This window comes from Rhinoderma darwinii, chromosome 5 (assembly GCF_050947455.1).
Source record: "Rhinoderma darwinii isolate aRhiDar2 chromosome 5, aRhiDar2.hap1, whole genome shotgun sequence".
NCBI lineage: Eukaryota > Metazoa > Chordata > Amphibia > Anura > Rhinodermatidae > Rhinoderma > Rhinoderma darwinii.
The window spans coordinates 138391691-138463779 of NC_134691.1; positions in this window are offsets into that span (position 1 = coordinate 138391691).

Here is a 72089-nt window from a genome sequence, read left to right on the forward strand (position 1 = left end):
TGGTACCAAGATGCATAACTTTACATTTATCTACGTTAAACTTCATTTGCCAAGTGGATGCCCAAACACTTAGTTTGTTTAAATCTGCCTGTAATTCATGAACATCTTCCATAGTCTGAACTATATTACATAGCTTGGTGTCATCTGCAAAAATAGAAATAGTGCTATTAATCCCATCCTCTATATCATTAATAAATAAGTTGAATAATAGTGGTCCCAGCACTGAACCCTGGGGTACACCACTTATAACCGGGGACCATTCAGAGAAGGAATCATTGACCACAACCCTCTGGATACGGTCCTTGAGCCAATTCTCAATCCAATTACAAACTATATTTTCTAAACCTATAGTCCTTAATTTACCCATTAGGCGTCTATGGGGGACAGTGTCAAATGCCTTTGCAAAGTCCAAAAACACTAAATCCACAGCGGCCCCTCTGTCTAGACTTCTGCTCACCTCTTCATAAAAACAGATTAGGTTGGTTTGACAGCTTCTGTCCTTAGTAAAACCGTGCTGGCTGTCACTTATAATGCTATTTATTGTCACATAATCCTGTATATAGTCCCTCAATAGCCCCTCAAACATTTTCCCCACGATGGATGTTAAGCTTACTGGTCTATAATTACCCGGGGAAGACCTAGAGCCCTTTTTGAAAATAGGCACCACATTTGCCCTGCGCCAGTCCCTTGGCACTATACCAGTCACTAGAGATTCTCTGAATATTATGAAAAGGGGGACAGAAATAACTGAACTAAGCTCTTTAAGAATTCTAGGGTGTAACCCATCTGGTCCCGGAGCCTTGTGCACATTTATTTTATTTAATTTAGCTTGGACCATCTCTACATTCATCCAATTCAGTATATCAACTGATATATTAACAGCACTGGCACCGGCTACATCAGCTGCTCCTTCTTCTGTTGTATATACAGAGCTAAAGAACCCATTTAGTAACTCTGCCTTCTCTTGATCCCCTGTGATCAACTCCCCATTACCATTATCTAGGGGTCCTACATGTTCAGACCTTGGCTTTTTTGCATTTATATGCTTGAAGAATTTTTTAGGATTTGTTTTACTATCCTTGGCCACCTGCCTTTCATTTTGTATTTTTGCTAATTTTATTACATTTTTACAGATTTTATTAAGCTCTTTATATTTTACAAAGGCTACAGCTGTACCCTCAGATTTGTATTTTTTAAATGCCCTTTTTTTGTCATGTATTGCCCCTTTCACAGAAGGTGTAAGCCATGTGGGGTTTAATTTGAGTCGTTTATACTTATTACCTGTAGGAATAAAATTTGCACTATAATAACTCAAAGTAGATTTGAAAATCTCCCATTTATCATTTGTTCCATTATTTGACATTAGTTCTTCCCAGTCTATATCCTGAATTGCAGCCCTCATCCTGGGGAAATTGGCTTTCTTAAAATTAAATGTTTTTGCCCTCCCAGCCTGCGTTTGTTTTTTACAGTATAGGTAAAATGTAACTATATTGTGATCACTGTTACCGAGGTTTTCACGAACATTGACATTCCCAACAAGATCTGCATTATTAGAGGTTAAGCAATTTGGCAATTTGGCAAAGGAAGCAGATATAGTGATTATAAGAGCTGGGTGATGGCTGAGATAAGTTTCTCAGAAGCTATCTTCAAAGATAGTTTTCAGCCTACTGAATTTTTTAAGGATTGCAGCTGAAATGAAGTTTGCATCATCTCAGACACCTAAAACATTCCTGAGTTAGGACGTCTGTGGAAAAATATGCTTACTCTTCAATGTCTCTGTGTTGGATTAAATATAAATCAAGAGCAAAAAGCAACTCAGATCTAACTGTAAATATCAGCCAGTGCTACATTATCATTTTCATCTTCAAAAAGTCTGACCTTTTTTGAGTAAACATATACTTCTCCCTAGTAAATTAAGTGATCTGCTTGATCTATTTTGATTTAGAAAATAGAGGTCATCAATGGATTCTCAGTTAGAACTAACTTCCTAAAACAGCTGACAATTGACCATGTAATACAGCGATGAAGTAGGTTTATGGCCAGCATTCTGACAGCTGAATTCATTATAGCCCATGGGATACACAGTGGAATGGATTAGTTCTTTAATTGAGCTGGGCCAGAAAACAGCAGAGAAAAATGAACTTTGTGGAAAATGTCTAAAATTTGACAGGATAACCTGGAGGCAGGACAGGTATTTCTAGCAAAAGCAATGACATTCCTGTGTTTAAGCATTGTGGTATTAGAAGGATTGAGAATGTTTAGAATATTTCCTGTATTTATAAGTTATACTGTATTCCCTATGCTTTTCACAATTAACATATTATAGTCCAGCTTTTAATGTTTTAGTACTAATCTTTATTTGCCATACATTTATTGTCATACAGCTCTTCTAAGAAAAGAAAGAATAGTATTAGTAAGGGCCTGTTCACATCAGAGTTGGCTTTCCGTTGAGGGGTTCCGTTGAATTTTTCCACCGGGAGAACCCCTCAACGAAAACGCAAAAGGAAACCATAGCTTGATATCAATGGTGATGCGAACGAAAGCTAATGTTTCCGTTTGCCTTTCCGTTGAGGGGTTCTCCCGATGCAAACCTCCGACGGAACCCCTTAATGGAAAGCCAACACTGATGTCAACAGGCCCTAAATCATACACAAATAATAGTAGCAAATAGGATAGGAAAGCTACGGACAATGTGGGCAACCAACCCTATGGGTATGTTCACACTGAGTTTTTTGCAGGCAGAAAAAGATTTTGACCTGCCTGCATGCCGTTTACCGCGGTTTTCGTGACGTTTTTCACCCACGGCCATTGAGCGCCGTGGGCAAATAACACTGCAAAAAATGCTTTCTCTGCCTCCCATTGATGTCAATGGGAGGTCATAGACGTAAGCGCCCAAAGATAGGGCATGTCGCTTCTATTTCCCGCAAGCAGTTTTTACCGCTCGCAGGAAAAAAAATGCCTCTGCCTCCCATTGAAATCAAAGGGAGGCGTTTTCGGATGTTTTCTGGCACGTTTTCTGAAGCGGTTTCTGCGTCAAAATGTATGTATTTTCTTAGAAAAATTACAGCAATGAAAATGTCCACATTGCCAAAGCTCTTGAACTTCGAGACAACCCCAGAACAGAATCCAAGCAAACATATTAAAATTAGTTTGGACAAACACAGGCAGACCAAGGGGCTCTTGATGGTGAACAGGGGTCAGGGTGAATAGGGGCTACCACACATCACTAAATACAATTATGCAACTCATCTTCACCATCTTGAATTCTGTTCATTGTTACATATTGGAATGGAAATGAAAAAAAAACATTGTTGGCATTGGCCTGCCCCAATTACTTCATCAGGGGTAAGCTATCCAGCAAGGATGTTCCAGATTCCATAATTTTCCCTAAGGACATTTAGCATTACTGTGTAAGGAATTTCGGTTCATCCTCGCTATTTCCAACAGCCTTTCCACAGTCAATCAGGACATTAACAAGTTAAGAATCCACAACTAGGTCTCTTATGTGAATATTACAGAAACCGAGCAACTTACATAACTTACATAACTGTAAGATATTCATTTAGCACATGCAAACTGTGTTAATACAGTTAACTTGTGTTAATCTGTTAGTAGTCTTGATAAGTAGCAACTTTGCAATTTACTTTCTTAAAAAAAACAAAACTGTTTTAGGGTATGCTCACACAAGCTATTTTCAGCAGTTTTTCAGGCCATAAAAGCCCAGAGAAACAGGTAAATATGCGGGGGCTGAACTCCTCCAAACATGTGCCCATTGATTTCAATGGGAAAAATGGCATTCTGTTCCCACAGGGCGTTCTCTTAAAAAGAAGTGCATATCACTTCTTGAGCTGTTTTTTGAGCCGTTTTTCATTGACTCAATAGAAAAACAGCTCCAAAAACAGCTGTAAAATACGCCGCAAAAAATGGTAGTTGCTTAAAAAAGCTGCTGAAAATCAGGGGCTGTTTTCCCTTGAAAACTGCTCCGTATTTCCAGCCATTTTTGTTAAGCGTGTGAACATAGCCTTATTCTTGCAGTCTTTATGAAGTTATTGCCTCTCTGAGTCTCCAGTTCTGTAATCTCCTGTCCACCCCCTGTTGTCATGCAAATTCCATCTTTAGTGAAGAGTAGACGGGCTGCAGAAGGTGAGGGTATGGACCCTTTTACACCGGCCAATTTTCCGGCAAACGAACGTTCACAAAACGCTCGTTCACGATCATTGCCCTGAGTAAACAGGGCAATAATCAGCCGAAGAACAAGCAAACGCTCATTCATCGGCTGATTGTATCGTTTGCCCAGCCTAAAATATTATCATTGTCAGCAGCACATCTCCGCTGCCGTCATGATAGAAATGCATGGGCACCAGCGATCGGAGTAAGGAGCGCTCGTCTCCATACATTACTGATAATAGCCCACACACAAGCAGCAGAGAGAGATCACACAGCAGAAGCCGCTCTGACAATGTCCACAGCTGATTGGACAGTATCAGAGCTCTGACTATCACATGCCCTGCCTTTCCATGTCCAGAAATGCCCCACTGACAGTACAGGGGCTAATATACATATCGGGCGTCAATTATAACAGCACCGATATCTCCAAAACAGCTTAGACTATACAGCTAATCGAAAGTGCCCAAGGGTCTGTGCAGCGCTTATAAGATGGTGCACTTGGCTGCACATGTCTGGGGTAGTGAAAGGTTCTCTTTATTCGCATTATACAGTAGCAGCAAAGTGGATGAGATTTGAACAAATGTAATCCACACACTGCGTAAATGCTGAGCAGAGAAAACGCTCAGAAATTGACTTGTGTGTTGTTTTTTTTAATTCGCAGCATGTCAATTGTATTTGCGTAATAGCTGCTTTTGCTTTGCAGGTTTACCCCATTGAATTCCATGGGAAGGTAAAACACACAACAAGTAGCAGATGTTGCATTGTTTGCGGTGGAAAAGCAGCACAAGAAAACGCAACTCAAAAAAAAATTATCTTATACTCACCCAGAATTCTGTGTTTCTTCGTCTCACGAAGAAAGGCTGCTGCAGTCACATGGGATGAAACGTCATCCCAGGAGGCCGGGTTGCAGGAGAACGGATGGACGCGTCGCCATGGCTACGTAAGTATGAATCTTTTTTTTTTTCAGGTGCAGTTTTCCACAGCGGACATTCCGGCTGAAAAACTGCGCTACAATTTGGTGTGGCGGCGCACAGGTCAGATACGCTGCGTGCTTTTACGCAGCATATCTGCCCTGTGTGAACATAACCTAATAGGAGCCCTGAAAAAGATAATCCATACTCACCAAACCCCATTTCTACAAAGGGCTGAGTGAGGCCTGCTCCGGTCTGTACCGTCAGTGGCCCAGAAAGTCTTGAACATGCAGATAGAGTTTAAAGGGGTGCTGCAGCCAGAGGTCCAGTGCAGATGCACTGTTTGTCCTATGGGTAAATCGGTCCTGTTAGTGTGGTAACTAGTTTATTCATAGAATTGGATAGAAGAGAAGCTCCAAATGTAAAGATTCCCTTCACGTTGTAAGATCTCATCAAAGGCATTTCCCAGTGATCCTTATGCACTTGAATGTTTGAGTGTCATGGAAACCTTCAAATGCCATTGCTTGAAGGTTTCTTTAACTCAATAAAAGGGACTATGCATGTGTGGCCACATCTCCACAGAGGCAAGATAATAGGATTGACTCGTTCTTGGGACCAGTGGGGATCCCAATGGCCAGAACCCCACAAATAACAATTTAATGAGTTGTATGATTGACATATTATGAAAGTTAATCCCTTGATAACTGTTACACATTCAGGGACAGCTTGTATAAGACAATTAACGTTGTAATTATTAATTAAATTAGTTTGTATGGTTAAAGTTTTTTTAAGCAAATTTTATGTCAGCTTCAAATTCATTTAAGTTATTATCTGCGCAGGTGGAGCTCACGGACAGCCCGCATGGTAATGCCATCATTGCAGTTCACATTTACACCTGATGAGGCCTAAAGATTGTCAGGAGAGATTTCAGTGAACAAAAACTTGCCTGTGTGTGATCCTGGCGTGTAGGGAAACCCAACCCAAAATGAAAGTTGCCCATGTGTTCCATTAAGGAATTCCATGTCTCAGTCTCTAACTGTTCTTTTCTTTTGCAGCTTCTATCACTATATGTTGGATCTACCACACTGGAGCTGTTGCATATTAACTTGAGTCAATAGGGATGAATCTGTTTCACTTATACAGGCACCAGAACTTCCTGTATTATGTAAATACATTGACTTCCACACATGCTCAAAAGACAGATACTGATGATGATTAGGCAGTTATGATGAAGAAGATCACTCTAGCCTCCCACTTCTTCTATACTTTACGTATAATCTCTAATCGTATTAAGGAGAATAGTGAGGGAAGAATAATTACACTGTCCTACTCAGGCAGAGCCAGCAGGCAGAGATGGCACTGGTTCCACCTGCTCATGTAATGCTGTGATAAGGCATCATAAAATTGGACCACTAGTTCACAGTCCTCAGAGTAGTCTGAAATTGGCAGAAAGATCCAACATTGTGAAAGAAATCAGAGGTTAGTCAGACCCGGGAGGTCAGGACAAGGTGACAAATTCAGGGGGTGAAGCGGAGGCAGAGTCAAAAGTCTGTGCTAGTGGTCAAAACAGAGAAGCAAACAGAAGGCAACAATTCCTAGGGATAGTCTAGAGGCAGAGTCCAAACAAGAGGAACTGGATCAAACACAGCTAGACTATAGAAGATTAAATGAAGACTAGTGACAGAATCCAGGAACAGAAACTAATACTCAGACAAGGGTCAGGAGGCCATTGCCTACTTTAAAAAGATTGTTAGGATTGATGTGCATCCATTTGCCTTGGCAACCCGATGCTTAAACCAGTGGCAAAATCGCTGTGGGCTGGTTGCCATAGCAAAGCAGTGCAAATGTCTGGAGCTGTGAGAGGTATGTAACAAACAGGAGGCTGGATTGCAGGGAAGTAAGTCAAATTTACATAAAAGAAGTCTAGAGTTTGATGGACAATCAGGTGGGAAAGGATGTTATGTTATGTCTCTACTGGAGATCCTTTGCTAGAGCGCAAATCTTGTGCCTACAGATGTGTCCAACCTACTCTTTTATCTCAGAATATCCTGAACATGATTTTGCGATTCTCTGTCACGAGATGTCTATGCTAAATGTGTCTATGTATGTGCAACCCAGTGTTTGTGATGGAAATTTCAGCCTGTCAAGGGTTTTATTAGTATGTTGCGCTATTGTATTAAATTGGTTTTAAGAGAAATTGGAGTCCTTACCAAATTCAAGCAAAGGTAAGGGTGGACACATCTGTACGTATCTGTCCATGAAAAAGGGAATGGTTATCACAGCCATCAATTTACTATGTGCAGTTAGGTCTAGAATTATTTGGACAGTGACACAATCTTCATCATTTGGGCTCTGCATGCCACCACATTGGAATTGAAATGAATCAACTGAGATGCAATTGAAGTGTAGACTTTCAGGATTATATATTGCAACCATTTTTCTACACAATCTCCACATTTCAGGGGCTCAAAAGTAATTGGACAAATTAACATTACCATAAATAAAATGTTGTTTTTGTTTTAATACTTTTTAGAGAATCCTGTGCAGGCAATGACTGCCTGAAGTCTGGAACCCATGGACATCACCAAACACTGGGTTTCCTCCATTGTGATGCTTTGCCCGGCCTTTACTGCAGCTGTCTTTAGTTGTTGCTTGTTTGTGGGTCTTTCTGCCTTAAGTTTTGTCTTAAGCAAGTGAAATGCATGCTTGATCTGGTTGAGATCTGGGGATTGACTTGGCCATTGCAGAATATTCCACTTCTTTGCCTTATGAACTCCTGGGTTGCTTTAGCAGTATATTTTGGGTCATTGTCCATCTGTACTGTGAAGCAATGTTCAATCAACCTTGCTGCATTTTGTTGAATCCGAGCAGAAAGTATATCCATGAACACTTCAGTATTAATCTGGCTGCGTCTGTCTTCAGTCACATCATCAATAAACATTAGTGACCCAGTGCTTTTGGCAGCCATGCATGCCCATGCCATCACACAGCCCCTACCATGTTTTACAGAGGATGTGGTGTGTTTTGGATCATGAGCTATTCCAAGCCTCCTCCATACTTTCTTCCTCCCATCATTCTGGTACAGGTTGATCTTAGTTTCATCTGTCCAATAAATGATCTTCCAGAACTGGGCTGGCTTCTTTTTAGATGTTGTTTGGAAAAGTCTAATCTGGCATTTCTATTTTTGAAGCTGATTAATGGTTTGCACCTTGTGGTGAACCCTCTGTATTTGCTCTCATGAAGTCTTCTCTTTATGGTAGACTTAGATACTGATACACCTACTTCCAGGAGAGTGTTCTTCACTTGGGTAGATGTTGTGAAGGGGTTTTTCTTCACCTTGGAAAGGATTCTGTGATCATCCACCACTGTTGTCCCCCGTGGACGTCCAGGCAATTTGGAGTTCACAAGATCACCAGTGCACTCTTTTTTTTCAAGAATGTACCAAACTGTTGATTTGGCCACTCCTAACATTTGTGCTATTTTTCTGATGGATTTCTTCATTTTTTTCAGCCTAACGATGGTCTGTTTCATTTGCATTGAGAGCTCCTTTGACCTCATGTTGTGGGTTCACAGCAACAGCTTCCAAATGCAAATACAATACCAGGAATCAACTCCGGACCTTTTACCTTCTTAATTGATGATGGATTAATGAGGGAATAGCCCATGCAGCCCATTAAAAAGCTTTTGAGATAATTGTCCAATTACCTTTTGGTCCCTTGAAAAAGAGGCAGCTACATATTAAAGAGCTGTAATTCCTAAACCCTTCCTCAAATTAGGATGTGAATACCCTCAAATTAAAGGTGATAGTCTGCACTTTAAGCCATATTGATTATATAACTGTATATTCAATATGTTTTGGTAAACAGCTAAAATGCCAAAACTTGTGTCACTGTCCAAATTATTCTGTACCTAACTGTATAATTGGCCTGAAAACATGATGTACTATTTGAAGGCTTTAAAAAAACTGCATAGATAAATTAAAAACAAATCAAATAAAATTAATTATACCAGGTGACCTTTCCTTTAACTGTGATTTTTTTAAATCAATGATATACTCACCAATCTCATTCCTGTTATTTATTTCCTAGACATAAATTAAAGAAAATACAAGTAACATACAACATTTTTAATGTCAGATACAAAAGTTGTAAAGCTATAGTTATTCAGCACATAATGTTCTTCCTGCAAGCAAAAGTAATTAGTTGCAAGCATTGTTAGATATTTGTAGATTAAGATTTTTGTTTCTCCATTTTAATTTTCAATGGGCTATTGAAATGTTCTTATTATAGATAGGTTTGTTTCCATAGGAAAGAAAAGCAGCATTCATATTAATATAAAAGCATTTATTGTGATGAAGTAAGCTAGCGGCCCGCCACTAAATTGATCTAGAAAATTATTTGTATGATAATAATCTATACTTTTCTTCAAAATACACAGCCAGAGACTCAATACCAATATGTCAATGTGCAAATTAGATTCACTTCTTATGGTTTGCTCTCTGTTTCCGAAACATAAAAAAAAAATCAAATTGCTTCTACAATCAAATGCATCGCTCTTTTATAAATGTACCAGTGTTTCAAACGATTGCTTGTTTGATTTTACAGCAGGGGAAAGTTTGAATTTGATAACATGCTGGAAATGGACTTCATGAAAGCACAAAATGATTCTGTAATACATGACTTCATGAATACATTGCTGAGGAAAGTGAATTCTAAACCTTATCTTCTATATTCCAGAACTTTTACAATTTACTCTCTAGATCATCAGCTTATGAAATAAATGTCCATAAATATATTTAGGGATGTAATTAAATCTATATATTTTTTTTATACATTTTATACAATCAATCGATGAACTACATTTTTTGTAATGAGAGCTACTTAATCTTAGATACAAACAAAAATTTTACAAAATAGCCAAGATTTCCTTAAAAAGTCAGAAGGTATTATTTCCGTGTTTCTTTTGTCGTTGTTGTTCTTTATTTGTTTTGAGTCCTTTGGATGTCTCTATCAATTGTGCTAAAGGTTATTCTTCTATCTAAAGCTTTTTTTTTCCAATTACATTATCTTCTGAAATGTGAATTGGGCATTTCAGATGGGACCAACCTTAGAGAGCTTCAATGATTTTGGAAACAAACAGTCCCAGTGCTGACTTCTGATCATGGATACACCAACCAACCTCCAGTAGAATCTATGGAAGTTAGAAAATCCTATGAGTTATGGACATTAGTGGCTTCTGGCTCCTGGTCCCACCTGTTATGACCCTCCTGACATGCCAAAAAGTGTTGTAATGGGAAAGATTCAATTTTACAATTGCCAATTTTGCCACCCTTATAGGGGCCTCAAAATTGCCAATTGCAGTGTTGAAAAGTAGAAAAATGGGCAGTCATATGGTAGCTGACTAGATTTTGAGAGAAGCATACTCTTAAAATATTAATTGAGAACCTTATTTTTTCACAAATGGATTATACTTTATGCGGACATGAATGATTACACAATAATATATTTGTTTTATATAAATATGTCTGTACATACACCACTTAGCCATAACATTAGACCATCTGCTTGACCCGGGATCACAGCCACTGCCATCACTATTTTTATCTCTGTCCTTGGAGATTCTTACCCAAATGAAATTACTATTGAAAGAGCAATAAGAGCCTTGCGAGCTGAACCTCCTAAAGGCTTAATATGTGGCTTTTTCAGTTCCAAAGTCCAGGACAATATTCTCCGGTGATCCAGGGACTCAGAATCACATTTAGCTTTCCGGCTCTAAGGTTGCTATCTTTCAGGACCTGTCCAATGCCACACTTGTCAAAAGGAGAACACTCAAAACATCTTCTCACTCTATACAACTTCCACAGCCAGACCAAAGGCCCTTTTACATGGCCAATGATCAGAGAAACGGGCGTTCATATAATGCTCATTCCCTATCATCGCCTTGTGTAAACAGGGCAATGATCTGCATATGAACGAGCAAACGCTGATCTGCTTGTTTATGAAGCAATACAAATTATCGTTGTCGGCAGCACATTTGCTGTTGCCAACATGATGGAAATGTATGGGGACGAACGATTGTAACAGAGATCGTTCGTCCCCATACATAAGAAATCATTGCTACTTGTGAAAGGCGCAAACAAGCCTCGTTCATCGGCGCTCGTTTTCATGGCCCATATCGGCCGTGTAATAGGACCTTATGAATTAATGGAACACTTTCCTCTGCATCTGATATCTGGAATGGAACTCAACAAGGTTGCCAGCTCTCCCCCTCAGTTTTTATCCTTACAATGGAAACACTAATCCAAAGAATTAGACAAGACTAGGAGATACAAGAATTAAAAGACATTTGATAAGCTATCTAAATTTAAAATAAACTACTCTAAGTATTCTTTTTACTCCAAATAATTATTCGGAAGTCCTAAACATATCAGTCCCTGTGAATGACATTACTCGCGAAAACAGCTTCACCCATTCAAATGGCCACTCTCTATTCTCTGTAAATGCCAAGTGCATGAAATGACTAGTGAAACATAAGTACTAAACTATGGAAAACAATAATTCCCCTAACTTCCTACAGTGTTATAATGGGGTATATTTACCCCAGTGAAGGTTATGTGTGAAGGTTATGTGTGAAGAGGACCAATTATAAATAGAATTAGTTGCCAAGGAACATTTGCGAGAGAGAAGCATGGTAAAACAAAGCTTGGGATTTTTCCAGAATTCATTTTAAAGTTGGATATAGTACTGAAGGAACCTAGAATCTGCTGAATTTTAAGAAATGCAATTTCTGGGTTTGTCACCATCATCAGCAGATCGTCGGCATAAGCAGCCACCTTATGTTCCCTATTTCCCAAAAATATTCCTGCAATACCAGCCTCCATTCTGAACGATTGCATGAGACTCTCCATAACAGTTAAAAACAACAACAGAGACAAAGGGCAACCATGGTGGGTACCATTACGTATTACAAAGGATTCAGATAATATCCCAGTACCTGCTACAGTAGCTGAAGGGGAGACCTACATGGGAATATTGCACTAATAAAGGGGATGAGGAAGTAAAAGGCTAATAACACTTGTTTCATGTAAGTACAATTAATACTATGGAAAGCCTTCACAGCATATGTGCTGAGAAGGACTAAAGGATTATTTTTTTGTTTTTGGGAATGATGTAAAATTTGTAGAATTCTAATGGAGTTGTATTTGCCCTCCCTGTTCTTAATGAAACCAACTTGGTCAGGTGAAATAATATCTGGGAGGATATATTTTAGTCTATTGGCTAACATCTTAGCTATCAGCTTTAGGTCAGTGTTCAGGAGAGAAATGGGTCTATAGTTGGAGCAAGAAGTGAGATCCTTCCCTTCCTTAGGAATGATGGAGATATGGGAAGGTGTCATATTCATTAAGAGTGGTTGTCATAATTTGCGGATAAATGTGGTCGGACCTTAGCCCGATTTTACATCCCCGTACGCAAGCATCATATATTCCTAAAATTGCGTCTCCCACTGGCGGCGAGATTCATGACCCAGTCGGTATCACTGAATGTTTTAGGCAATATTACTCCACTTTGTATAATCTCAAAGGTAATTTTCAGGACATGCAGGCTGATGCGTTGCGAGAGAAAATTGATCAGTATGTGCAAGACATGGCCTTGCCGTCTTTGGAGGCTGGGGATGCCTTGAGACTTGAGGAGGAATTTTTGGAATCCGAAGTCTTACAGGTGATTGGAGATTCTCCTTTGGGCAAAAGTCCAGGACCTGATGGGTTCAACAATAGATTTTATAAGACATTCAAGGATCAACTTGCTCCCTTTTTGACGAAGTCTTTAACTCTGTGTCCTCCTCTTGTCCCTTTGCGCCTCAGTCTCTTGAGGCTCATATTACTCTCCTACCGAAACCGGGTAAGGACCCCACTACGTGTGCGAATTTTCGGACCATCTCATTGATTAATGTAGATGTACAAATCTTTGCGAAATTGATTGCAGCCAGACTTTCTCCGCTATTACCGGGCTTGGTCATGGATGATCAGGTTGGGTTTGTGCGTGGTAGAGAAGCCCGGGACAATACTAACAAGACCCTGCTTTTAACATCTTATTGTCAGTGACGAAAGATACCGATGTGTCTACTTTCTGTCGATGCCTTAAAGACTTTCGATAGGGTACACTGGCTGTTTCTCCGCAGTGTCTTGAATCAGGTTGGCCTTGGCTCTACCATGGTAGCTAGGATTATGGCGCTATATCACAGGCCTACAGCTCGGGTACGTTTTAATGGTCTCTTGTCTGATTCTTTGCCTATTACAAATGAAACAAGACAGGGGTGTCCACTTTCACCTCTGTTATATGTGTTAGTGATGGAACATCTGGCCGTGGCACTGCGGAATAACCCTAACATTCAGGGCGTTTGCGTTGGGGCTCAACATCACAAGTTAGCACTGTACGCTGATGATCTTCTAGTGTACCTCACGACTCAAATTATTTCTTTGCCATCTTTGACGGGGGAGTTTGAGCGATTTGGTCACTTGAGTAACTTCAAGGTCAATTATTCTAAATCGGAGGCGCTGAATGTATCTCTGGACGCCCCTCTAGCTGCCCATCTTGCTCAGGTTTTCCCATTTAAGTGGCAAACTGCATCTTTAAAATATTTAGGGATACATATCCCCACACATTTGTCTGACCTGTTTACCCTGAACTACACACCTCTCTTACAGAGTACCTTGCGAGAGTTGGAGGCATTTGGGGGTCGGCGCATGTCATGGTTTCGGACGTATCAACGCGGTCAAAATGGATATTTTACCAAAATTTTTGTACATATTTCAAACTGTCCCCATTCTGGTTCCTGCGTCCTTCTTTAAGACCTTGCATAGGGCCATAACCAAATTTGTATGGGGCTCTTCTCGGCCTCGGCTTAGATTTTCTACTCTCAGTAGGCCCAAGGTGGAGGGAGGTGCGGGCTTGCCGGACTTTAACCGCTACCATGATGCTGCGATTCTTATGAGGTTGGTGGACTGGTACCGTGCGGCTGCAGGTAAGCAATGGGTGCGAATCGAGAATAAAATGTCCTCTCTTGCATTGTCCTCTTTACCTTGGTTGTCTGGTTTCCAGAGACCAACGTCCTCTCTGCCTTTCCTCACACGTCAGTTTCTTGTTGTATGGGAGCGGATCATTGGTACCCTGGACATTGCTCACCGTCCGGGTCCTTTGACTCCTCTGTTTGATAATCCTTCCTTCCCTCCGGCGGCGGGTGTGGACACATTCCTCTGTTGGGGGAGACAGGACGGCGGATACTTGGCGCAGACCTTTACACCTGAGGGTGCAATTTTGTCGCTTGCTGCTGTTTCTGAGGCCTGCCCGGGGAGACGATCAATATGGTGGTCCTATTTTCAGCTGCGTTCCTATCTCTCTTCCATGGGTGATTGTCTTGTGTTACTGCAGGGTAAGACTCCTCTGGAACATTATCTGTCTTTGACTTCTGCTCCTTCTCATGTGCTGTCCTATTTACATGGGATCCTCCAACCTGATTACTCCTCCTCTCAATTAACATTCACCACAGCTTGGGATGAGGACATGGGGGTTCGGGGATTCTGAGGAAGATTGGGGAACTTCTTTCTTCCTGGCCCACAAGTTACCGACTTCCTGTTTGGTCAGGAGAAAAACTATAAAATACTTACCAGATGGTACCGCTGTCCTTCCCTTTTGCATAGGATATTTCCTGATGTGTCTGCTGCTTGTTGGAGGTGTGGGGAGGCTCCTCAAACCATGTTGCACATTTGGTGGGATTGCCCCAAGCACTGTCCCTTCTGGGAAAATGTTTTTAATCTTGGCAACAAGCTTTTTGGTACTGACGTTCCTACCTCGCCTTCTGTTGGATTGCTTTCCATGGTTCCTGGATCACTCCCACACCTCAAAAATGGGATTTTTAGACATTTTCTGACTGCAGCTAGAACTGTCATTGGAAGTCTAGTGCCGTGCCTTCCTTGAAGGAATGGGTAACGGAACTGAATGGGATTATGAGGATGGAGGAGTCAATGTCTGCTGATCGTGGTAAGTCCGAGGTTTTTGTTCGAACTTGGTCAGTTTGGTCCGAATTCCGGGGAGGTCCTGATATGCCTCTTTGGTTGGATGGCCTCTGTTGAACACTCATTTCGCCAAATTCTGTGTGCTTTTGTCCGTCTGTGTTTTCCTTCGTTGTCTTGTGTTAATGTAACTTTGTGTTAGAATTTGCACTTAAACGTGTCATTACTTATCGTCTTTGGGACTGGTTTCCCTAAATATTGCACTACTTTTTCTGTACTTATGGTATTGTTCTTGTTACTTACCATTAGATTTTATTATTTAGTTCCTATTACTTTAATGTTTGGGAGGCTACCTCCTACCATTACTCATATGTTTCTGTAACATTTCTTACAATTTGACTTTCTTGTATTGCACTATGTGCCAACTTTTGCAATTTTGTGTAATGTTTTATCTGCTTTGTTTATTTTTGAATAAAAAATGTTTTGATAACGAAAAAAAAAGAGTGGTTGTCATAAACGTGAGAGGTTGGCTATGGACAGTAAACGGGGGAGTAAAACATTTTTAAATTTTACATAATAAATTACTGGGAGTCTATCTGGACTGGGGAACTCACCAGATGGGATTGGCGTAAAGTAGTTTCTATTTCAATAAGTGTAAATGGGTGAGCCAATTCCTCAAGAATTGGAAAATGTGGGCAGGGAGAGAGAACCTAAGAATTTCGAGATAAGGGAAGCGTTGGTATCTAAAATAATCTGTTCTCCCTTAGTCCTAACAGTATCACAAGATTTCCTCCCTATTAAATATTCCTTCATGTCTTTATAATGAAATGTACTGTAGGAGGAGCTTCTCAGTTAATTATATATTTTATATTTAATCAAAAGTTCCAAGTGTTCTACCAGTTCTCATGGGCAGAAATACCCAATTTTTGCTCTCCTGTTAGGACTAAGGGAAGACACATTTTCATTAGAAATCAACGCATATTACCATTGCTACAAAATAGTATCTATGTACATGGTATAGAAACATGCCATGAAAAAAAATCCATTAATAGTAAGAGACTAAGTGAAATAATTTGTATATTAAATTTGTATTTAGGCGTATTTAACCAGTATGTATCACTGTATGCTTACTTTTAAACATAACATGGTCATTTTATTCATTTGTACACAGGCGAATATGTTTAATAATTATTGCACCAATCAGCACTGTATGCACTTTATTCATATACCGGCACATCCCTATTCTTGCTTGAAACATGAATATCTATGGTTCATACTATATGTAATCTTTTAATATGTTGTAATCCATGATAGCACTGTTTTTTTTAATTAATAGTTGTATTAATTAAATGTAATAGGGACCAATTGTTAAGTCAACATATATACCACTGTTTTGTACACATGACTTATGCTTGAAAAAGGCTCCTGCATCAGAGCCGAAACGTTGCATGAGGGTGAATGAAAACCAATTTTTTCACTTTTAAAATTGGAGTGTTGCCTATTCTTCTATGTTTTATGTATATATATATATATATATATATATACATATACATATACATATATATACACTGTATCTTTAGAGATGAAAACTATATTCAAGTGAGACCTCTGTAGACTATATAGGTTGAGTAGTGTGGATAGTGTATCCCTATAGTATAGCTGTAGAGTCAAGAACATTACCTAGAGACCTTTCACATATAATTAAGGTTGTAGGTAAGCTGTCATTTTTGACATTGTGTTGTGTGTGATAACATGAGGCTCTGAGCAAATGATATCAAAAGGGCAGAAAGAGAAACTGGGAGTAAATGATTTGTTTTCCAGAAATCTTGCCTAGACCAGGGAGGTTATTCTAAGGTCATGATCATAGGGTCATGGTCATATCTACTGCTTTGTGACTGGTTATCATTCTTTGTACGGATATCTACAGATAATATGCTGTTATGACTTGAAGGCTGTCTATAATAATGCTCTGCAGATAGAAGTAATCATTTACATTGCATTTATATGACTTATAGTGGGTACGTTAAAGTGTATACAATTTGTAACATTGTATTGTGTATTGTAAATATTGATATGTCTGTTCCTCATGACTTTGTACACTATTAGACATGATAGAAAAAAGCAGCTTTTTGTGCAATATGATTACTATAAGCAGGTTTAAACACATTTCCCATGCTGTTCCATAAAGGTCTCTTGTTCGATTAAACTTAAAGAGACTCTGTCACCACATTATAAATGCCCTATCTCCTATATAAGGAGATCGGCGCTATAATGTAGGTGACAGCAGTGCTTTTTATTTAAAAAAACGATCTATTTTCACCACTTTATTAGCGATTTTAGATTTATGCTAATGAGTTTATTAATGCCCAAGTGGGCGTATTTTCACTTTAGACCAAGTGGCCGTTGTACAGGGGAGAGTATGACGCTGACCAATCAGCGTCATGCACTCTTCTTCATTCATTTAGTCAGCGCATAGGGATCATTTTAGATCGCTATGCGCTGTTTTATACTAACACATTAACGATACTGAAGTGTTTAGACAGTGAATAGACATTCCACGGGATGTCTATTCACAATCTCTGCACTTCGTTACTGTTTCTGTGGTAGTTACAGCAGAACAAGCGTAATCTCGTTGTAACCTGTCATCTACAGCGTAATCTCGCAAGATTACGCGTCCTCTGCTGTAACTACCACAGACAGAGTAACGAAGTGCAGAGATTGTGAATAGACATCCCGTGGAATGTCTATTCACTGTCTAAACAGTTCAGTATCGTTAATGTGTTAGTATAAGACAGCACATAGTGATCTAAAAGGATCCCTATGCGCTGAGTAAATGAATGAAGAGAAGTGTATGACACTGATTGATCAGCGTCATACTCTCCCCTGTACAACGGCCACTTGGTCTAAAGTAAAACACGCCCACTTGGGCATTAACCCCTTCAGGACCAAGCTCATTTTGGCCTTCAGGACCAGACCCATTTTTTCAAATCTGACATATTTCACTTTATGTGGTAATAACTCCGGAACGCTTTTACCTATCAAAGTGATTCTGAGATTGTTTTCTCGTGACACATTGGACTTTATGATAGTGGAAAAATGTGGTCGATAAATTCAATATTTACCAGTGAAAAGCACCAAAATTTGGTGAAAAATTGCAAAAATTTGCATTTTTCTAAATGTAAATGTATCTGCTTGTAAGACAGGCAGTTATACCACACAAAATTGTTGCTAATTAACATCCCCCATATGTCTACTTTAGATTGGCATCGTTTTTTGAACATCCTTTTATTTTTCTAGGACGTTACAAGGCTTAGAACTTTAGCAGCAATTTCTCACATTTTCAAGAAAATTTCAAAAGGCTATTTTTACAGGGGCCAGTTCAGTTGTGAAGCGGCTTTTAGGGCCTTATATATTAGAAACCGCCAAAAAGTCACCCCATTTTAAAATCTTCACCCCTCAAAGTATTCAAAACAGCATTTAGAAAGTTTCTTAACCCTTTAAACGTTTCACAGGAATTAAAGCAACGTAGAGGTGAAATTTTCAAATTTCATTTTTTTTTTGCAGAAATTCATTTTTATTCTATTTTTTTTGTAACACAGAAGTTTTTACCAGAGAAATGCAACTCAATATTTATTGCCCAGATTCTGCAGTTTTTAGAAATATCCCACATGTGGCCCTAGTGTGGTAATGGACTGAAGCACCGGCCTCAGAAGCAAAGGAGCACCCAGTGGATTTTGGGCCTCCTTTTTATTAGAAAATATTTTAGGCTCCATGTCAGGTTTCAAGGGCTCTTTCGGTGCCAAAACAGTGGAAATCCACCAAAAGTGACCCCATTTTGGAAACTACACCCCTTGAGGAAATTATCTAGGGGTATAGTGAGCATTTTGACCCCGCAGGTTTTTTGCAGAAATTATTGGAAGTAGGCCGTGAAAATAAAAATCGTCATTCTTTCAAAGATTATGTAGGTTTAGCTAATTTTTTCTAATTTCCACGAGGACTAAAGGAGAAAAAGCACCACAACATTTGTAAAGCAATTTCTCCCGAGTAAAACAATACCCCACATGTGGTTATAAACGGATGTTTGGACACACGGCGGAGCTTAGAAGGGAAAGAGCGCCATTTGGCTTTTGGAGCTCAAATTTAGCAGGAATGGTTTGTGGAGGCCATGTCGCATTTGCAAAGCCCCTGAGGTACCAAAACAGTGAAAACGCCAAAAAAGTGACTCCATTGAGAAAACTACACCCCTTGAGGAATCCATCTAGGGGTGTAGTGAGCATTTTGCCCCCACAGGTGTTTCATAGATTTTATTAGAATTGGGCAGTGAAAATAAAAAAAATCCTTTTTCTTCAATAAGAGGTAGCTTTAGCTCCAAATTTTTAATTTTCTCAACAAATAAAGGAAAAAAAGAACCCCAACGCTTGTAAAGCAACTTCTCTGGAGTACGGCAATACCCCACACGTGGTCGTAAAATGCTGTTTGGGCACACGGCAGGGCTCAGAAGGGAAGGAGCGCCATTTGCTTTTGGTGTACAGATTTTGCTGCATTTGGTTTCTGGTCGCTATGTTGCATTTGCAAAGTCCATGTGGGACAAAAACAGTGGATCCCCCCCAGAAGTGACGCCATTTTGGAAACAACACCCTCAAGGTATTCACCTAGGGGTGTAGTGAGCATGTTAACCCCACAGGTGTTTTGCAGAAATTCGTGTGCACACGATGTGGGAGAATGAAAATGGGAATTTTTCCTTAGATACGCCAATATGTGGTGCCCGGCTTGTGCCACCATAACAAGACAGCTCTCAATTATTATGCGGTGTTTCCCTGTTTTAGAATCACCCTACATGTGGCCCTAATCTTTTGCCTGGACATTCGACAGGGCTCAGGAGTGAAAGAGTACCATGTAAAATTGAGGCCTAATTTGGCGACTTATAAAGTATTGGTTCACAATTGCAGAGGCTTTGATGTGAAATAATAAAAGAAACCCCTGAGAAGTGACCCCATTTTGGAAACTGCACCCCTCAAGGCATTTATTAAGAGGTGTAGTGAGCATTTTCACCCCACGTGTCTTTTCCATAAATGATTGCGCTGCGGAAGGTACAAATTAAATAGTTTCCCTAGATATGCCAATTCAGTGTCAAATGTCATGCCCAGCTTGTGCCACTTTTTTTTTTATATACACCGTTCACCGTACGTTATAAACTACATGTTACCTTTATTCTGCGGGTCAGTACGATTCCGGCGATACCAAATTTATAGAACTTTTTTATAACTTTTTGCACAATAAAATTACTTTTGGAAAGAGAATGTATTTTTTCTGTCGCCAAGTTGTGAGAGCCATAACTTTTACATTTTTTCGTCGATGGAGCTGTGTGAGGGCTTGTTTTTTTTTGCGAGACGAGGTATAGATTTTATCGGTACCATTTTTGGATACATGCGACTTTTTGATCACTTTTTATTTCAATTTTTGGAAGACAGTGACCAAAAAAACAGTAATTATGGCAGTGTTTTTGAGTTTTTTTTTTACGGCGTTCACTGTGCGGAATAAATAACATAATATTTTTATAGTTCAGGTCGTTACGATCGCTGCGATACCAAATATGTATGGCTTTATTATTTTTTTCAATAATAAATGACTTATAAGGGAAAAAGGGCGATTGTGTTTTGTGTTATTATTTGAAACTTTTATTGTATGTTTTCCAACTTTTATTTTTACTTTTTTTACACTTTTTTTTACACTTTTCTTTAGTCCCACTAGGGGACTTGAATGTCCAACTATTTGTTTGATGTTCTAATACATTGCACTACCTATGTAGTGCAATGTATTGGAACTGTCAGTTGTTCACTGACAGCAAGCCGATTAGGCTCCGCCTCTGGGCGGGGCCTAATCAGCTTACGTAATGGCAGACAGGAGTCCATTGTTAGGGCTCCTGTTGCCATGGTAGCAGTCGCCAGCCTTGCCATCGCATGGCAAGGCTGCCGATTTTCTACAAACCTCTAGGATGCAGCGATCACAATGGATCGCTGCATCGAAGGGGTTAATGCCAGGAATCGGAGATAGCTCCAGTTCCTGGCGATAGATCGGGGTGTCCGCTGTAACATACAGCGGACACCCACTGCTGATGACGCCGGCTCAGCTTCTGAGCCGGAAGCTGAGCCGGCGCCATCTTGCCGATGTTACCGGAAGCCTCCTGGGCCCCGCCGACGACGGGGCATAGGAGAATTCCGTTACAGGCTGATCGGGAGGTAAGCATTAGCCCTCCGATCGCCTTTGCAGCCACCGGCAACCCAGCGATCACGTTGCTGGGGTGCCGGTGGCTATAAACTCCTCACATGCTGCGATCTCTATTGAACGCAGCATGTGAGGGGTTAATCGGTCGGATCGGAGGCTAGCTCCGGTCCTGGCCGATACCTTAGGGTGCCAGCTGTAACATACAGCTGTCACCCGGTGGTGATGTCGCTGGCTCAGCTCCTGAGCCAGCTTCATCTCCATGACGTATATTTACGTGAAAAGGCGGTAAGCCACCGATTTTAATGACGTATATATACGTGATCCGGCGGGAAGGGGTTAAGAAAGTCATTAGCATAAATCTAAAATCGCTAATAAAGTAGTGAAAATAGATCGTTATTTTAAATAAAAAGCATTACTGTCACCTACATTATAGTGCCCATCTCCTTATGTAGGAGATAGGGCACTTATAATGTGGTGACAGAGCCTCTTTAAAGGAGTTTTACACTTTATAATGACATTTCTAAAACGTAAAGTAAAGCTGTGGTTGTATATCTACATTTTTAAAAGCCATTTCTTACTTTTCCAAATAAAATGTTGGCGCAGATATAGAGAAGTTTATATTGAATCTGATAATTTGCTGCAGTGTGATAACACACAACAAAAGCCATTGAAAAGTTCAGTTAGAGGGAACCTGTCACCAGCATTTCACCTATTGAACGCTACTGGCCCCTTGCTGGTCGCTGATGTCAAAAGTTCATTGTCGTTATCCCTTCTCCTAAACTCCTCCTCCGACCGTAAATAATGGTCTGCAAATATTTTGTTCCTTTTATGATAATCCGGCAATCTCGTTCGTTCCTCTTCTTATGCCCGCCCACCTCCGAAAACTGGCCTGCCCTGAATGGCAAAATCTCGTCTCGGATAGCGCGCATGCGTTCCTCACTTGTAGCTCTAGGAGCAGAGCTACAGTAACCCAGCACGGCCACTATACAGTGTACAGAGCATTCTGCTTCCAGCACCTAACACTACATAGTATACGGTGCTGGAGGAAGCCGGATCAGCTGATTGGTGCAGGGTCCGGGTGTCGGATCCCAACCGATCATATACTGATGACTTATCCTGTCGATAGGTCTTCAGTATGAAAAATATTCCCATGACCAAACAACCTCTTTAAGAGTCAAGATAAATATTGCTACTTCTATACATACAATGAAACTGGGGGAAAATAGCTTTCATAACTGGTTAAAGGGAACCTGTCACCAGCATGTCACCTATTAAACCAGCACTACCTGGTGGTAGTGGGTGAAAAATCATTCCTATATAACCTATAACTGTCTTCTTAGTCGGCTCTGTAGCTTTAGTATTCAGTTTTTTAGTGTTCCCACACCGTATGCTAATGAGCAGAAAAGAGTCAGATCTTCATTTGAAAAGAGTCAGATCTTCATTTGAAAAGAGTCATATCTTCATTCCTCATTCCTTCATTTCCGAGTTTACCCCGCTTCCTTACTTTTGATTAACAGCTCTTTGCCTTACCCCAGCACACAAAATCCCGCGCTTGTGCATTGATGTCCTCTTCTGGTGTGTGCGCACAAAGGGACACCGGATTATTACGATAAAAGGCGCAAAATGTTTGCAGCCCGTTATTTACAGTCGGAGGAGGAGTTTAGGAGAGAGGATAACGGCAATGAACTTTTGATAACAGTGAGGGATAAGTAAAGTTCAATAGGTGAAATGCTGGTGACAGGTTCCCTTTAAGGATAGAAAACAGAGTGTGGTTTTTAGGCCTAAAGCACACATCGTGGCCCATTATACGACTGCAAATCACGGATCTGCAAAACACGGACCGCACATGGATGGCTTACGTGTGTGGTCCATAGTTTTAATGGACCAGTGAATAGAATGCCCGAGACTGTTCCACAAAAACGGACAGGAATCGAACCTGTTCTATAATTTGCAGAATGGAAACACGGATCTGCAAAAAAAACAGATGTGTGCATGGCCCCATAGAAATGAATGGGTCAGTATGCTATCCATTAAAAAAACGGATAGCACATTGATGTATTTCCCTGAAGTGTGCTTGAGGCCTTAATGGAATAAGCCTGTACAAAGTCATTCGTTGCTGCTCCTAGTGAAAACCTTGTACTGAAAATTCATTTATTTAATAAAGAACATAATAGTACTGATACTTCATATCCGTTAATCGCCATTACATACTTTACCCCTTATATATGTGTTTATTTCGTAGAATGATCAGAGTTACCTATGCACAGTATTTAAAAATTCAGCACCTTTCCATACAGTGTATTGCATAGATTGATCCGCATCCTTTTATAGTTATTACTCACCATGGTCATATGACTATTGTACACTATGTTTTTTTTAATTTAATGTACAGAATGAGCAAAGGCCGCAATGTTTCACGCAGCCTAATTTTTGCATGTGATGTGGAGGGGGAACTGCCTGACTTTTTCAATTGGTATATATTGCTTAGTTTTCCATTTAATGAAATAAACACAACTATAAAAATGGATTGTGCGTGCGTGCGTGCATGTGTGTGTGTGTGTGTGTGTGTGTATAATCCCAGACCCCCCCTTTTAAACTCCAAAATCCAAGTCACATGATGTAAAGGTAAATATATCACACAGTCAGGGGCGTAGCTAAAGGCTCATGGGCCCTAGTACAAGAATTCAGCTTGGGCCCCCCTACCCCTCCACAACACCACAAAACCCCATGTCCGCGCCTATGCCCATCTGCCTTGCCCAAGAGTCCACATGGATGCCCACACAGTATAACGCCCCTATAGCTGCCCAAACACAGTATAATGCTCCATGTAGCTGCCCCCATATAGTATAATGCTCCCATAGGTGCCCTCGTACAGTATAATGTCCCCCATACAGTATAATGCCCCCATATCTGCCCCCATACAGTATAATACCCCCCATAGCTGACCCATATAGTATAATGCCCCCCATAGCTGCCCCATACAGTATAATGCCCGCATAGCAGCCCCCACACAGCAGAATGCTCCCCATACAGTTTAATACCCCCCGCTATATCAGCCCCCCATACAGTATAATGCCCCCATATGTGCATAATAGAAAAATAAAATTACTTACATATCCCAGTTCCCATGACGGGTGGAGGAGATCCTTCTCCTTTTCCCTGTGCTATGAGTCACTCGGCACAGACAGGCGCGATGGAGGTCACTAAATCGCGCCTGTCTGCACCGAGCCGCTAATGGCTCACGGCACAGTGAATGCTGGAGCAAGGAGCCGTCAGCTCCTTGCTCCAGCATTAAATTCAACTGTATCTGCATCCTGAGGACCTCAGTGAGGAACTGAACCCTCGTTGAGTGGCTTGCGACCCCACGAAGGTCTTCACACGACCCCCCTAGGGGGTCGCGAGCCACAGTTTGTAATGTATTGTATCATACAGTTTGTGTTTGCGGTGGAGGGGGGGCTTTAATTTAAAGCCCCCCCCCCTCTCCTCTCTCCACCGCAAACACAGATAGCACAATACAACATATATACATTACGGGTCCCCTCTGCAGCTCACCTGCAGCCTTCCATGCTCTTCCGCATCGGCTCTTCCACACAGACTGGAATGCCCCTCACATGACGTCACGGTCACATGGTACACGGCACATAAATAATTAGCATTAGCTTAGGGGCCCCAGACTTAGGGGCCCGGTTGCAAGTGCGAGCGCTGCGTCCCCTATAGCTACGCCACTTCATACCTTCCATTCATGCATTAATGAGATGTATTGCCTTGGGTAGTCAAGTATTATTAATCCAACAAGTGAGGAGTTTAAAGGTGCTAAATGAGTTCTATAATTTTCACAGAAAGTGCTGTGGCTCCTTTATTCTCGGGAATCCAGAGGTCAGACCCACACTGATCATAACGTGATGGCATATCTTAGCGATATGTCATCACTTTTTCAGATGGGAATAACCCTTTACCTGAGGCCAGATTTACACGAACGTGTCCGTTTTGCATCTGTATTTCATGCATTGCAGTTCCGTGTGCCAACAGTGTTTATTCCATGTGGCATCAGTTCTTCATGTCAGTGTTGGTGCACATTTTTAATTTTTTATTTTCTCAGCATTTCTTTAGCAACTGGTGCGTGAATCATGGACAGCACACGGATGACAAACGTGCGCTGTCCGTAATTTTCCAAACATGTTATAAATGGAAAAAAATTACAGCATTCAAGGTGCACTGTCAGTAAACGGGGAGTTCACAAGGTGTTTTTTGTCATTCCTTCAGGAATTTTGAGGCAGATTTTGAATTGTCAGCATTTTTTTACGCTTTTTAGTTCGCATTTTTTGCAGCGTTTTTTTGCAAAAACCGCAGCAAAAAAACGTTAAAAAAACACTGCAAAAAACAAAACAAAACGAGCATTGATTTAAATGGGAGGTCAGAGGCGGAAACCGCTCAAGGAAAGAGCATGCAGTTCTTTTTTTTTTGCGAGCGGCCAGGGAAAAAAACAGCCTCTGTTCAATGGGGGGCGATTTGATGTGTTACTTTGACCTGATTTCGACGCGGTTTCCGCATCAAAATCAGAGCAAAAAAAATGCAGTGCGAACTACCCCCTAGTGAGTCAAACTAAGGCTGCGTTCACATCTGCGTCGGAGTTCCGTTTGTGGGTTCTGTCAGACCTTTCCATCAGGGGAACCCTCGAATGGAAGCCAAATGGTAACCATAGCTTTCCGTTTGCATTGCCATTTATTTCAATGGTAATGTTTCCATTGGTAATGGTTTCCGTTTGTCTCCGTCCCGTAAGGTCTCTGTTTGTTTGGTGGAATCAAGAGCGTAGTCGACTGAACAGACCCTCAGAAATAGATCAATGGTGAGGGAAACGGAAGCGGAGGTTTCAGTTTGCCTTTCTGTTGAGGGGTTAACCCTACGGAACCCATCAACGGAAGGGCAGCTGTGATGTGAACAGGCCCTTACTAATGTGTTTTTTTGTTTTTTTTACCTGTTCGTTTGTTGGACTACGTCGGATTCGATGACGGCTTTTTTATTCTCAATAAAATGGTTAATGAGGGTTGTGTGGGGGTGTCTTATTTCAATAAATATATTTTTTCTATGTCTTTGTATTTTTTTTAACTTTATCGCTACCAACTTACTAATGGCCGCTGACAGGTTGATAGCGTCCATTACTAAGGCGGGGCTTAGTGTTAGCCGGTGAAAAGGCTAACACTAACCCCCATTATTACCCCGGTACCCACCAACACCAGGGGTGCCAGGAAGAGCCGGGTACGATCCAGTACTCGACGATCTGTACTGATGGTCGGGCACTGGGGTGACCGCAGGCTGGTATTATTAGGCTGGGAAAGGGTAAAAACAGTGGCCCTTCCCAACCTGGTAATGCTAGCCTGCTGCTGCTGTGTTGTATCTGGCTGGTTATGACAAATGGCGGGGACCTCCACATCATATTTTTTATAAATAATTGGACAGCACGATGTGGGGTTCCCCCATTTTTATAACCAGCCAGATACAACATAGCAGCAGCAGGCTAGCGTTACAAGGGTGGGAAGGGTCACAGTTTTTGGCCTTTCCCAGCCTAATAATACCAGCCAGCGGCCGCCCCAGAGCCCCTCCGTCACTACAGATGGTCGGGTACTAGATCGTACCCGGCTCTTCCTGGTGGCGCTGGGTACCAGGGCAATAATGGGGATTAGTGTTAACCTCTTCATGTCTAACATTAAGTCCCCCCCTTAGTAATGGGCATTGTCAATCAGCCAGCATCTATTACTAAGGTGGTATTTATAAAGTTTAAACAAAGACATAGATAAAATATTTTATTGAAATAAAAATTTCACACAACCCTCGTTATCCATTTTATTGAGAATAAGAAAAAACACAGTTATCGAAGTAGTCCTCGAATCTGAGTTAGTCCAACAACCGAAATTGTAAAAAAACACAAACACACAAAAATAATTAGTAACACATCAAAAAGGAAAATAATTCTTATACTTACCTATCTTGGGTCCAGCGCTGGAGATGCAATGTCTGCTGGGCCCTATATCTAATCCTATCATGTGTGATACTGTCTGTTGAGCCACTGTATCTAATCCTATCCATAACTATAGGGTCGTAGTGCTATAGATATGCTGTCATATATATATATATATATATATATATATATATATATATATATATATATATATATATATATATACATATATATATATATATATATATATATATATATATATTCATACACACACACATTTTTTTTTGGGGGGGGCACATATGTTTTGGGGCTATTCCCCCTGATGTTCTAAGTCCTAAGTGACGCTCCTGGCTGCTAGTGCTGCATTGTTTGATCACTTAGAAGACCCAGCAATGCAGCTGAAAGCTGCGGGCCATCGGCCATGAGAAGTTTGGGGGAGGGGGGCCCAAGAAGAACCTTTGCATCGGGGCCCTTAAACCTTTAGCTACGCCCCTTGCCACATTCATTTGTATGTGAGTCCTCAGGACTTAGATACAAATGAATACTATAGGCTGCAGGTCACGTTCGGCTTGCAGCCTATAAGGCGCTGGGAAGACTCCCTGCGCAGGCAGTTGTGATGAGGTACTGCATCACGCCGGTCTGCGCATATGTCTAGTCCGGAGGATTCACATGCTTCCAGCTATAGCGGCCGCCATGCGGTAAGGTAAGTAAACTGTATATATTTTTTTAGGTGGGGACTATCGCTGTGTATATATTCAAGGAGGGGGGGGATTGCTCCATTACACTATATACAAGGGGGAGTGCAGGGTGGCCCAATATACAATGGGGAGGGTAGCGCTGTGTGGACCTGTATGCAAAGGGGGGAGTGCTCTGTCACACTATATACAAGGGGGGAGTGCTGTGTGGCACTATATACAAAGGGGGGAGTGCTGTGTGCACTATATACAAGGGGAGCGCTATGTGGCCCTATATGCAAGGGGGGAGCACTGTGTAGCCCTATATACAAAGGGGGAGTGCTCTGTGACACTATATACAAGGGGGAGCGCTGTGTGACACTATGTACAAAGGGGGAGGGCTGTGAAGCACTATATGCAAGTGGTTATCCACAGCGATATGTGTGTGGCGCTCTTTATAGGGGGGGCTTTTTGGTGCTATTTACAAGAGGGGGAGGACTGTGTGGCAATCTCTACAGGGGGAGGCTGTATGGCACTATCTATAGGGGGCTGTGTGTAACGCTCTCTACGGGGGGATGTTTGATATCTACAGGGGGCTGTGTGTGGTGCTATCTATGGGGATGTGTAATATCTACAGCGGCTGTGTGTGGCACTATGTACAGGGGGCTGTGTGTGGCACTATGTACAGGGGGTTGTGTGTATGAGTTGTTTTACAGTGTGTGGTATTATTATATTCAGGCGCGCAGTGTTTGGTGCTATTATATTTAGGGGCACAGTATGTGGCACCATGATAACTTTATTTTTGTTTATAGGTGTGGAAATGTTGGAAAAGTGAGGAGCCAAAGACATCTGAGTGGCAAATTCTGTAGAAATGAGTCATGGCCAGGAGTCACCTGTGAGTCACTAGATTTATAGAGAATCTGTCACGTCTCCTGACATGTTTATTATAGGAAATCCTTGTATTTCACAAAAAGTCTTTCTGCAGTCCAGGACTGATCGACAATTTCCCATGTCAGGAGGACGTGTCCCAGCACATTGTGATACTGTCAGTATGTAGGGGACACAGCACTGTGACAAGGGGAATCGTAACACCCATTTGTTAATGCATGCCCAAAAAGGTAGTGTTAAAAAATTGTTCCGGCGTGGCAGGGCGGCGGTGCGGAAGGGGGGCCCAAGTTTGGGTAACAGCCCAGGGCCTATAGTCTACTTAATCCACCACTGGGAATGAAAATTCTGCACCGTAGCCTAAATTCTGCACTGTTTTCTTCAACGTCTGAACTAAATTACCTAAAAATGTATAGAAAATAATGGAAAAAACAGCTGCTGCAAATTTCAACAGCAATTCCGCCACGTCTGAACATGCCCTAATAAGCTCTGCATGTTGATGGTTTCCAGCCTACAAAAGTAAATTATTTTCACGTGCTGCACAAAGTAAAAACAGACTAAAAAGTAAAGATAAATGATGTAGACATTACAAAAAAAACTACATTTTACTTCCGATGACAATAAGGGTATGTGAAAGTGATTAAAATAATGTTTAAATGGTTTAATTTTGTGCAGCGGCCATCTTGTCTGGAGTCTTCATCTTGTTTCTTTTGTAATGAATAAGAAAGTCATTACTCCTTTAAGACAGGTTTTCATGTTTCTAAGCTGTACTATCTTTGACCTTGGTTCCCATACGAGGCATGAAAGGAAGGAGAAGGGAGTGAGATTGGAGGAGGGCAAAAATGCATGTGAGTGTGTCTCCTCCCATCTTACAGGAATATTCTTGCCAAGAGAGATAAGGCACCTGCATACCTGATGTGTGAAGAATTATAATGATGCATCTGGAATGTATCGTATGTCTGTAATTGGCTGAATTTGAAATATTGTCACATTGCCTCTGATTGGTTAACCTCAAGCCTACACCCTTTCTGAATGATATTATCGTAATTGAGTTTGGCAATAAACCGCAGAAAAGAATTTTGAGCATACAAGCATGGTCTCTTGTGTCATCTTTTCTCTCAGATATATATATATCGATTACCTATGATTTGGAACTAGATAAATCACTGGGGGGCGGAAATACAATTTTCAGTCTATTATATTTTGGCCCATTATTTCGTAAACGGTATGTTCACACGGCTTAGCAAAATACGTCTGAAAATACGGAGCTGTTTTCAAGCGAAAACAGCTCTTGATTTTCAGACGTTTTTGTAGCAACTCACGTTTTTTCGCTGCGTATTTTACAGCCGTTTCTGGAGCTGTTTTTCAATGGAGTCAATGAAAAACGGCTCCAAAAGCGTCCCAAGAAATGACCTGCACTTCTTTTTACGCTGCGTCTTTTTACGCACCGTATTTTGAAAGTGACACGTAAAATTACACCTCGTGGGAACAGAACACCGTAAATCCCAAGCAGTGGGCAGATGTTTGGAGGCGTAATGGTGCAGTTTTTTCAGGCATAATTTGAGGCGTAAACGGCCCGAATTACGTCTGAAAACACATCGTGTGAACATACCCTAAAGCCACTATTGATGAAAAGTGGGTCTTCACTTTAAAGTATGCTCTCTATTTCAAACTGCTCACAAGGGTAAATGTTCACCTTTCACATTAGATAAGCTGCTACGGACTACAGCAGCTATGTACTGTAAAACAAGCACAAAATACTGTCTCATTTGCTATCAATTTTGTGTTCACAGTGAACTCCTAAGAAGAAAAACAAGTGTAAAAAAATATATTTTTAAGGTTATTTTAGGTGCAGATTACAGTAAAAAAATATAGTAATAAAAGGACAGTAGAAGAAAATAATTACCGTGTGATCAAAAGAAAATATTATGATTACATTTTATGTGTTGGATATATTTGAATTTTAGTTTATTTTTTTTTGTTTGTTTTCCTCTATTTTCACAATGGTTTTTGCTTTTTGGCCTTTAAAAAATGCTACTACTTTAAACAGATCATTCAGGCCTGAAGATTAGGGATTCTATTTGTGCGGAGGTCCAGTCCCCTGGAAAATAAGGCTTTGGGAACTAGGCCAACTGTGAAGAGTATATTCTGGGGTGAGTGAATAATTGAGCAGCAGGCCTGCCCATATGTCAGGTTGTGCCACAAATACTTCACTGCACATCTACCATGACAAACAGGATTACTAAAGACAATTAATCTGGCACGCTTTATTAAAATCAAGAGCAGCCCCCAACCTTTTCCACTATGTGCAGCAGATGCCATACTCCTTTCAATAGAGCTCAAGTGTTCCTTTTTCTAATGCTGAAAGGAATCCAAGGCCCATATAAGTCTGGCAAAGACTAAGAGCAACCACTGTCTGATAATAACAATCTTAATCAAATATGAGATCAGCTTTATTTCAAACTCTTATTGAAACACTTGGCTTCTGTCTATCAGCTGTTGCTTCACACAAACCTACATTTGTTTCTACACAAAATAGGATGCTTGTATAGGATTTATGTTTATTCAGATACAAGTCATTGACACTGAGTTAACAGAGCCTGCAGAATGTCGTGTATATATACTGTATATAGTTAGAATAGACAGACTAGGCACCTATATCTGGAAGCTTCAATTAGTAAGTTTCCTGGAAAAAACAACAACAATTGCATTAGGGCAAAATAAAACCCTAAACAACTTAACCCCTTAAGGACACGGCTAATTTTGGCCTTGAGGACAGAACAATTTTTTTACATTTCCCTCTTTGCATCCCGACGCTCATAATTCTTTTATTTTTTGTACGACATAGTTGTATGAGACTTTGTTTTTTGCGGGATGAGTTGTACTTTATGTAGGTACCATTTTTTGGTACAAATACATTATCGTTTAATTTCTATAAATTTTTATTTTGGCAAAAATGCAGAAAAAAAAGCAGTTCCGCAGCAGTTTTAATATTTATTTTTTTACACCATACACCGATCATCATAAATAATGTTATACATTTGTTGTACAGGTTGTTACGGTCGTGGCAATGTTTCTGTGTATTTTTTTTACTTTTTATTTATTTATTTATCATTATTTTTTTTTACATTAATTTAACTTTTTTTTTTAATCCCATAAAGGGATTTATCATTTTGATTTTGATTTTGTAACTGTAGTGTACTGGCATAGATCTATATGCCAGTACAGTAGCCTGTTACTGATTGTACACAGGTAGTTGTTAGTTGTTACTGAGGTATGCCCTAACAGGAAATAAGTTGAGACAGCCCTCGGGTCCTTTAATGGACCCTGGGCTGTCTGGCCATACAAGTTGTGGGCTTTGATCGCATCACAGCTATCTTGTGTGACGCGATCAAAGTGCAGTCCCCCCTCCTTGAACGCTGCAATCAGCTTTCATTGCGGCATTCAAAGGGTTAACCGCGGAAAGAAGATGTTTCTCTTCTCTCCGCTGTCATAGCGGGGCCGTGGCTGTGTATTACAGCCGTTGCCCCGCTCTCGATCACGCACACAGACGGCTGTCACACAGGACGAGAATGCTCGTCCTAATGCGCCAAGTACTCGCCGCTCAGAACGAGCATTCTCGTCCTGTGTCGGCAACCAGTTAGAGAGGTATTCCCAACTTAGAGATTTAAATCATATCCACAGGATATGCCATAAATGTCTAAAAAATGCGTGTCCCAGCTCAGAGACCTGCACCTATATAGAGATTGGGGGTCACCCGACCCCTGTTTCGCCTTGTGCTGCCGATTTCAGATGGGGTCTAGTGGAGATGGGGTCGTGCGCTGTTTGCTCAGGTTTTCGAATTACAACTAATTAACAGAATGGAGAGAGCCACGTGCACGCGTGGCCCGCACTCCACTAGTCACCTTCTGGAATCAACAGCATCCACACGCCGCACCAGGCGAAACAGCGGTTAGGTGACCCCCATTCTCTATAACGGTTTGGGTCCAAGAGTTGGGACACGCATCTATCACATATTTATGGTCATAAATGTTTAAGTTGGATATACCCCTTTAATGACAAGGGTATTGAAAAGTACCAGTCAAGAGATGCATACAAAAAAAATTCTACATCACTGAATATCCTTCAGAGCACAGTTAAGTGAATAATTTAAAAAATAGAGAGTATGTCACAGTTGGGAATTTGCCTAGAGCATCGCTAAAAACGGACAGAATGAAGCCACCAAGAAATATATGACAACCCTGAAAGTGTAACAACCTTCCATGGCCGAGGTGAGAGAGATTATGCATAAAACGTACCCGATTGCTTCACTAGACACAGCTTTATGGGAGAGTGGCAAATGGAAAGTCAATCTTAAAGTAAGCTTATATGACATCTGGACTACAACTTGCTAAAAGGCAAGAGTGAAACGAATCAATTAATAACAATTTGATGAAAACCTGCACAACCCTAAAAAGGAATAATTAAAAGTAAGAATGATAAAGAAATTGTTTAGTATTTTGTATGTAAAGCTTCAAAATTTACTGCTCAAGATATTGTATTTATTTTTAATCACGTGAAGCAATTAGGAAACAGAATTTGTGTTAATCATTGCCTTCCATTCCAAGCTAGGATGATGGACAAACATTTGTGAAGGGGAGGGGGAAATCATGGTTTATTATTAAAAAAAATAATTGTTTGCTTTCTGTTTTTTTTTTGAGAACTGTAGATGTAGCTACTTACCTGCAAACGCTGATGCTGCTGCAGAATCAACTGTAGCCTCTGGTGCCGATGTGTCCTCGCTCGTCCGACACGATGCAGGACCTGAGGCAGGAAGTGACGTCACAGCGTGATCTCTCGAGAACACGCTGTGTGTCTGTGCACTGCCAGAAGCTGGGTGGTAACGAAGAGAAGTGGATGATGCTGATTCGTCAGCATCATACGCTTCTATTGACAACGCCCAGCTAGTAAAAGAAGTAAAAACGCCCTGATGTACACACACATAATACACGCCCAGTTGTACATAACGTTAAACACGCCCAGTTGTACTTTAGAAAGCCTCATTTGCATAAATATAAAAATGGTCATAACTTGGCCAAAAATGCTCGTTTAAAAAAAAAACAAAAACAATACTGTAATCTACATTGCATGTGCCGATCTGCTGCAATAGCAGATAGGGGTTGCAAAATCTGGTGACAGAGCCTCTTTAAGTGCTTTAGAAATTAGATCTCAAGCTGGGTTTTAAGTGGTTTTCACTGTGGATTTGTCACTGTTTTTGAAAATTAAATAATGTTATAAAAACTGTAGTTTGCTTTTGCTTAGGTCAAGATAAGCCCAATAAAGATTATAAACAATGATTGACTGCCAATTAGCTACTGTAGAAACCAAATACTTCAAAGGGAGGGTATAATCAAAATGTGACCTTTTTTTTTTACAGCCTTTTTTCTTTTTTGCCATTTTTAAAATATTTTGGCAGATTTTTCCATTTTCAACTAAATTTTACAGTTACAAATTGAATAGTAAATATTCCAGTTTTCATAATAACGACTTGATGTGAGCAGAGCAAACTCATTTTAAAATAGAACACATTTTTCAACGGCTGTGAAAAGCGTAGGTTCTCAGCTAATTTTCACTAGTTGGTGGAGATTTACAATGGCAGAATGACAGTTATTGTATTATTCAGGGGTCAGCCACCTTCGGCACTCCAGCTGTTGTGAAACTACAACTCTCAGCATGTCCAGACAGCCAAATGGCTTTATTATTCCAGCAAAAAACTGTGAAGGTACGCTGGGAATTGTAGTTTTACAACAGCTGGAGTGCCCAAGGTTGCTGTCCCCTTTATTACATGATTCAGCCACAAGTTGAAAGTGGGCTAGTATGAGAACATTGGTATACAAGAGAGAAATTTGTAATATGAACTACTGTCGAGCATTATCCATGAGTATAACATATGCAAGATCCGGAATATTATTTTTTTTCTTTTTATGTTTCATTTTTTTAATCCAATTACCCTAAAATATTCAATAATCCAATATCTCTCCGGACCTGTGGATGTCATATTATAACAAATTTACATAAATATTCACTAAGTTTTAATGATTATATGAATCTCACAAAAAATCTTTTTTAGTTTGTACTGAAAATTCAGATTTATTTGGAAAATACTTTTTGGGCTAGTAGTCCTGTATAATAATTGGCATACAATTATAGATAACTAAGAAAAAGATAAGAATGTGTTCATAATTTGTTCCACAAGTAAATCACAGCTAAAAATGAATATAGGAACATTGAACATTAGCAGCAATTAGAAACAAGATCTGAACTGGGTACTTGGAAAATGAGAGTAATAAGAACAGGGGGCTACACTAAGGGAGAAATTTAAAAATGACCATTAAATCTTTTAAGTGCAGTAAAATATAATTCTCAGAACAAAAATGAGCTTATTACCATTTTCGTAATCATGCAGTGTATAACTACATTAAACCTAATTAACAGAAAATTAAATATTAACTAAGGACTCTTTCAATGTGCTGTCATAGATGTACAGTTTCGTTTAAACATAATAGGTGTAAAAACATTGAAAAATAAATTGACTTTTAATTCTCTATCCTCTGATATGAAAGACGGTATTCAAAAAAAGATATAATTAGCCTATGAAAAAGACTTTCAATTTAAACTGCAACTACATAAAAAAAAATAGCAAAAATATTCATGAATTACAGCTAAGAAAGAATTTGTTTGTTAAATATTTTTTTTTCCTGTTAACCCTTTCAAGACCGAGCTCATTTTGGCCTTCAGGACCAGCCCCATTTTTTCAAATCTGACATGTGTTACTTTATGTGGTAATAACTCCGGAATGCTTTTGCCTATCCAAGCGATTCTGAGATTGTTTTCTCGTGACATATTGTACTTTATATTAGTGGAAAAATTTGGTCAATACATTTATTGCTTATTTGTGAAAAACACCAAAATTTTGAGAAAATTTGCAAAAATTATGATTTTTCTCATTTTAAATGTATCTGCTTGTAAAACAGATAGTAATACCACACAAAATAGTTACTATTTCACATATTCCATATGTCTACTTTATATTTGCATTGTTTTTTGAACATTATTGAATTTTTCTAGGACGTTACAAGGCTTAGTACTTTACCAGCAATTTCTCACATTTTCAAGAAAATTTCAAAAGGCGATTTTTACAGGGACTAGTTCAGTTCTGAAGCGGCTTTGAGGGCCTTATGTACTAGATAGACCCCATAAATCACCCCATATAAAAGACTGCACCCCTCAAAGTATTCAAAACAGCATTCAGAAAGTTTCTTAACCCTTTAGGCGTTTCACAGGAATTAAAGCAATGTAGAGGGGAATTTGACAAATTTTTTTTTTTTGCTGCAATTCATTTGTAATAAAAAAAAATTCTGTAACACAGAAGGTTTTTCCAGAGAAACGTAACACAATATTTATTGCCCAGATTCTGCAGTTTTTAGAAATATCCCACATGTGGCCCTAGTGTGAAAATGGACTCAAATACCGGCCTCAGAAGCAAAGGAGCACCTAGTGGATTTTGTGGCCTCCTTTTTTTAGAATAGGTCTTGTAGTGCCAAAACAGTGGGAATCCCCCAAAAGTGACACGGTTTTGGAAACTGCACCCCTCAAGGAATATTTCTAGGGGTATAGTTAGCATATTGACCCCACAGGTCTTCTGCTATATTTATTGGAGTTTGCCTGTGAAAGTGAAAATCTACTTTTTTTCTGAAAAAATATTAAAAAAAAAGATATTTGCAAGGAATAAAGAATAAAAAGCAACCCAAAACGTGTAAAGCTACTTGTCCCGATTACAGCAATACCCCATATGTGGTACTAAACTGCTGTTTGGACCCACGGCAGAGCTCAGAAGGGAGGGAGCGCCATTTGGATTTTGAAGCGCAGATTTTGCTGGATTGGTTTTCAGTGCCATGTCGCGTTTGCAACGCCCTGGAGGGAGCAAAACGGTGCAAACCCCCCAAAAGTGACCCCATTTTGTAGACTACACCCCTCAAGGAATGTTTCTAGGTGTATAGTTAGCATTTTGATCCCACAGTTTTTTTTGCTGAATCTAGTGGAATTAGGCCGTGAAAATGAAAATCTACTTTTTTCTGAAAAAACATAGAAATGTTTAATTTTTACAATGAATAAAGGAGAAAAATCACCCCAAAATTTGTAAAGCAATTTGTCCTGATTACAGCAATACGCCATATGTGGTAATAAACTGCTGTTTGGACCCACGGCAAGACTCGGAAGGGAAGGAACAATATTTGGCTTTTGGAGCTCAAATTTAGCTGGAATGGTTTTCGGGTGTCATGTCGCATTTGCAAAGCCCCTGAGGTACCAAAACAGTGGAAACCTCCCAAAAGTCCCTTTAGGGGACTGGAACGAGCGATCATTAGGTCACTGGTACAATACACTGCAGTACTAATGTATTGCAGTATAATATTATTTTTACAGGCTCCTGTAACAGCGCGATCGCTGTTCCTGTCCATTAGTCCCAGGTGTCAGCTGTAATACACAGCTGACACCTGCAGAATATGGCGCGGGCACAGCGCATGAGCCCGCTCCATATATAACCCCCCGCACCACGACATGCTATTAAGTCGTGGTGCGCGAAGGCACTAATGTGCAGCGGATGGTGCAAAGTGAAAATTACAATTTTTCACTGATATGCCGTTTTAACGCACAATATGTTGTGCCCAGTTTGTGCCACTGAAGACAAATACCTCATATAATGTTGAGCGGGTTCTCCCGGATATAAAATATCATATATGTGGACATAAGCTGGTGTTTGGGCACGCTGTGGGGCTCAGAAGGGAGGGAACGCCATTTGGCTTTTGGAGCGCAGAGTTTGTTTGGTAACTGTTCTGATTGGGGTTTTGCTGGTATTTCAGTTTATGATGTGGGGGTATGTGTAACCTGTGCGGAGAACATCAGGACATAATAAGAGGGTATAATAATTCGGTAAATAAATAATCATCCGCAGATATGTGGCCGATGTCGCACTGATAAATGGCGCCCGATCTTATCAGCTTTTGGACACTGCACAATTTCTGTCGCTATATTCTGAGAGCCAGAACTTTTTTTATTTTTTCTTCACCGGAGCCGTGCGAGGACTTATTTGTTGCGGGACAATCTGTAGTTTTCATTGGTACCATTTTAGGGTACATGTGATTTTTTTATCACTTTTTATTAGATTTTTTTGGCAAGCAAAGTGACAAAAAAACAAATTCTGACAATGTTTTTTGTCTTTTTTTTTTTACACTTTTCACCGTGTGCTATAAATGACATTTTACTTTATTCTGCGGGTCGATACGATTACGGCGATACCAGATGTATATAGTTTTTTTTTATGTTTTGTGGCATTTGCGCATTAAAATCACTTTTCGATAAAATTAGTTATTTTTTGTGTCACCATATTTTGAGAGCCATAACTTTTTTATTTTTCAGTCAAAAAAGCTGTGTAAGGGCTTGTTTTTTGCGGGACGGGATGTAGTTTTTATTGGTACTATTTTGGGGTACATGCGACTTTTTGATCACTTTTTATTCTATATTTTTGGAGGGTTGATGACCAAAAAAAATAGTGATTCTGACATTGTTTTTTAATTATTTTTTTTGCGCTGTTCACCGTGTGGGAAAAATAATATTATAGTTTTATAGTTTGGGTCATTACGAACGCGGTGATACCAAATATGTGTACTTATTTTAACATTTTCATTTTTTTCCTATAATAAAAGACTTATAGGAAAAAATGCATTTTTTGTTTTTGTAACTTTTATAACTTGTTTTTACACTTTTATAAAACATTTTTATTACTTAATTTTTTACTTTTTACTTGAAGCCTGGCAGCACTGATCGCTGCTATAATACATTACACTACCTAGGTAGTGTAACGTATTATAAACTGTCAGTGTGATGCTGAGAGATCTGCCTTATAACCGACTGCAGCACCCTGGTTTTTTGCGGGACAAGTTGTAGTTTTTCATGGCACCATTTATTGTACCGCATAATATACTGGGAAACTGAAAAAATATATATTTGTGGGATGAAATAGGCAAAAAACTATTACGACAATTTTTGAGGGGTTTTGTTTTTACGGCATCCTGTTCTACGGGTTGATATGATTACGGCGATACCAAATTGACATGTTTTTTTCTATGTTTTACCACTTTTATTAAAAAAAACTATTTGCTAAAAAAAAATAGTTTTGTGTGACCATATTCTGAGAGCCATAACGTTTTTATTTTTCCTTTGATGTAGCGCTTATGAGGGCCCATTTTTTGCAGTGCGAGCTGTAGTTTTTATTAGTACTATTTTGGTACATACGACTTTTTGATCACTTTTCATTCAACTTGTTTTTTAGAGCTAAGGTAACCAAAAAACAGCAATTTGTGTGTTGTCTATTTTATTTTTTTTACGGCGTTCACTGAGCGGGTTAAATATCATTATATTGTAATAGTTCCGACTTTTACGGACGCGGCAATATTAGTTATGTTAACTTACATTTTTTTAACATTGCTTTAGGGAAAAAAATGGAAAAAAGTTGTTTTTTTTACTTTTAACCCCTTTCCGCCATAGACATTTTTCGGATTTTTACTTAAATATTTCCTCCCCACATTCCAAAAGCCGTAACTTTTTTTATTTTTCCATCAATATTGCCATATGAGGGCTTGTTTTTGTGGGACAGTTGTAGATTTTCACAGCACCATTTATTGTACCATATATTGTATTGGGAAACTGGAAAAAACAAATATTTTTGGCGCAGAATTGAAAAAAAACTGTGATTTCTCAATCTTTTGGGTGTTTTTTTTTTTACAGCGTTCACTGTGCGGTAAAAACAACACGTTAACTTTATTTTACAGGTCAATACGATTACAGCGATACCAGGTTTATATAGTTTTTTTTATGTTTTACTACTTTTACAAGGAAAAAACTGATAGTTAAAAATTAAATTTGAGTTTTGTCGCCATATTCTGAGAGCCATAACTTTTTAATTTTTTCCGTCTATTTAGTGGTATGAGGGGTTAATTTTTGCAGGGTGAGCTGCAATTACCATTTTGGGGTACATGAGACTTTTTGATCACTTTTTATTTCATTTTTTGTGGGAGATGAAGTAACCACAAAACAGCAATTCTGAAGTTTTTAATATTTTATGGCGTTCACCGTGCGTACTAAATAATGATATATTGTAATCTTTACTTTTTTTTGTTTATTAAAAAAAACTTTATTTTACTTGTCCCCTCAGGGGACTTTAACCAGCGATATACTAATGTATTGCAGTATATCGTGATACTGACAGTCTCCTATGAAGCCCTGCCGGAGCCTGGGCTTCATGGGAGTACAAAGATGGCGGATCTAGCCCCCAGGCTGCCAATGCCGACCAACGCCACCCCCTGATCGCGCCACAGGGAGGCTGTTGGAACGCTACAGGGGGTCATCCCCCTGATTTTAGTCATTTAAATGCTGCGGTCGCGATTGACAGCAGCATTTAATGGGTTAAACGAGCAGGATCGCGCTACAGTGGGATCCCGCTCGTTACTCGTAAGTGTCGGCTGTAACACACAGCCAACACGCTAGTTCTATGGGCCGGGCTCAGCTCGTGAGCCTGCTCCATACTCCCCCACCAGACGTGCGCCGTATATAAGCGGCGGATGTCAGGAAACGGTTATTACTCTTTTTTTACTCTCCACAGGATAGGGGATACATGTGTGATCGCTGGCAGCGATAGGGAGAACAGGGGACCGAAAGTCCCCCGAAGTTCTCCATGACTAACCTCTGACTTCCGGCGTCTGCGCAGCTCACTAAAAATGAAAGGAGCGCGGGTCACGCATGCGCACAAGCGTGACCGGCGCTCCATTCATTTCTCCGGAGCTGCCGACACAGACCCCAGAAGTCCGAGGTTTGTGATGGAGAACTTCAGGGGACTTTCAGTCCCCCGTTCTCCCTATCACTGCCAGCAATCACACATGTATCCCCTATCCTGTGGATAGGGGATACATGTCTTTTGTTTAATGGCAGAGCGGGGAGATACCTCCCTGCTCTGCCGTAGTGTTCAGTGGCGTCCCGCTGTAGCAGCCATAGCGGCTGCTAGCGGAGCCTCCGGCCATGGTGGAGGCCCGTGCCGGCGGGCGACACGGGCCCCCTCATGCCGCGGGCCCCGTAGCAGTCACTACTGCTGCTACGGCGGTAGTTACGCCACTGGAGCGAACTCAGCCCGTGAGCCCGCTCCATACTTCCCCTTAACTGCTGCCACTTACATGTACGTGGTATGTCGTTTAGGGGTTAAGGAACACAATTCTACATTAGTTCTGTTATTATACAAATAGAGTAGAAGATAGAGATATCATGTTCTTATTTTCATTAGGAGAGAAAAATGGGGCTGATAAAATATTTTCTGACACTAAGTTTTATGTCATAATATATTGCAAAAAAGAAAATGAATCCCTCAGACAGTTTTGCCCTTAAGAACGATGCGATGTTGTTTATTTTTGCACATTCTAAGAACCATAATTTCATTTTTCCATCAACATAGGGCTTTTTTTTTTTTGAAGGGCAAGTTTTTTGGATACATATAAAACACTGTATAACTTTTAGTATTTTTATTTATCCACCAAAGTATCCATATGAGGGCTTTTTTTTTGCAGGATAATTAAACACCAAGAATAACATCATAATTTTATAGTAGGGGTTGTTACGGATGCAACAGAACAATTTTTTTATGTTTCATTCTTATTATTGTTTTTTTCCCCAATAATAAATATTTTTTTGTTTTAACAGGGGCCAGGGAGCATAATCTGCGCGTTCATGCCTGGCCCCGTACTGTCTGTAACGCGCGAGTCCCTGCTCTTCACTGGGCAAATGCGCAGTACGACATTTCTGCTCTCCGTTCTAATCGGCACTGCTACACATGGGCGGAGTAAAGAGCAGGGACGCACACATGTTACAGACAGTATGGGGAAGGCATGAACGCGCAGATTACGCTGCCAGGCCCCTGTCAATCAATGTAAGAAGGTAGGGAGGGGGGTTGAACTGGGGAGCGACGTAAGAGCATGTAGGAGCGACAGTGACGCCCTCGTTGCACCTAAATGCTCATTAGCATAAAGCTAATAAAGACTCCTCTACAATACTCTGTTACTAGTTTAATATGGACATTCTTGTGACAGACTCCCTTTAATAGAATTCTGCAATAAAAAAATATGAATGATTCTGGAAACTTTGATGCCGACGCTTCTTCTGGACAAGCTTAAAGGAGTCTTCCAGGTGTTAAAAAAACATCTGGCAGCATATGTGATAAATAACAAAAAAAAGAATACTCTCCTGTTAAATTCCCCATTGTTGCAGCGTAAATGCTCCCATGGTCCCCCAGCCGGTATTTGTCTACATGACAGTAGTGAAGGCGTGCCTACTAGCATCACTGTTGTGGCCAATTATTGACTGCAGTGGTCATTTGCCAGTATGGCACGTCATTGCTGCCATGTAAGCAGAGTCCAGTTGGGCACCACGAGAGTATTGGTAATGTAGTAATTGGGGATTTACCAAGTATTGTTATTTTTGTTATTTTATCACATATGCTGCGGACAGATATATACATATTCTTTTTTACACCTGAGCAACAACTTTATCACTGTGTATATAAAAAGTTGTCTGAGACTAGAAAAAAAGTTTTTTTTCCAGAAAAAGTGTATTTTTTTGTGTTGTGTCTTGTATTGCAGCTCAGCTCCATTGAATTAAGTAGGATTGGGCTTCAATACTAGACATTGCCCATGAACAACTGTTGCGCTGTTTCTGTAAAACAGCAGTCTATTTTTCTAATCTCAGACAACTCCTTTAATTGCTAACTGGCTAGGTTGTTGGTGCTGCAGTCCCTTCCATTAGAGTTGGTGGTATTCTAAAGCCTCGTACAAGTTGATGTCACTTTTTGATATAAAAACGTCACTGGCTATATTTCTAACAAGGCTTTGTCTGATCTATACACTTATGTTCGCCCATATTTTTTCTATCTCTAATCACGTGCTTATAAACAGAGATTTAGATAGTAACTTTAGACAGGGCTAATATAGGTTTTTCACAGCCAAATGGCTTAATCTAGTGGTGAAGACTGCTAGGGTAATACCTTAACAACAAGGACAGTAAGAAGAACTGGATGGTAATTCACAGTACATTAAAACAATGTATTTTTTTTGTATTTTTTTTTTGTATACTGCCTTGTAAGAGGAGTAAATTTAAGAATATTTATATTTAAATGTATAGAACGTTTTTTGGGGAGGGGGATGCTACGTATATGTCTGACAGGAAGTTTAGGACTGCGGACACTTGTCCTACTTATGAAAATCCAGGACTTAAGCACTTGATAGAGTCATATGGCCTCTGTGTCCTATTAGACGAGAAAAGCTTGTAAAAAGGGCATGCGATGGAACATGCCACCATTTTTTTTTCTTTTTACAATTTTTTATTACATTTTTAGGAAATTGAATAAACAAGCGGAATTCAAAATTGGTAGCTGTGAAAATGTACATGACAGATTGACATTTAAGATAATTAGTAGCTAGCTACTTGTTACAGCAATAAACAGTAAAATATCTTTAGGAGGGGAGGGGTCGGAAAGAAATTAGTAATAAAAAGGAAAGAAAAAATAATAATAAACAGAAGAGAAAAAAAAAATAAAGAAGGAAAAAATAATAATAACAATAATAAAATACAAAAATGTATAACAAAAAAAAGCAGGGGGGGGTGAGGAGAGGAAGAAATGAGTGGTCTCCCTTAAGGAAAGGGATTCTAGCATAAGTTGTGTAAAGTAAGAGATCCAGGGTGACCAGGTTTTCAAAGATTTGTTGGGGTTATCATTAATCAAAAATCCATCTCATCTAGACTTTTCTTCCCCAAAGGGAAAAGAGGCCTTCTTCCAGACATGTGCGATACTTTGCTGAGCAGCCAAAAATATAAATAATAAAAATCTAAATTGGTGCGATGTAAATTGGGTTGTTTTAAAATGGAGGAGAGCTTCCCCATGGTTTTCCAAAGATGGGAAAAAGAAGTCCATACACTCTAGACAGAATCGGACCAAATTTGGGCACATCTACCAGGTATGGTGCATAGCACCTTGTTGACCGCAACTTTGAAAGCACAGGGGGGAATACCCTGGAAAAGCTTAAGCTATGTGTGCAGTTACCATATACTATCTGATCAGATCCCTCCTGTAGGGAGACTTTATGGTCAGGGTGTTGATGAAACAAGAAAGAGATATAGGACCAGTCGCAATCTCGAGACAAGTTTAAATCAGACCTGTTGATATATTTATCTGAGAGAGGAGTAAAGAAGGCTAATTGGAGGGGCATGGCTTAGCTATGGAGCCGTGAACACGCGTCTTGGGGGAGCTCCGTTACTTCGAGCACAGACATTGCTTTTTATTTATACCGTGTTCCCTTCACTGGCAATGCCTGGAAAACGTAGGGGATCTTCATCTACACCCTCTCGTACCTTATCTAGATCTTCAACTCGCAGTTTGAGTATGGACCGTTTTCTATCATCGTCGCGTACTTCAGCAGTATCTTCCGACATGGTAGAAATGCCGCCGCCACTCTCACCTCACTCGGGGCTGGAGGTCTCCTCTCAACAGACATCTCAGCCCTCCTCATCGAGACCGACTGTGGAATCTTCATTATCACTTCTCCTTAATTAGGTAATTCCTACCCCTCCCCCTGCTGCAACATTTCCCGCTGTGGCGACGGCAGCCATCTTTATCATTACCCCCTGTGGCGGAGGGTCAGTCAGGGCCGTCAGGCCTCCATGCAGATCTCCACCTCCAGCGTGATCTAATTCAAGCTCTTCCAACAAGGCAAGATTTAGATTCCCTAGTCTCTCGAATTGAGCAATCCCATCAGCAAGCTATTTCAGACATACGGTCTGACATTGATAGATTGGACAATAGAGTCTTGGGCACTGAACAGACTGTATCCGCCATTGACTCCAGAGTGGTTTCCCTTGAAAGGGCAGCCATCTTGAATAGAACACAGCTGCAGTCCCTAGCGCTCCAATTAGATGACCAGGAAAACAGGGGATGTCTGAACAATGTACGCATTAAAGGCCTCCCTGAACTTGGCTCTCGGGACGAGCTCTCTACGAGGGTCTCAATCATCTTTAACACCCTTACTAATAGAATCACGGATGCCACTTTCCTGATAGACAGGATTCACAGAGTTGCTCGCTCAGGTTCAATCGATTCTTCTAATCCAAAAGATGCATTATGTCGTCACCATTTTTACACTGATAAGGACTTAATAGTTCGGGGAGCCTAGTCACACAGACCGCTAGCTGTTGAGGGGACTACCGCTACATTATATCCGGATGTTTCTTCTGGAATGCTCTACATGAGACGTCTCCTACACCTCTGCTAGACAAAATTAAAGCCGCAGGAGCTACCTACGGATGGGGTCACCCGTTCTATGTGATCTTTAAGAAAGACACTGATTCCTATCTACTGCGTCATTACTCGGATCTAGATGGATTGTTTCATTTTCTGCATATTGATCCCTTCCCGGTCCCTGACTGGTTGACGCTAGAGGGATCTGAACAGCTACCGAGATGACGCCAGCGACGATCCAGTTATCCTCCCATCAACAGGTTCTTCTCGACGGATTTGCGTCCACCAAATCCGGATCTCTCATCACGACTCCCTCCTGAGGCATAGATTTGTGACATCATGCATGATCATCTTTCTGCCAGCTTGGATTTGTTCTTTCGTAAATATGTTGGTTCCACAGGTTACACCTTGTTCTCTTGTTTCTAAACTCTTATAGGCCTTCCCATTGTAGTGGGTTCCTCGAGATGGATGGAAATATATGTGCCTGTCATTGTATTAATTACCGGCTCCTTTAATGTCTTTAATGGTTCTTTGTTCTTGAGCCTCTGGAGAGTATTGGAAAGCCAGCACTGTCTATATGTAATGTTGATTCTGCTCTTATATATGTCTTTGGGCTCTATTCTGTCTGCACATGGGTTATTGCTTTTCAATTGATGTAGTCTTTTTCCATGACACCCATCCCTTCCCCCCTGTTCTTCTTTCTTGCCCTTCCCCATCCCCATACCTCTCATCATTATTGTGCATGGATTTGATGGATTACTGCCTTATATTGCTCTTCAGTCCATTGACCTGGTCTGACTTTCACTGTAGATCTACATGGTTCTTTTAAATAGATGCATTGTATTGTTTCTTTACTTTTATGCTGCTACTCTGTCCTTCTGGTAGGAAATTTATAAAAATAAAGCGCGAAAAACAATGGAGGAATTGCTGGATTTTTTATTTTCTATCCCACAAATCATTTTTTTCCTGTTTCCTAGTACATTATATGGTGCAATAAATGGTGCCATGAAAATCTATAACTCATCCCGCAAAAATCAAGCCCTCATAGGTCTATATCGATGGAAAAATAAGAAAAGTTATGGCTTTTGGAAGGTGGAGAGGAAAAATTAAAATCTGAAAAAATGACTGCGCACAGGAGAGGTTAACAGGCGGTCCAAAAATTATCTTTGTTTTAGGGCAGATGCCTGCCTTTGTTTAACCCCTTAACGCCGAAGGACGGATATATCGGTCCTCAGCAGCTGCTAGTTCGCGCAGGAGGACGGATATATCCGTCCTGTGATCGCGCGGGTACTGCTACTGTACCCACGCGATCAGCGGCAGGAGCACGGCTGTTATACACAGCCTGGCTCCTGCTGCAACTGCCGGAATCGAAGCGCGCGCCGATTCCGGCAGTTTAACCCATTAAATGCCGCTGTCAATAGTGACAGCGGCATTTAATGTGTTTGACAGAAGGGGGAACTCCCTCTGTCTCCCGATCGGCGCCCCCGCAAACAAATCGCGGGTCGCCGTCGGGTTTCCATGACAGCCGGGGGTCTAACAAAGACCCCCAGGTCTGTCTTCAGCATCTGCCTGTTAGGCGATGCCAGAGGCATGACCTAACAGGTTGCCTGTCAGTTTTACACTGACAGGCAATAATGCTTTGGTATACTAAGTATACCAAAGCATTATATATGCGATCGGCACATCGCATAGTGAAGTCCCCTGGTGGGACAAAAAAAATAAATGTAAAACAGTTAAATAAAGTTTGTGAAAAAAAAAAAAAAAAATTACAGTCAAAGTCAAATAAAACTACTTTTTTACCCCAAAAAGTGGTTTTATTTAATAAAACGGTCAAAACAAATCACACATACACATATATGGTATCCCCGCGATCGTAACAACTTGACCAATAAAATGAACACATTAATTAAACCGCCGGATGAACGGCGTCCAAAGAAAACGCAAAAAACAACGGCAAAATTCTCTCTTTTCTCCCATTCCCCCCATAAAAAATAAAATAAAAGTTAATCTATAAGTCCTATGTACCCCAAAATAGTACTAATGAAAACTACACATTGTCCCGCAAAAATCAAGCTGACATACGACCACATCGACGGAAAAATAAAAACGTTACGGCTCTTGGAACGCGGCGATGCAAAAACAAGTAATTTTTTTCTAAAAGGCTTTTTATTGTGCAAACGTAGAAAAAACATATAAAACCTTTACATATTTGGTATCCCCGTAATCGTGCCGACCCATAGAATAAAGTTAACATGTTATTTACGCTGCATAGTAAACGGCGTAAATTTATAACGTGAAAATTAATGCTGGAATAGCTGCTTATTTTCAATTCTCTCCTAAAATAAAGTTAATAAAAGTTAATCAATATATTGTAAGCATCTAAAAATGGTACAATTACAAAATACAACTCGTCCCGGAAAAAACAAGCCCTTATACGGCTATGTCGACGGAATAAAAAAAGAGTTACGACTCTTGGAATGCGACCGTGAAAAAACAAGAAATAATCCTTGGTCATTAACGTGCAAAATGGCCCGGTCATTAAGGGGTTAAACACAGCTTGTGGTATCAAAATAAGCTATATTGTTTTTCCAAATAGTTCAATAATTATCCCTTTTTGGGGACAGATGCCTGCCGGTGTTTATACACATATAGTGGTATCGTAAGAAGCAATGGACTTTTAAAAAACAGCCCCATGTGCCACTTCCACCACGGCTACCAGTGCCCCTACCACCACTACCGTGGCTAAAAGTGCCACTACTACCACCACCATCACAACTATGCATTTCAGTCATGTTCTCCACCTCCAGCTGATACTCCTTCTCATTGCAGTCCAAACACTAACTATTCTCATACAGCAAGAACACTATCTTGAATATGTTTCTTAGCACCCGGGGTGCTGTCTCTTAGGAAAAAAGAAGGCGCCACACTAGGTGTCAGTGAAGACAGAGATGATGTTAAATAAATGCTTTTATTGGGCCGCAAATTAACTGGAAAGAAGGACGAGCAGGAGAAATGCGCGGAACGCTGTCTCAGAGTCACTGTGTCAGAGATAACATCATCCTGCTGTGAATGAGATTATGAGTAAACTATCCAGTCTCAAATGTCATCCGCTTCCTCCGCAACAATACGCCTACCGGAGGCAACAGACAACTGTGGCCTGCTAGTGCTGACTGGATGGCTGGTGCCGACAGTGCTGCTGCTGCTACTTGTGCTACGGCTACCCACATTCTTACTGGCGGATGACTTGGCACAGGTTTTTCCTCTTACATTACCACGTCCATTGCGACTCTGTCTTTTACCAGATATTTTATTTTTTAAATGAATATCTTTCCACCTGGTCAGGAGGGAGGTGTGTTCCCTAAGCATAGGAGTTGTAGTTGGCCTGGAACAGTTGAGAATAAATAGGTGTAATTCGAACGCCAATGTAGTCCAGCTTAGTAGGGGACTATTTTAAGGGGATATTGTCATGCAGAGTGTCTTCCTCAGGCCGTTAAAGTTTAAAGACTTTAACGGCCTGAGGAAGACGCTGGTACAGCGTTGAAATGCGTAGCGATCATTGTTTTATAATAAACATATACTTTTTCATATCATTCCGTCTATCACTGCCAATATCTCACTAACAACCACGCAGCAGCGCCTTGCAGGATCCTCCCTTTTCCAACTACCCTTCCATATCAGTTTGAAGTTGGAGGCATACGGAGGAATAGTAGAGGCCCGAGTTGTCTAAATTGGACAACCCTTTCTCAGATTGTGAGCTCTCTGGGATAAATTGATTATGGGGTTCTCATTGCTGTCAATTTGCATGATTTGATGTAATCGCTAACTGTCCCTCTAGCTGCTTCCATTAAAATCAAAGACTGTTCTGAGCTTAGAACTTCACTGAACCCCCTTTATCAACTAAACATGAACAAATAGGACATTGCAGATAATCCAGTCAACAGTACAGCAGGAACAAAAAACTGTGACCCAGTAAAAGTATCAAGCATAATACAAATTTTTGAAGCCTAATTGAGTAACAAAGTGCACATTATTTCAGCATTTACATTACTTTAAATTCAATCAATTTATTGTTGTAACCACTCTGCACTCTCGCCAAGAGATGAGCATCCTGAACAGGGGACCCCCTCTATTAACTCAGAATTCCCTCGTAGGTTATATGAAAATAGGTTTTCTTAAAGAGGCTCTGTCACCAGATTTTGCAACCCCTATCTGCTATTGTAGAAGATCGGCGCTGCAATGTAGATTACAGTAACGTTTTTATTTTTAAAAAACGAGCATTTTTGGCCAAGTTATGACCATTTTTGTATTTATGCAAATGAGGCTTGCTAAAGTCCAACTGGGCGTGTTTAAAGTAAAAGTCCAACTGGGCGTGTATTGTGTGTGTTACATCTGGGCGTGTTTACTACTTTTACTAGCTGGGCGTTCTGACGAGAAGTATCATCCACTTCTCTTCAGAACGCCCAGCTTCTGGCAGTGCAGACACAGCGTGTTCTCGAGAGATCACGCTGTGTCGTCACTCACTTCCTGCCCCAGGTCCTGCATCGTGTCGGACGAGCGAGGACACGTCGGCACCAGAGGCTACAGTTGATTCTGCAGCAGCATCAGCGTTTGCAGGTAAGTCGATGTAGCTACTTACCTGCAAACGCTGATGCTGCTGCAGAATCAACTGTAGCCTCTGGTGCCGATGTGGCCGACACGATGCAGGACCTTGGGCAGGAAGTGAGTGACGTCACAGCGTGATCTCTCGAGAACACGCTGTGTGTCTGCACTGCCAGAAGCTGGGTGTTAACGAACAGAAGTGGATGATGCTGATTCGTCAGCATCATACACTCCCATTCCTAACGCCCAGCTAGTAAAAGAAGTAAAAACGCCCAGATGTACACACATAATACACGCCCAGTTGTACTTTTACTGTAAACACGTCCCAGTTGTACTTTTGCAAGCCTCATTTGCATAAATACAAAAATGGTCATAACTTGGCCAAAAATGCTCGTTTTTAAAAAATAAAAACGTTACTGTAATCTACATTGCAGCGCCGATCTGCTGCAATATCAGATAGGGGTTGCAAAATCTGGTGACAGAGCCTCTTTAACTAGTCCACCTCTCAAATCGGTGTGCTAAATTTAGCACAATATCATGTGCATCTTATAAATGCTCTGTATTATGATATCTTAAAACGTAGAAACTGCTTCTACACAAGAAAACTGCCAGATGTCTATATTTTTTGGGAGTGATAGAGCAATTTTTTGTTATATGTCCTCTTGAGTTATTAATATAAAACAATTTTCACATAGGCCACTGTTTCGCACCTTAAATAGTCCTATGTTAGGCAAATCTGCTTCAGCTCTTAAATGATGGCATGGTATTAATCACAGGGATGAAAAAAAGATAGAAAGCAGACATATAGATTTTCTTTAATGTTACTATTCTTCCATTTAACATATCTTTTAAGATAAGTCATTTTCTGAAATATGACATGAAGTTAATATGGTTTAATGAATATATCGACAGTAAATGCTTCTGAGTGTTTCCCTATTATGGCATCTTTTCTTTATAAATTCTGCTTAGTAACAGACGTAGTTACATCACTAGGCTATTTCAAGTCTAAACTGTCTGGTAATATCTATCACATTATTATATCCTAAGGGAACTTTACCTCTAGTCTTGATAACAGTTCAACAATTTATTTGATTACACAGAAAATGTGTGTTCAAGTATTTCCTTTTGCGATCCCTTTCTAGAGGGAAGAATATAGCAGCAGGCACAGTGTACAGAACGTCTATTCTCCCTTGGATAACTTTTATGACATCACAATAACTGATAGAAAGATTCTTCATTTAAAACTCCTGCAATATATACTTACTTTAAAAAAAACGTGGTATTTATTGCACAGAACCATTGTTTCTGTCTATCGTTGATGTCGAATTAAGCCCAGTGTCTGAAAATCCATTGACAACATCCTTATATATTGTGTGTGTTTAACGTTTATTCGTCATAATTGAAAACTATAATAAAATTGTAATGACGGGGGTAAGGAAACAGACAAGTGAGCCCTAATCTACCCGCCACTCAGTCCCTGCCTACTTGCAACGACCCGCCCTAGGCGACGGGGTACAACTGGGCGACAGTCCCTACACTCAATAAGTGCACGACAGACAAACAGACAAGGGTACACAGAAGCAAGGGAAAAGGGGCAGTTGCCCACGGCAACACCGACAGCAACAAGAGTGGTGAACAAGCCGAGTCAAACCAGGAGTGTACGAGGTACCAAACGCAGAGCAGGAGAGTAGTCAGTAAGCCAGGGTCAATATGAAGCAGGGTCAAATAGATCAAGAAGCTGCAGCAGGGCCAGGAAACCAAATGAGAAGAATCACAAGCAAGGAGGAACAGGAAAGGCTGGTATAAATAGACAGAGGGCGGGAGCTAGCTCCATCTGGCCAGGCTATGATAGGCTCTCCCACTCCTAAGCCTGCTATCCTGAGTGGTGGAAGATGGAGTCAGTCTCCCAAACATAGAAGCAGGTGCAGACTAATTACCTATGGGCGTGGATACAGAAGCTGTGCCTGGCAGATCCTTAACAGTACCCCCCCCTTTTATGAGGGGCCACCGGACCCGTTCTAGATGGACCTGGTTTATTGGGGAAACGAAGATGGAACCTCCTGACCAATACCCCAGCGTGAACATCCCGGGCGGGTACCCAAGTCCTCTCCTCAGGCCCGTATCCTCTCCAATGGACCAGGTACTGGAGGGAGCCTTGGACCATCTTGCTGTCCACAATCTTGGCCACCTCGAATTCTACCCCCTCAGGGGTGAGAACGGGGACAGGAGGTTTCCTCGAGGGAGCCAAGGACGGAGAGCAGCGTTTAAGGAGGGAGGCATGAAACACGTCGTGTACTCGAAAAGATGGGGGCAACTCAAGTCTGAAGGAGACAGGATTGAGGACTTCAATGACCTTGTACGGCCCTATAAACCGGGGAGCAAACTTCTTGGACGGGACTTTAAGGCGCAAGTTCTTTGACGATAGCCACACCAGATCCCCGACCATAAACAAGTGGTTAGCAGAACGTCTTCTATCTGCCTGAGTTTTTTGTATGCTCTGGGACGCCTCTAGGTTCTTCTGAACCTGGGCCCAGACTGTGCACAGTTCCCGATGAACGACCTCTACCTCGGGATTGTTGGAACTACCAGGTGAAACGGAGGAGAACCGTGGATTAAACCCAAAATTACAGAAAAAGGGGGAGACCCCTGACGAGTTACTGACCCGGTTATTAAGGGAAAATTCGGCGAGGGGGATGAATGAGACCCAATCATATTGACAGTCAGAGATAAAACACCTTAAATATTGTTCTAGAGACTGATTAGTCCTCTCAGTTTGGCCATTAGTTTCAGGATGGAAGGCAGAGGAGAAGGACAGATCAATCTCCAACTTTTTACAGAAGGCTCTCCAAAACAAGGAAACATATTGTACCCCTCTGTCAGAAACAATATTGACAGGGACCCCATGGAGACGCAGGATATGTTTGACAAACAAGGTAGCTAACGTCTTAGCATTGGGTAGTTTTTTGAGGGGCACATCTTACTGAAGCGGTCTACTACAACCCACACCACCGACTTGCCTTGAGATGGAGGCAAATCGGTGATAAAATCCATGGAGATATGGGTCCAAGGTCTCTGGGGAATGGGCAAAGAACGTAGTAAGCCCGCTGGTCGGGACCTGGGAGTCTTGGACCTAGCACAAACCTCACAAGCGAGGACGTAGGCCTTAACGTCCTTAGGCAACCCAGGCCACCAATAGTTTCTGGCAATGAGGTGCTTGGTACCCAGGATGCCTGGATGACCAGATAAAGCGGAGTCATGATTTTCCCTAAGTACCCTTAGCCGGAATTGCAGGGGAACAAACAGCTTGTTCTCAGGAAGGTTCCCGGGAGCTGAACCTTGATCAGCAGCAATTTCAGAAACTAAATCAGAATCAATAGAGGAAATGATTATACCTGGAGGCAAAATACAAGCAGGATCTTCCTCCAAAGGAGGTCTGGCCATGAAGCTACGCGACAGTTAATCAGCCTTAATATTTTTAGACCCAGGCCTATAGGTAACCAAAAAGTTGAATCTTGTAAAAAATAACGCCCATCGAGCTTGTCTCGGGTTTAGCCTCCGGGCACATTCTAGGAAAACCAGATTCTTGTGGTCGGTAAGGACCGTTACCTGGTGCCTAGCCCCCTCCAGGAAGTGGCGCCACTCTTCAAATGCCCATTTAATGGCTAAGAGTTCGCGGTTGCCAATATCATGGTTACTCTCAGTGGGCGAAAACTTCCTGGAGAAGTAGGCACAGGGACGGAGATGGGTGAGGGACCTGGTACCCTGGGACAAGACAGCCCCCACTCCCACCTCGGACGCGTCAACCTCCACGATAAATGGCTCCATTTGGTTGGGCTGAACCAACACCGGGGCCGAGATAAGCACTTCTTAAGGACCTCAAAAGCCTGGACAGCCTCAGGAGGCCAGCGGAGGAGATCAGCACCCTTGCGAGCGAGATCCATAAGAGGCTTAGCGATGACCGAGAAGTTAGCAATAAATCTCCTGTAATAATTAGCAAACCCCAAGAAGCACTGTAACTCCTTCAGGGAGGCAGGTTGGACCCATTCCGCCACAGCCTGGACCTTGGCGGGGTGCATGCGGAATTCATGAGGAGTGAGGATTTGACCCAAAAATGGTATCTCCTGCACCCCAAACACACATTTTTCGGTCTTCTCAAACAGTTTGTTTTCCCGAAGGACCTGGAGCACCTTCCTGACATACTCAATGTGGGAGGACCAGTCCTTGGAAAACACAAGTATGTCATCAAGGTACACTACAAGAAATACCCCCAGGTAATCTCTTAAAATCTCATTTATGAAATTCTGGAAGACCGCGGGAACATTACACAACCCAAAGGGCATGACGAGGTATTCGAAATGACCTTCGGGCGTGTTAAACGCAGTCTTCCACTCATCCCCCTCTTTGATGCGGATAAGGTTATACGCCCCCCGTAGATCAAACTTAGAGAACCATTGGGCCCCCTGAACCTGATTAAAGAGATCAGGAATCAAAGGAAGGGGATACTGGTTCCTTACAGTGACCTTATTCAAGTTACGGTAGTCAATGCATGGCCTAAGACCACCATCCTTCTTCCCTACGAAGAAGAAGCCAGCACCTACCGGAGAAGTAGAGGGGCGAATGTAACCCTTTGCCAGGCATTCCTGGATATACTCTCTCATGGCTTCACGTTCGGGACAAGAGAGATTAAATATCCTACCCTTAGGGAGCTTAGCTCCTGGTACCAAATCGATAGCGCAATCGTATTCTCTATGAGGAGGTAACACTTCGGAGGCCTCCTTAGAGAAAACATCAGCGAAGTCCTGAACAAACTCAGGTAGCGTGTTCACCTCCTCAGGGGGAGAAATAGAATTAACAGAAAAACATGACGTCAAGCATTCATTACCCCATTTGGTAAGATCCCCAGTATTCCAGTCAAACGTGGGATTATGCAACTGCAACCAGGGAAGGCCTAAAACCAAATTGGACGATAATCCCTGCATCAACAGTACAGAGCACTGCTCCAAATGCATGGAGCCAACAAGGAGTTCAAAAACAGGGGTATGCTGAGTAAAAGAACCATTAGCAAGAGGAGTCAGGTTTAGACAAATCAATCAAAGGCATAGCTAGAGACATAGCAAATTCCACAGACATGATATTAGCAGACGACCCTGAATCCACGAAGACACTGCCGGTAGCAGACCTACCACCAAAAGAGACCTGAAAGGGAAGCAAGATTTTATTACATTTCATATTTATGGGAAATACCTGTGCGCCCAAGTGACCTCCCCGATGATCACTTAGGCGCGGAAGTTTTCCGGCTGCTTATTCTTACGCCTAGGACAGGTGTTCACTTGATGCTTGTCATCCCCACAATAGAAGCAGAGACCATTCTTCCTGCGGAACTCTCTACGTTGTTGGGGGGACACGGAGGCTCCGAGTTGCATAGGTACCTCCGAGTCTTCCGTGGAAGAACGAAGCAACGGACCCTCGGGAGGCATCATGGGGGAGTCAGAGGAGAAAACACAAAAACTTTCACGTTGTCGTTCCCTGAGACGTCGGTCAAGTCGTACCGCTAAAGCCATAACCTGGTCTAGGGAGTCAGAAGAGGGATAGCTAACTAGCAGGTCTTTCAGGGCGTTCGACAGACCCAACCTAAACTGGCACCTTAAGGCAGGGTCATTCCAACGAGAAGCTACGCACCACTTCCTAAAGTCAGAGCAATACTCCTCAACAGGTCTCTTACCCTGACGTAAGGTCACCAGCTGACTCTCGGCAAAGGCAGTCCTGTCAGTCTCGTCATAAATGAGTCCGAGAGCGGAAAAGAAAAGATCAACGGTGGAAAGTTCAGGGGCATCAGGAGCCAAGGAGAAGGCCCATTCTTGGGGCCCTTCCTGGAGCCGGGACATAATTATACCCACCCGCTGGCTCTCAGAACCTGAGGAGTGGGGCTTTAAGCGAAAATAGAGCTTACAACTCTCCCGAAAGGAGAGAAAAGTCTTCCGGTCCCCTGAGAACCGGTCAGGCAACTTGAGGTGGGGTTCAAGAGGTGAGGTGAGGGGCACTACCATGGTAGCATCAGGCTGGTTGACCCTCTGAGCCAGGGCCTGGACCTGTAAGGAGAGACCCTGCATTTGCTGAGCCAGGGTCTCAAGGGGGTCCATAGTAGTGTGAGGGACCAGGGTAGACTAGGTATAGGGCTTGTGATTATGTAATGATGGGGGTAAGGAAACAGACAAGTGAGCCCTAATCTACCCGCCACTCAGTCCCTGCCTACTTGCAACGACCCGCCCTAGGCGACGGGGTACAACTGGGCGACAGTCCCTACGATCAATAAGTGCATGACAGATAAACAGACAAGGGTACACAGAAGCAAGGGAAAAGGGGCAGTTGCCCACGGCAACACCGAGAGCAACAAGAGTGGGGAACAAGTCGAGTCAAACCAGGAGTGTACGAGGTACCAAACGCAGAGCAGGAGAGTAGTGAACAAGCCGAGTCAAACCAGGAGTGTACGTGGTACCAAACGCAGAGCAGGAGAGTAGTCAGTAAGCCAGGGTCAATATGAAGCAGGGTCAAATAGATCAAGAAGCTGCAGCAGGGCCAGGAAACCAAATGAGAAGAATGACAAGCAAGGAGGAACAGGAAAGGCAGGTATAAATAGACAGAGGGTGGGAGCTAGCTCCGTCTGGCCAGGCTGTGATAGGCTCTCCCACTCCTAAGCCTGCCATCCTGAGTGGTGGAAGATGGAGTCAGTCTCCCAGACATAGAAGCAGGTGCAGACTGATTACCTATGGGCGTGGATACAGAAGCTGTGCCTGGCAGATCCTTAACAAAAATAGAAACATTTTCCTTTTGTTTGTGTTATTTATTACAATGTGAGTCCGAAACAAATACATATTAAAGGGATTCTGTATAATTTTACAGTAAATGTATGTTGTCAGCACTTAAAGGGTTATTCCCATCTTATAAAGTGATGGCATACTGCTAGGATATGCCGTCACTTTATGATTAATAGGGGTCCGATCTCTGGGACCCCCACCAATCCTGGGAATGTAGGAACTGCTTTAGTACTGCAGTCTCTTCACCGGTTTTGCCTACACAGCTGCGCCCGGACTACCCACTGTACAAGGAAATTGCTATTGAAGTGAATTCAATTCAAGTGAAACACTATTCAAGTGAATTGGATCTACTGCAGTTCCCTGCACAGCTGGGTGGCCAAGAACACCGCTGTGCAGTGAAAACTACTGTGGCCACTACATTCTCAGGTTCGGAAAGGTCCCAGAGGTCAAGCCCCCACGATCATAAAGTGATGGCATATTCTAGCGATATTCCATCACCTTATGACATTTGAATATAGCTGACCATACACATTAGATGTATGTCACCTTAATGCCCGCTAATGTGTAGGGCGGCATCCTAACGCTCCCACCTGACTGCAGATGTTGGGAAGAGAGAAGGGTGAGGTGTGCCCTATCCTTTTGTTCGTTAGAAGATAAGCCACTGCCAGAGGAGTCTGGCAGTGGCTTTCTGCCTTCTCCCTTATTGAAAACATGCACGCTCTGCAAACACATTAAGTGGCAAGAATTTGTAAAATAAGTTTAGGTAAAATTGTGCTCATTGTTACAGCGGCTACTAAATGAATGGGGTAATATATGAGAGCTTGTACAGTTGCTGCAGGCTCTACCATGAAAGTGGCTGCAAAATGTATGTATGCTCTTTTTTGCAGCCACGCTATGGGAAGGACTTTTAGCTGCTGCCTCCTACATTTGACGAAATGTAATACAATAAGGCAGATTTATCAATGTATTTATGCCAAAATATATGGGAAAAATAGGTAATTCGGAACTCTCGGAATCATTCTGTTCATATGTTGATTAACAAAAGGTTTGAAATTAATCTAAAAAAATGTTTGAATAGTGTGAACGCATAAATGGCAACACCTGGGGTGCACTTGGGTGTGGGGGGGGGGGCGTTCAAAAGAAGCTGAGTCAAAGTATACAATTCTTTCTGCTGGCACTATGTGGAGCTCACTGGTTATATTTATATTAGACTGTATTTATTATAGAGTTTGTGGGACCTGTATACATCCCTATGAAGAAGCTCCCTCCAGTGCAGGCTGCAAGCAACCTTTTTGGCTGTAAGAAGGGTAACAGGGGATTTGGATCTCTGTTTTAGAAAAATAGAGCTCTGAAACCTATAATTTTTAATATATTTAGATTAAATTTAATAAAATTATAGGTACGTACACTTTCCTGCTCTAAACTACTGTACCTCCATTAAATCCTTCAGCATCCCAGATCAGTCCTGTACTTGTCTTATAGTGTATCATTGGCAAGTAATAGTTGCATTTACAGTTTGATGCTTCCCTACTAGGAATCAAATATAACCCAAATTTTATGCCCATTAATTCTCTTTGCGTTTAGTAGTTTGTACTGGTCACACTTTTAGGTTTAGGTCACTTTGCTTGAGACTTTACGCACTGTTGGCTATACACATACACCTTTGTTCCTATTATTAGCTACTTTATTTTTTAACCTCGTAAAGTGCTTTGAGATAAAAATCATCAAAAATAAATTGTTCTGTGTAAAACACATAATGCATATCTCAAAATTTACAGCTAGATTTAAAATTACATAATAAATATGTTCGAAGTAGTCCTTACTGCAAATTAAATCATGTATATACTGCAATGTCAATTTAATAGACTGGTGAAATCTAGGACAGAAGGAGAAGTGATACCAACAAGTTAGGGTATGTTCACACGGCCTATTTACGGACGAAATTCGGGCGTTTTGGCCCCGAATTACGTCTGAAAATAGCGCCTCAATAGCGCAGACAAACATCTGCCCATTGAAAGCAATGGGCAGACGTTTGTCTGTTCCCACGAGGCGTATATTTACGCGCCGCTGTCAAATGACGGCGCGTAAATAGACGCCCGCGTCAAAGAAGTGACCTGTCACTTCTTTGGCCGTAATTGGAGCCGTTATTCATTGACTCCAATGAATAGCAGCGCTAATTACGGCCGTAATTGACGCGGCGTTCAAGCGCCTGCACATGCCGGTACGGCTGAAATTACGGGGATGTTTTCAGGCTGAAACATCCCCGTAATTTCAGCCGTAACGGACGCCCTCGTGTGAACATACCCTTAGGGTATGTGCACAGGTAGTGGCCAAAAACGTCTGAAAATCCAGAGCTGTTTTCAAGGGAAAACAGACCCTGCTTTTCAGACGTTTTTTGACCAACTCGCATTTTTCGCGGCGTTTTTCGCGCCGTTTTCGCGGCGTTTTTTACGTTCGTTTTTGGAGCTGTTTTCATTGGAGTCTATGAGAAAACAGCTCCAAAAACGTCCAAAGAAGTGTCTTGCACTTCTTTTGACGAGGCTGTATTTTTACGTGTCGTCGTTTGACAGCTGTCAAACGACGACGCGTAAATAACAGGTCGTCTGCACAGTACGTCGGCAAACCCATTCAAATGAATGGGCAGATGTTTGCCGACGTATTGGAGCCGTATTTTCAGACGTAAAACGAGGCATAATACGCCTCGTATACGTCTGAAATTTGGCCGTGTGAACATACAGCCTCGTCAAAAGAAGTGCAGGACACTTCTTTGGACGTTTTTGGAGCTGTTTTCTCATAGACTCCAATGAAAACAGCTCCAAAAACGGACGTAAAAAACGCCGCGAAAACGGCGTGAAAACGCCGCGAAAAATGCGAGTTGGTAAAAAAACGTCTGAAAAGCAGGGTCTGTTTTCCCTTGAAAACAGCTCTGGATTTTCAGACGTTTTTGTTGACTACGTGTGAACATACCCTAAGTGTATTGCAAGAATTACAGTATTGAAACATGCAGAGTATGAATATTAACATGCAATGTGTTGTTCTAGTCCTGATAACAAATAATGATAGATTTATTTGTCATTCCTATTTTTTTTTTAAATATTCCAAAATGACTACCTCACACTTTCACGTTAATAGGATTTCTCTAGTCATGCCAACCTCAGAAAAATTGAATCAGTTATCTCCATTGACAGCCAATGTCATGACTTCGGAAGATTCCGTAAGTGCATGATGACCTGATTCTACTACTAAATTTAAGCTTTTGTGTCAGTGACTTGTCCAGTGAATGTCAAGCAGTCATTGAACTTTACTGAAATCAGTCTATATTTTATTTTGCATCAATTTGTTATTGAAGTTCTGCTTAGTTTCACTGCCTTTCCTACTACATTATGAGTTTATGAATTTCTTCCGATATTTAAAACAGTAGAATTAACCTTTTCCTTTCCAAACCCCCCCCCCCCCACCCCCACATATTCCATGTTGCTAGTTTCAGGGATGGTTTTTCTCACCTAACTATACAAGGTTGATGATTGAGGTCTGTCATTTGAAAGATTTAGGTGTATAGGATTAGGATAATAGGTAGCTGTAGACTGATATGCCTTCTTTTTTTATTGAAGCAATTACATCCTCTTTATCAGGGGCGTAGCTAAAGGCTCATGGGCCCCGATGCAAGAATTCTTACTGGGCCCCCCCCCGCAAACTTCTCATGGCCGACGGTCCGCAGCTTTCAGTTGCATCGCTGGGTCTCCTAAGTGACCCAACAATGCAGCACTAGCAGCTGGGGCGTCACTAAGGCTGGGTTCACACACCCTATTTACAGACGTAATTCGGGCGTTTTAGCATTGAATTACATCCGAAAATGCGGCTCAAAAGCGTTGGCAAACATCTGCCCATTCATTTGAATGGGTCTTACGATGTTCTGTGCCGACGGTCATTTTTTTTTACGCGCCGCTGTCAAAAGGCGGCGCGCAAAAAAGACGCCCGCATCAAAGAAGTGCCTGTCACTTCTTCAGACGTAAATGGAGCGGTTTTCCATGGACTCCATAGAAAAACAGCTCCAATTACGTCCGAAATGGACGCAGCGAAAGACGCCTGCACATGCCATTACGGCTGAAATTACGGTGCTGTTTTCTCCTGAAAACAGCACCGTAATTTCAGCCGTAACGGACGCTGCCATGTGAATATACCCTCAGGGCTTAAAATGTCAGGGAAATAGCCCCAATACATATGTGTCCGCCCAAAAAAAAGTGTGTATATGAGACAGCATAGCATATCTATAGCACTACGACCCTATAAACTATGGATAGGATTAGATACATTGGCTCAGCACAGTATCACACATGATAGGATTAGATACAGTGGCTGAGCAGACAGTATCACACATGATAGGATTAGATACAGTGACTCAGCAGACAGTATCACACATGATAGGATTAGATACAGTGGCTCAGAAGGCAGTATCACACATGATAGGATTAGATACACAGCTCAGCAGACAGTATTACACATGATAGGATTAGATACAGTGGCTCAGCAGACAGTACCACACATGATAGGATTAGATACAGTGGCTCAGAAGGCAGTATCACACATGATAGGATTAGATACACAGCTCAGCAGACAGTATCACACAAGATACGATTAGATACAGGGCCCAGCAGACAGTATCACACATGATTGGATTAGATACACAGCTCAGCAGACAGTATCACACATGATTGGATTAGATACACAGCTCAGCAGACAGTATCACACATGATTGGATTAGATACACAGCTCAGCAGACAGTATCACACATGATTGGATTAGATACAGGACTCAGCAGACAGTATCACACATGATAGGATTAGATACAGGGCCCAGCTCGCTGTCATTGCGTCTCCAGCGCTGGACCCAGGATAGGTAAGAATAATAATTTTGCTTCTTTGTGTTACTGATTATTTTTGTGTGTTTGTGTTTTTTTACAGGTTCGGTTGTTGGACTTCGGATACGAGGACTTCAATGACGGCGTTTTTTTTATTCTCAATAAAATGGTTAATGAGGGTTGTGTTTTTTTTTTTCAATAAAATATTTTTTCTATGTGCTTGTATCTTTTTAAACTTTATTATCTTAGTAATGGCCGCTGGCTGATTGACAACCTCCATTACTAAGGCGAGGCTTAATATTAGCCGGTGCAAAGGCTAACACTAACCCCCATTATTACCCCAGTACCCACCGCCACCAGGGGTGCTGGGAAGAGCCGGGTACGAACCAGTACCGACCATTTGTAGTGACGGGCAGGCACCGGGGTGGCCGCAGGCTGGTAGTATTAGGCTGGGGAAGGCCAAAAACAGTGGTCCTTCCCACCCTGGTAATGCTGCCTGCTGCTGCTGTGTTGCATCTGGCTGGTTATGAAAATTGGGGGGGACCCCACATCGTTCTTTCCACTTATTTTTTTATTTTTTTTAAATGACGTGGAGTTCCCCCCATTTTTCATAACCAGCCAGATAAAATAAAGCAGCAGGCAGCATCACCAGGGTAGGAAGGGCCACTGTTTTTGGCCTTTCCCCTCCTGACAATACCAGCCTGCGGCCACCCCAGTGGCCGACCATCACTACAGATGGTCAGGTACTGGGTCGTACCCGGCTCTTCCCAGCACCCCTGGTGGCGGTGGGTACCGGGGTAATAAAGGGGGTTAGTGTTCGCCTCTGCACCGGCTAACACTAAGCCCCGCCTTAGCAATGGATGCTGTCAATCAGCCGGCGGCCATTACTAAGGCGGTAGTAATATAGTTTAAAAAAAAAACACAAAGACATAGAAAAAATATTTTATTGAAATAAAAAAAAAACCCACACAGCCCTCATTAACCATTTTATTGATAATAAAAAAAAAAAGCTGTCATCAAAGTAGTCCTGGAATCCGCCGTAGTCCAACGACCGAACCTGTGAGAAAACACACAAGAAAAACGATTAGTAACACATGTGTTAGGCTTAGATACAGGGCCCATGTGTGATACTGTCTGTGGGACCCTGTATCTAAGCCTACCACAACATAGGCTTAGATACAGGGTCCAGCAGACAGTAATCTTATACAGTATAAGATTACTGTGTGCTGGGGCCCTGTATCTAAACCTACAGTGTGGTAGGCTTAGATACAGGGCCCAGCAGACAGGATCACACATGGGCCATGTATCTAAGCCTACCATGTGATTGGCTTAGATACAGGGCCCAGCAGACAGGATCACACATGGGCCATGTATCTAAGCCTACCATGTGATTGGCTTAGATACAGGGCCCAGCAGACAGGATCACACATGGGCCATGTATCTAAGCCCACCATGTGATTGGCTTAGATACAGGGCCCAGCAGACAGGATCACACAATTTGTGATCCTAACCCTACTACATCGTAGGCTTAGGGGTTGTGCAGTCCCTAAACATTGATGGCCTATCCACAGGATAGGCCATCAATAGCTGATGTGTCGCCCGGGACCCGCAAATCAGCTGTTTTGAAGGGGCCGCAGCACTCGTACGAGAGCTGCTTCCCCTTCATTTCACTACTCGCTCACACTGTGAATCGCCGACACGGATTCACAGTGTGACCGGAATGAAGTGACAGGAATGAAGGGGAGCAGCTCTCGTACGAGTGCTGCGGCCCGTTCAAAACAGCTGATTGGCGGGTCCCGGGAGTCGGAACCCGCCAGTCAGGGCTAACCTTACCTTCCTCTTCGGCCGCGGCGGGAGTTCTGTCGTCTCGATGCTGTGCACGGCGCATAGCGCTGTGACGTCATGCGCTGCGCACAGCGCCTGACGTCAGGACCTCCGCTGCCATACGGAACCAGGAAGGTAAGTAAAGTATGTTACTATAGTAACAGGGGCCCACGGCCCGAGTTACTATAGTAACTTTTTATTGATGTGGTGCGGGGGGCCGTGGGCCCCCTGGCTTCGGGGCCCGGTCGCAATTGCGACCGCTGCGACCCCTATAGCTACGCCAGAACATACAGACAAGCAATAGAAGACTGACTAAGGGCTGAGCATTTCATTGAATTCAGTCTTCTACTGCTTGTCTGTATGTTCATTACCCTGCACATAAACCAATCACGTTCTCCGAATATTCAGCGCAACCAATCTGAAAGTTTACAGTGCTTGGGAATAAGTGACTGGGGCAGAAGAGGATGGAGGCGCAGCCTTATATAGTGGATCGAGCGGGTTCCCCAGCAGCATTTAAAAAAAACAGGATCCTGACCTGTCCACAGAGTTTAAGGCAGCACAGAGTATTTCAGGAAATGAGCGGGGTGGTGACTTGCCAATCATGTGAAGGTGTTATTGAGGACAGGAGTGGAGGAGAGGTAACAGACTGAGAGCTACGTAATGGTAAGAGCAGAGTTCACAGCAGCACAGAATATTTCAGGAGAGGACCGTGCAGATGTTGAGGAGTGTATGACGTTGACTGGTCACGGATTGGTCAGCGTCATACACATAAACACGCCCAGTTAAAAACACAATACACGCCCAGTTGGACATAACGAAAAAAAAAACGCCCAGTTGTCCATTTTAAAGCTCATTTGCATATATATAAAATAGCTCATAACTTGGCCAAAAATGAACGTTTTTTTTTAAAAAAAACGTTGCTGTTGTCTACATTGCAGCGCCGATCACATGCAATAGGAGATAGGGGTTTGAGAATCTGGTGACAGAGCCTCTTTAAGGCATATTACATGGTGCAGCAGGTAAAGAGGCTTTGACAGTCAGCAATAATAACATATGTTCAAAACAGTGCAAGATATTAGATAGAAGCCAGCTGGTTCCACTTACTGCTTATCAAAGTATCGTACATAAATGGAGCGTACAAATAGAAAAATAAAATTATTGTGTCAAATCTGTTGTATATAAACAAATAGTCTCTAATGGGACAGGAGTGGGTGAGGCTACCAGCACGGGTCGGGGGAGAGAAAGGAAGGAAGGAAGAGAAGGCAGCAGCATACAGCAATGTGCGAAGAAGTTAGGTCACTAGTGGTAGGATCTATATGTACGGAGGGCCAAGGAGACCATCCAATCTCTCCAACTAGCAATATGGGTCTCCGACATTCTATTTTCAGCCACTAGTTCCCCCATGCGCTGCAAATTTAGGATTTCTTTTAACTAATCTGTAGCTGATGGAGAAAAAGTGTTTTTCCATAGTCTGGGAATTAGCATTGTAGCAGCCATAAGAAGGAAATGTAGGAGACTCTTTTTAAGAACACAAAGAGAGCCTGGTAGCATAGAGATTAAGAGGGTCTAGGATACATTAAAAAGTTCAACACCTGAGATAGCTTTCATCAAATCCACTACCTGAGCCCAGAAAGCATAGATAGCTGGACATTTTAACCGTATGGGAGTCACAGATCCCAAAGCCTTTCCGCATCTCCAGCACAGATATCACACCACTGAGTACAGTGTATGCAGCAGAATAGGAACCCTACACCACTTAGTTAGTATTTTATAATTTGTCTCTTGGGCTTTACCTAAAAGGGAGAATTTATGACACAGAAGAAATACCTTTGTCTAATCAGAGAATTGAAAAGAGCAATTTAGCTCCCGCTCCCAACTAACTTGGAAAGAAGGCTTGATGTCACGGCGCGGGGTGTGGACCCACTGGGCCATACCGCCTAGTGGGATAGCAGCTGGCGAAACAGGTACAGTACAAAGTCTATAATCCAGAAAGGGTACCTGAGGCAATGCAGACAGTAGCGGTGATTCAGGCTGAAGATAAGGCTCCGGCAGTAGACGGGGTGTGACGCAGTAGATGCAGTGGAAGACACAACTTGACTTCGACTCTAGACGGCACAGAGGCACGGTAGCACAGGATACAGGGTACAGGCAGCAGGAACGGGTAACACTGGGAACTGGAAAACAGTAGGAGACCATTTGCAAGACAATCTTTAGGTACACAACAACGCTCAGGCACTGATCAAGAGGGCAGAGCCCTTTTTATAGTCCAGCAGCATTCTGGACTTGATTGCAGATTTCCTGCAATTGTGCGCACACTGGCTCTTTAAGGCCGTGCACGCGTCGATGCGCACGCGCCCTGCGGGAGACAGTCTCAGATCCAGGAAGTGAGTACCGGCTTCTCACAGGTGGAAGACACTGCAGGGAACACACGTGTCCATGGCCGCGGCCGTCGAAGGGTAAGTCAGAACGATGGGCCGTGGCCATAAACGTTACACTTCATAACGTCAAACGTCAAGGGACTGCAACATTTGGGAGTGAATTAAAGAGACCACATGGGTGGGGTTAGTCTCACTGTTGCTGAGGTTTTCAAAGGGCGTAAGAGATCGGTGCAACTGCAGACACTTGTTATAAATGCTGTAGTAGTGTTAAACTTGGAGGGACCAGAGTCCCTTTGCAGGGAGGCTCACGGATAACCTCAGTATAGGATTTTAATGAAGCATTTGTGATATAGCGAAAGAGAAAAGGCTTATGCCCTGAGACAATGAGGAAACTTGGGGGAAATGGAGATTGCCTCTAATAGGAGAACATCTGCTGTAAAGAGACTGTTTTTTGGCAGGTGGCATTTACAGATTGCAAGTGGGTTTTGGGCCATAAAGGGCAGTGCCGAGAGACGGGGTTTGGTCCATAATGAAGGACGTGTTTATTGGAGTTCTGTAAGCGGGATATTGGTCAATGAGGCTTCCATTCGGACACATATTCTAGTTTTCATGCGATAACCAATCAATTATTCTAGCCATCGAAGAAGCTACATAGATCAAATATTTATTTTTACCATATGTTAAAATAAATTATAGTGAATACTGTACCATGACAAATGCTAGAGTTTGGAGGACAACAGCAGAGTAGTTACTCCAAGAAAATGCCACCTGCACAAGCAGTCCCTACTAGAGTAGAAATACTGTAGGTGCTAAGTAAGCAGGTCAGTATGTTGGGAATCAACAAGATGGCTGATGTTTGGAGCAAGATATGGCAGGCATCAGTGTCTGGCACTATAAGCAAGGTACATCAGCTGGAGTGTAGAGACAGCTGAAGCAGGTGATGGCATCTAGCACTCTGAAGTGGCACTACTAAGTGGCATGCACAGACTGGTGAGGTGTAGCAGCTGGAGTAGATTTCTAAGACTGAGGTAAGTTAAGGGTTGAGCCAGTTTGTAGCTGGAAATTTCTCACAGAATAAAAGAAAATCTCAGGAACAAAATACAAAGGGGCTTGTTAGTACCAAGCAAGGAGCCAAGGAAAGTTCTCCATTTCTGGGTCCCTGATGACTTCACAGTGACCTCCTGCAATGACTCACAAGACTATATCTATATCTGAGCCATGGCTTGAGGAGATGTGAGTACCAAAATGTATTGATACATGGAAGTATGCCAATTAGTCGATGTAAGAAATTATCACCATTTTCAGCAGGATTATGTCAGTTTGACTTATTGTAACAGGGAACAGATTTTCATTATGCTAAATGTCAAAAATGTTTTGGTATGACGTGATCATTATTGCCATCTTAGTCATTCAACAATTTAACAAAGGGACACGAAAGCTATTAACATTTGGATATATGGGAATTATATGCATTTGCCATAGGTTATATTATATGATCACAGCAATACAAAAATGCAGATTTTTACTTAAATAATGAATTCAATATGATTACTTTTTTAGTACTATTAAGATATGTGGTTGCAGGAGCTATGTTGTAAAAGCTGGATATATTTTCTAATCAAAGAAAATTTTTTTTTGCTTTGCGGTAAAAATGAAATGTAACATTACATACATGTTATACATTGATAAGGATCACTGAATAAAATTTTAAATGAATAAGCTGAAGCCTTGTGTTGACAACTTATTAAAATTTTAACTGTGATTTCCAAGCCTGGGGTTAGTTAAATTTTACAGTCAAAATTCTCAACCGAAATAGCAATACAAATACGTCAAACAGCTAGACTCATTATAGCTTAAGGCTTCTTTCCGAAAATATAATATAGTCTATCTCTGTCAGTTTGTTGTGAGCACCTTGTTTTACATGAACAACTCAAGAGCCCCATAATTCATGTTGCTGAAAAACCATATGTCTAAAATGTTTCAGTAGCAATCAGGTTCATTCCAAAGCATGAAACAAATTATAAATTGTCTCTTCTTATGATACAGCTAATGCAGGGAAGAAGCTTTTTACACATTGGCTAGAGAGCTACACTAGGAAAAGATCCAAGCATATAGCTCATTTGTCTTGTTATTATTTGTGCAACCATCTGTGAATATGGGCAAACTATACCATCTGAATAACTTTATTATACCCAAATTACCTACTATATGGGCAGTCTCACTCTATCAATCATCATTAAATGTATAGTAATGCACAAGGTTAATAATATAAAGAAGCCAGTGTTGGGTTGAAGTACCATGGATCCACCAGACTAAATGATTCCAAGGGCATATCTCAGTATTATTTTTTTTAAACAATATATGGCTCAAAAAAGCCATCACAGTAGAGATCCTTCACCTATCAACATGAAATCCAGTAAAGTAAGAAATTACAAAAGGGTCAAACCAGTCTATGTAGTCTATGTAGACTTCTTCTCACCCGTTGACACGACTGCCAGGAGAATCACACGTTGTCACAGAGGAACCTTGATGCAAGTTTCACTGTCTATGCAGTTTCCTCAGGAGGGGAACAAGTTTAGGGGCTTAAAGAAACAAAATGATTATCTCCTGTGCTGATGATAAATTGACTCATGACTGGAATTATAATCTCCACCTTGAGACTGCAGTTGTCATTTTATTGAATTCCTACATGAATAAATATTGGATTGTCACAATTCATGTCATGGAAGCTGAATGGCATCACGTCACAGAAGAGAACCTGTCCTTCACCAAGCAGGCATTTCTGTATCAGCATCAGCGAGGAAGATATTTATTTTCAAATTCTTAGACAATATTTTTACCTAGAATATATATATATATATATATATATATATATATACATGTGTAATGACGGGGTAGGGAGACAGACAGGTGAGCCCTAATCTACCCGCCACTCAGTCCTTGCCTACTTGAAATGACCCGTCCTAGGCGACGGGGTACAACTGGGCGACGGTCCCTACGCTCAGTAAGTGCAGGACAGACAAACAGACAAGGGTACACAGAAGCTAGGGAAACAGGGCAGCTGCCCACGGAGACACCGTGAGCAACGAGAGTAGTGAACAAGCCGAGTCAAACCAGGAGTGCACGAGGTACAAAACGCTGAGCAGAAGAGTGGTCAGTAAGCCAAGTTCAATAACAAGCAGAGGATCAGAAGTTCAAGCAGCAGCAGCAAAGCCAGGAAACAAGCAGAGCAGAATCACAGGCAAAGGAGGAACAGGAAAGGCAGGTATAAATAGACAGTGGGCGGGAGCTAGCTCCGTCTGGCCAGGCTGTGATAGGCTCTCCCACTCCTAAGCCTGCCATCCTGAGTGGTGGAAGATGGAGTCAGTCTAGCAGACATAGGAGCAGGTGCAGACTGATTACCCACGGGCGTCGACACAGAAGCTGTGTCTGGCAGATCCTTTACAATATATATATATATATATATATATATATATATATATATATATATGTATATATATATATATATATATATATATATATATGTATAAATATGATCACTGTTGATAGGTATCGAAAATGATAATTCTCACATGAATATTTGGTTATTAGGAGTCTTCAACATAGGGGCAAATACTAAATCTATAAACACAAGTACATTGATGATAATATAATTATTTTCTGGAGCTGTGACATTTTTAACAAATTTCAACAATGAAAAACGAATCAGCATAACAGTATAAACCGATATTTTTTTTGTTCTCATGACTTATTGTTGTATCACTTTTACTTATATATAATTGGTACATAGGCATTGGACTATTACTATTAAATTGTATTTGATTAATTTCTCATTGCTATATTCAACTACTATGTAAATGTAGACAGCATTAATGATCAAAATTAATGGGTTTATCCATGCACAGACCTTTGATAACCCTTTTGAAGGTTACTAGAAATTAATATGCCCTATCGTTGCTCAATAAGCAAAATTCTATTGGAATATTTTAATTAATATTTCAGACAATATCCATTGTCCGCCGTTTACAGCCAATGAGATGTCAGAATTAAACGGATTGTCTCATCAGAAGGAGCTGGAGAAAGAAGGAGAGCACGTGTACACACACACACTCAGCAGTGATCCACAGCAAAGACGCCGCTGCCGAGGAGGAGGAGCTCTCCTCATCTCTCCTGCTCCTATCAACCAATGATGAGAAGACTGTGTGATCTCGCGAGAGAGATCGCACAGCATAAGCCACTCTGACACTGTCCGCAGCTGATTGGTCAGTGTCAGAGCGCTGACTATAATGACCCCTTGCACTTTCTATGTCCAGGACAGTACAGGGGCTAATATACATATCGGGTGCTAGACAGGTAATTCAAAGTGTTCCAGGGTCTGTGCAGCAGCGCCTGTGAGGGTATGTTCACACGCTAGCTGGCTTTTACGGCTGAAATGACAGCCTGTTTTCAGAAGAAAACAGCTGCGTCGTTTCAGCCGTAAATGCTCCTCCTCGTAATATACGAGGCGTCTGTGACGCTCGTATATCTTGAGCTGCTCTTCATTGAGTTCAATGAAGAACGGCTCAAATTACGTTGCAAAGAAGTGCCCTGCACTTCTTTGCCGAGGCAGTCAATTTACGCGTCGTCGTTTGACAGCTGTCAAACGACGACGCGTAAATTACAGGTCGTCTGCACAATACGTCGGCAAACCCATTCAAATGAATGGGCAGATGTTTGCCGACGTATTGTAGCCCTATTTTCAGACATAAAACGAGGCATAATACGCCTCGTTTACGTCTGAAAATAGGTCGTGTGAACCCAGCCTAACATGGTGCACTTCTCTGCACATGTATGGGATAGTAAAAGGTTCTCTTTAAATCCATTTTTTATTATAAATACTGTATATTTTTAAAAGCGTTTGCTGTTTTTTTTTTTTTATATGTGACTATCTATAAGAAAAACCTCTTAAAATATTACAGTTTTCATACTGGCCAGTAGAATTATCGGAATAAGTGATGGCCAAGAAGAAGACTATGAGATCATAAGAAGAGCAGATACTTTTATGTTATTGGTAGTATTATAATAATTGTTATTAATGACTAATTTATTCTAAAAAATTATTCACATTTTTTTTCGCAAAATTTGAATTCGCTTTGTTTATAGGTAAAATGTTTCTGAATTCCAAATTTTATACTAATACTATATAGCAGAAAATACAGCGCAAATGTCTGCCATAGTTATTGACGCCTCCTTAGAGCTATTCTAAGGTACTGTACTATATACTTGCCTCAAACGATTTTATTTTTATTTCTGAGATTTGCATTCCTGAGTTACCACCATGTCCTAATTACTAATGTCAGAGGCTTTTCCCTGTAGGTTGATTTCTAATTATGGACTCAGATTATGAAAGGCTCATGACATGAATTATCATACAGATGTAAGATAAATTCTTTATGACAGCAAGGCAAAATGTCTCATGAATTTTTTTGTTTTATAAATTATAAGAACTATTTACCATTTTATTGTACTGTTCTATATTACTGTTCATTTGGTTCTCCTTCCGACTTTAGAAATATACAAGACATATGTCAAAAATGTTATAAAATATTTACTTTTAGGCTGGGTTCACACGACCTATTTTCAGGCGTAAACGAGGAGTATTATGCCTCGTTTTACGGCTGAAAATAGGGCTACAATACGTCGGCAAACATCTGCCCATTCGTTTGAATGGGTTTGCCAACGTATTGTGCAGACGACCTGTAATTTACGCGTCGTCGTTTGACAGCTGTCAAACGACGACGCGTAAATGGACTGCCTCGGCAAAGAAGTGCAGGGCACTTCTTTGCCACGTAATTTGAGCTGTTCTTCATTGAACTCAATGAAGCACAGCTCAAGATTTACGAGCGTCTCAGACGGCTCGCAAAATGCGAGGAGGAGCATTTACGTGTGAAACGAGGCAGCTGTTAACAGTCTGTCTTTTCACACATAAATGCCTCTCATCGTGTGAACATACCCTTACTTTAACATTTGGTAATGACCATTTCAGACACTCCTAAACAGATCGAGCATAGCAAAATAGCACGTTACTCCTGTCAGGCCAAATTAATTCTATATCAGGAAACATGAAGTTAAAGGTCTCGCAGTATATAATTATTATTATTATTATATGAATGTGACCCATGTTAACCTATTCTGCTGTTACAGATAATAATTAATCGTCTTGCAGGACTTTAGCAATGGATTTGAAATGGAAAAGATAATTCTGTAGGCCATTGTTAGGGTATGTTCACACATAGTAGAGTGTCATAAAGTTGCACTGCCAACGTATGGCAAAACATGTCGTTTTAGCTACATTTTAACACATGTTCCTAGTAACTGCTGTTATAATTGAAAATCTAAATGATCTCCGCTACCTTACTACTCTGGTGTGTACATATTTAAAA